The 72,089-nt window shown below is 35.4% G+C and overlaps 2 protein-coding genes across 5 annotated transcripts; one reads left to right on the plus strand and one right to left on the minus strand.

The window, feature by feature from the left end:
- Positions 1–9,898: 9,898 nt before the first annotated feature.
- Positions 9,899–31,593, minus strand: LOC125652855 (uncharacterized). Of its 2 annotated transcripts, none has more exons than XM_048882296.2 (3): positions 30,973–31,593; positions 16,246–16,400; positions 9,899–10,704 (listed from the first exon to the last, which is right to left on the minus strand). In XM_048882296.2, exons 1-3 carry the CDS (start codon positions 31,074–31,076, stop codon positions 10,142–10,144), a joined length of 822 nt encoding a protein of 273 aa, XP_048738253.1. In that variant the 5' UTR covers positions 31,077–31,593; the 3' UTR covers positions 9,899–10,141. The 2 variants fall into 2 exon arrangements, with proteins under 2 accessions (XP_048738253.1, XP_048738252.1); XM_048882295.2 differs by having other exon boundaries at positions 16,246–16,415.
- Positions 31,594–31,626: 33 nt separating this feature from the next.
- LOC125652854 (heat shock protein HSP 90-beta-like) lies at positions 31,627–49,019 on the plus strand. Of its 3 annotated transcripts, none has more exons than XM_056164954.1 (9): positions 31,627–31,686; positions 32,165–32,274; positions 38,316–38,829; positions 42,545–42,981; positions 44,214–44,570; positions 45,388–45,592; positions 47,464–47,675; positions 47,997–48,330; positions 48,559–49,019. In XM_056164954.1, exons 3-9 carry the CDS (start codon positions 38,316–38,318, stop codon positions 48,663–48,665), a joined length of 2,166 nt encoding a protein of 721 aa, XP_056020929.1. In that variant the 5' UTR covers positions 31,627–31,686; positions 32,165–32,274; the 3' UTR covers positions 48,666–49,019. The 3 variants fall into 3 exon arrangements, with proteins under 3 accessions (XP_056020929.1, XP_056020930.1, XP_048738251.1); XM_056164955.1 differs by having other exon boundaries at positions 31,633–31,841; XM_048882294.2 differs by lacking the exon at positions 31,627–31,686 and adding an exon at positions 31,912–32,064.
- The last annotated feature ends 23,070 nt before the right edge of the window (positions 49,020–72,089 follow it).

Consider the following 72,089-nt stretch of genomic DNA (forward strand, 5'->3'; position numbering starts at 1 on the left):
TTCCTATGAAAAATTTTGATCCCTTATGGTGGCCCCAACCTAGCCCTAAAGGATCACAACATAACTGAAAATGAATTCACATAACACAGAGATGCCTCAACACCAATATCACTAACATGATCTTGCTGTTCTGGATAAGATAAAGGTCTTAGATTATGGTATGATATGAAAGACCTTGCCATATTAACAATTAATAAATTTATACACAAAATATGAAAGCTTTGTCTTAAATAGTTGAGACGATACTGAATAGGTCAAACTTTTAGGTCAAGGTCACAAAGTGGAACACTGAAGCAAATAAAAAATTAGGCCATAAAAATCTATATACAAAATATAGAAGCTCTTCCATAAATAGTTCAGGAAATATTGATTAAGTCAGATTTTTTTTAAAAAGTAGGTCAAGGTCACAAGATGAAATATTATAGTATCACAAGGCTGTCTTGTCATAAACAATCTATATACAGAATATGAAAGCTCTACATTGAATTCTGAAAATATTCAATAGGTTACATTTCCTTTAAAGTAGGTAAAATTTCACAGTCACTACATCAAAGGTTAGAGCATGAAATAAATGGTATTGTTATATCTCAGTGTGAGAATTCATTAGAAATTTATATTCAAAATATGAAAGATCCATCTTAAATAGTTCAGGAAATATTGAATAGATTACATTTTTAAAAAGTAGGTCCAACTCTTGGGTCAAAGTCAAACTTCACAAAATAAGGACTTGTCATACAGAATCTATATACAAAAAAAACAAGATGTGTTTGTGAAACACAAATGCCCCCGATAATGGCCAATTCCGAAGATGGCCAACGTCACAAGGGCAAATATCTTGGTACCAGTAGAAAGATCTTGTCAAAAGAAATGCTCATGTACAATATTAAAGGTCTAATATTTACCATTTAGAAGTTATGACAAAAAATTAAAAGTAGGTCAAATGCCAAGGTCAAAAGGTTCAATATCAACGGAAAGGTCTTGTAACAAGGAATACTCATGTGAAATATCAAAGCTCTATCACTTATTGTTCAAAAGTTATTAGCGTTAAAAGTTTTCAAAAAGTAGGTCAAACTCCAAGGTCAACGTCACAGGGTCAACAATGTTGGTACCCACAAAAAGGTCTGGTCACAAGGAATACTCATGTGAAATATCAAAGCTCTAACACTTATTGTTCAAAAGTTATTAGCAAGGTTAAAGTTTTCAAAAAGTAGGTCAAACTCCAAGGTCAAGGGGTCAAAAATGTTGGTACCCACGGAAATGTCTTGTCACAAGGAATACTCATGTGAAATATCAAAGCTCTATCACTTACTGTTCAAACGTTATTAGCAAGGTTAAAGTTTCAGACAGAATGACAGAATTACAGAATGACAGACAGGACAAAAACAATATGCCCCCCGATCTTCGATCTCCGGGGCATAAAAAATGAAAGTTCCACCTAAACTAGCTCTGGATAACGGTATATCTAATAGCTAGGTTATGTTTTATTAAAAGTAGGCCTGACTACAAGTTCAGGGTCACCAAACTAAAAAAAATTCATTTCAAACCGCCGTGGTCTAGAGGTTAAGAGCGTTCGCCCCACATGCGGAAGGCCGGGTTTCGAATCCCAGCCGCGACAGGTAGTGACAGTTCCATCGCCAAATGCTCGGCATCAGGTGTGAATGTCACGTGTGGCACGCTTAAGAACCCTCACTGCTCAATGGCCGTAAGTGCCGAACATAAGGCCTAAATTTGGAAGTCCTTCACTGTTCTTGGTGACGTCTCCATATGAGTGAAAAATTCTCTCGAGAGACGTTAAACAAGAATCAATCATACAATCAAATTGCTTACAAATCACAACCAAATCACTTGTAAGTACAGTGAAACTTCTCCAAACCGGCCCCTCAGAAAACCGGTTCTCCCTGAATATCGGCCGATTTTCAAAGTCCCGGCAGAAATCTTAACATTTCCTTACAAAGAAAGTCTTACAAAACCGGCCACCCCTGAAAACCGGACATCGGCCACTTTTTAAAGTACATTTGTTAACAAACATGTGTAATTTACCCTTAACATACCGGCCACTTTTTGAAGACAAGAAAAGTTTGGCCAGAGGATGATCAAGATCGTCCAGGTGTGCAAATTGCCTGACCGACCGGCCAGGTGGGAAATTATCGACCGGAGGTGTGAAAAACACTATTGGCCTCTTTATTTTCTATTGTTTACCTGTGCCGTCAAGGGTTTTAATTGACACTTATCTACTCCAAGAGACCCTTCCAAATTCTGTACAAAATGTAAAAAACAGTTCGGAACATATCGAATGAATACAGTATCAGACGCCATATTGTTAAACTACATTACCGTATAAGCGGTAGTTAATAAAGAACAAACCCATGACTGTTAATGATAATTATTAAAAGATAGATTAATTTTCTTGGTTTCCATAGACTTAATATTCCAAAGAAATATTCAAATTACAATTTCATTTTTACCACTGTACTTTTTAAAAACGTCAAAACAAATTGTTAATGACATAAGCGATGAATGTAAACATTTTTTTAATGATATAAGTGATGGACGTAAACAGAGTGTTTATAGGTACGAGGAATTCCAATAATAGGCCTCTGTGTTTTCTTTATGTATCCTGTTATAGATTTTCAGTTTAAAATTAGATGATTTCAACGAGAATATTTCTTGTAATTCATAATTACCTTTAGGTACAAGCCGACTAATTTAATCTCCACCGATAATTGATCATAGATCACCAGATGAAAGTGAACAGTACCTACTTTGAGAATATTGAGAGAAAACGTCTATAAATACTAAATTCTCGGTATACCGGCCATCCCTCTAAACCGGCCGGGGTTTTTTTCAGTCCGAGAGCCGGCTGGATTAGAGAAGTTTCACTGTAATTTGTTTTAGTGATTTGTAAGCAATTTGTTAATCAAATTACTAACAAATCAGTTTCTAGCAGAGGATGATTTGTTTACAATTTGTTAGATGGAACAATTTGTCAATGATTTGTTTGCAATTTCATAGTAATTTGTTGAACTTTGCAAACTTCCAGAGTGATTTGAAAGTAATTGCTTAGAAAATGTTCACAATGATTTGTTTCTGATGGGTCTCCCTCTAAAAATGACCAATGAAAACCGTAATTTCTGATCAATAACAGGAAGTAAATGACAGTGAATTTGAATGATATAGCACCAGAAGAATGGTCGATGCATGAATTTCAGAGAAGAAGAATATTATATTTCATATGTAGGATTTCTGGACATATCTAAAGTGATGCTATATGAATCTTTCAGTGTATGGCTGTAAGCGAGTTTTTAATCAAAGTAATGTTGTTTTTCATTTTTCTGGCCAAGTGGTTCTTGAGAAGATTTTCCCTATAATATTCCCATATAAAAATTATATTCCCTATTGTTGCCCCAACCTATCCATTCTCTACCCAGAGTTCCGTGCGCTATTCCCACTACACAAAGCTTGCATAACGTGCCCTCTGGTGAGAAAATGCAACCTATCCCCTGGGGCCATGATTTTTTCAAACTTGAATCTGCACTGTCAGGAAACTTTCATGTAGATGTAATATTTTTTGGCCCAGTGGTTCTCGAGTCTCAAGAAGATTTTCCCTATATACTTCTATGTAAATCTTTGATCCCCTATTGTGGCCTCATCTTACCCCCGGGGCCATGATGTTAACAAACTTAAATCTGCACTATGTCAGGAAGCATTTATGCAAATTTCTTTGGCCTGATGAATCTTGGGAAGATGAGTTCTAAAGATTTTCTCTATATAATAGTATGTAAAACTTTGATACTCTATAGTTGCTCCATACTACCCCTGGGGGCCATAATTTTAACAAACTTGAATCTATGTACATGATGTCAGAAAGCTTTCATGTAAATGTAAACTTTTCTGGCTCAGTGGTTCTTGAGAAGATATTCCCTATATTTTCCAATGTAAATCTTTGATCCCTTATTGTGGCCCCATCCTACTCCCAGGGGCCATTGTTTTAGTTAACAACCTTGAATCTGATTACTATGCCAGGAAGCTTTTATGTCAATATAAACTTTTCTGGTCTAGTGGTTATTTCAAAGATTTTACCTTTTTATTCACATTTAAAACTTTTATTTCCTACTGTGGCCCCAACGTACCTCCAGGGGTCGTGGTTTTAACAAACTTGAATTCGCACTATGTCAGGAAGCTTTCATTTAAATTTCAGCTCTTCTAGCCCAGTGGTTCTTGAGAAGATTTTTAAATGACCCCACCCTATTTTTGTGATTATCTCCCCTTTGAAGGGAGCATGACCCTTCATTTGAACAAACTTGAAAGCCCTTCACCCAAGGATGCGTTTTGCCAACTTTGGTTGAAATTGGCTCAGTGGTTCATCTTCACAAGTCAAGGGTTATTGATTCGTTACCTTGACATCAGCGACTATCAAAAAGTTGGACTCGTTCTGATTGTTTCCACAAAAGAATGGGAACCAATGAGAATGCGGTTCTATTTAAAATAATGCGAAGTGAGAGATTCAAATAAAAACATGTGTATTGATACCTACAGTTATGGCTATTTCAATCGGTTAAGCAATATTTTCTTAAGCAAAAAGATTTCCAGACTTGATCTACTATCAATAAACGTAATTAGTGGTGTAAATATTACAATTGCGCGTGTTTATCAATATAGCAGTATGAGATCACGTCATTTGTATCCATGTACACCATGATAAGATGCAGTGATTTCATTGGATGTTTTATTTAGAGTGGATTGTGTGTGGTCTAATGAGCCAAACTTTTATATAGCGACTGATGTTAATTAAGGGTTAGAGCGAGGTAACGAATCAATAACCCTTGACTTTTGAAGATGCAGTGGTTCTGAAACAATAATCTTCAGGGACTTGGGGGTAGGGTGGGGTGATGCTCATGAAACTTTCATTATGTAAAGAAATCTGCAATTCACATCAAATCTGAAAATGTTTAATTTGTCCATCAGGTGCCATCACGCACTTTGAAGGAAATGTACTGTCAAAATTGACCACAAAAGTGAGAAAACAGTGTTATTTGCCAAATAGATCATCTAACTAGAGCAAAGCTCGTTGCAAAGCAACGAGAGGTCTTCCGTCGGAGCCGTGTGACATAAAAACCTTGAACTTTGAATAAAGGTGTACTATAAATTTTTATTGTAAGGTGTTTAATAAATGTATACTACTCAAGTACATGCGTGTATGATCTCATTCCACGAATCAGTCTTTTGTGGCCCGCGTGTATGTGGGATTAAATTCTTTCAGCATTTAACTTTTCAGTACCAATAATGAAGAAAAAAATACTATTTAAACTTATGAAATTTATGGCTCAGGACATACAATAAAGGTTTATTGCTGTTACCAATATTTCATCATACAACAAAATTATGATAGCATAATATTCAGACTGAAGAGAATAATTCATCGAGTTTGAATTATTTATACATACGAATCAAATAAATTGCTCTCAAATCTTGAATACATGTATTTTATTAAACTTTAATATCTATCTGTGTAAATACATGTAGGTATATTATGCACACAGTGCGCACAGAAGTCGCGTATGAATTTCACGCCAGGGGCACGTGCCGAAGTTACATAATTTGGACCAGGAGTTCTGAATCAATGTTTAACCAAAGTCATTGTTTTTAAACAATAAAACAACAAATCATTTGAAATGAGACTGGTCAGCCGTGGGTTTCTGAATATTCTATACGCATGTTTAGATTTGGTTTAATCATGATTATAAACTATTGATTTCAAAACATGTTCAGAAATAATTCGTTATGTTTGTAAAATGTATCCATTTTCTTTTTCACAACGAAGAATTTGAGTAAAGCGTGTGTGTTCAATTAGTGTGAAATCACAGATCGCTAGTCCAGCAGCGATGAATCTCCGATATTAAACACACATTCAATTAGACGTGATTGAGAAATGAACTGTATATTAAATTGCAGATTTTAAAATTGATGCCTGACTCAATGCTCTAGAGTTTTGAATTTAAAACAAATCAAACGTAAGACCAGGGACGTATAAACAAGTATATACCTCCCCGGAAAGACTGAATTATTCGAAAAATACAATATGATCAAAAACATAACATTCTGTGTTATATTTAGGACGACAATGTTTACTTTGTGTACATGCCCTGGTTCACACGCGATGGTTCCCCGAGGCGGTTACGTAATTGTAAACAAAAACAAACCCCGCGGTGTATGTAAGATGCGTGTAGTTAATGACTGAGTTATTCTATGCTTGAAGGTTTGTTTCTTCAATGAAATATATCGTTGTTTTAATAACAAACGTAGAAGAGATAACCTATTCCTCTTTTTTTCTTTGGAACGATTGTTTATATTAAAGCTACTAAATAAAAAAAAAAAGAAAAGAAAGTTGTCGATAGATGATTTTTAAAGGAACCATAAATCACGTTAAAACCTTATTTTAAAAGAATATTAGCATTTCATGAAGTCAGATTTATCAATTAAAGCAAGTTTATTTAAGTTATACGCATATCCCCCCCCCCCTTCACCTACCTAATGATACGGTTACCTGTTTGCGGGTCAAGCTTTTTACTCATATATAACACAATACTCGAGCAAAATATTATGTTTATGAGATCAATAAGATGTTAAAGAACAACTTTTCCAGTGAAAGCCATATCGAAATATTTACCGTTTTTGAGTTATAAAGCGAAAATTTTGAAGATCCCCAGATCCCTAATTCAAGGGGCCAGCCCCTTTTTAGGGATATCAAAAGAAAGCTCTTAACATTTTACACAACTTTTGTTCTACACGTCTTAACAAAATATTTTTAGTTTAAAAGATACAAAGGAAAATATGTAATTTTTTTGCTCCTTTAGGCGTCCTAATTTTTTAACCCTGTCAACCACCATTTCGACCGCTGTAATCTAAAAACCAAAAACGATGTGCACAACTACAATGCTCCTACTTTTCATTTTCAATGCATTTTCTGCTCAAGCTTATACAGTCTCGGAGCCTTTGTCTGGAAACCAAAGCCCCTAAAATTTCATTCAAAGGGGAATAACTCGTGAACAGAAGGGAATTTCTTAAATGTAGTACATGATTTGAAAATTGTTCTGTAAAGTTTATAAACCCTGAAAATTTGAGCAAAATCCATGCAGAAATGAGTGAGATATGAAGCTTCAAAGTTAGCGTCTAGGAAAAAGAAGGAAAAAAAAGAATAATAAGAATAATCTTGACCAGCACAATCAGTAGGTCTTCCGTTGCTACGGAAGACCTTAATTAAAAAAACAACAACAAAACTATAACCCCAATGTCAGTAAAATTCAGAAACTTTATGAGACAAAAAGGTGATATCAAATTGATAAAAAAAAAAATTGCCAGAATTCTGGTATAGCGCACTTGGTATGCAATTTCGCCTACATAAATACCTTTTTCTTGAATATCATTTTTTACAAATATTCTGCTATACAATGTCAGTTTATACTTGTGTTTACCCAAATTACTTAATAAAGATATCTATATGTTCATAGTATCTTTATTTGATAAGCATAAAGTTAAACATCACCGTGATTATATAGAGTATATAGTAGATGTAACGTAATGGACTTAAAAAATTGCAAACTGTTGCAAAAGGCCACCCGAAACCAGAAATAAAACACTGAAATTGTTTTACTTGATTATGACTGTATATAAGTCCGTTTGAGGAAATTTGGTTTAAGGTGGCCCTCTTGTTGAAAATGGATAAAATATGAAAAAATCGTTCTCAAAATTTACCTTGAGATTTAGCAGCTTGTCATACGTTAAACCTTTAAACACCCATGCTTGGATGGCCTAGTGGTTTAGGTGCTCGGTGATCTTACACTTAAAGTATACATTCCGAGTTCAAGCCCAATATTTTTCAAGGTTTTTTTTTTTTTTTTTTTTTTGCTTTTCTTCATTTTTTTTGGGTTGTTTTCTTGAGGGGGGGGGGGGGGTAAATGTGATACATATATTATAACAAATATTAATAATTTTCATCATAACTTCTAATATTTGCAAGCTACGACAAAAAAAAGAAAATTTATTCCGAGGTCATTATAGTTCCGTTTGTTTACACTAACATGTTCCTGTGTGCACAGGATTTTCAAACCGTAATGTGGCTGACGGAAAGCCAAACAAATACTACAAGAAAAAGGACACAAATGAACAGCATGTAATAAGTAAAAATAGGTCAAGGGATCGAGGAAAAGAAGTTATACAGTTTGACTTTTAAAAAGAAAATATAAAAAAGTCATGTAGCAACTGTCGTATGATATTTAGGCAAAGCTAAACACTTGAATTATCAACCAAAGGCAAATGAACTGATGACATCTATTAAAGGCGCTGCAGTCACGTCAGAACAGCGAGTTAAGTAATGCCATATGTAATAGGGTTGTTGTGTAATATGAATGCACAGGTCTATGAAAATATTGTACTGTTCATCATTCCAAATAGGAAAATAGTTTATTGATTAAAGAACGACTCATATCAATGTCAGTAATGCTAAACTGCGGCAGTTATTTATCTTGGTTAACGAAACATCAAAAACGTTGGCCTTATATTTAAATATAACACGTTTGTCTATCATTGGAAACCGGTGTTTTCCATTTAGATTTCTGAGTCGGCCGTATCGTCAGCAAATGCGCTATACCTCTTTCCCTGTATATTTGTATGAAAAACTTTGATCCCCTATTGTGGCCCCATCCTACCCCGACAGTCATGATTTTAACAAACTTGAATCTGCACTATGTAAATTTCATCTCATCTGGCCCAGTGGTTCTTGAGAAGAAGTTTTTAAATGACCCCACCCTATTTTTGCATTTTTGTGATTATCTCCCCTTTTGGAGGGGCATGGCCCTTCGTTTGAACAAACTTTGAAATCCCTTTACCAAGGGATGCTTTTGGCCAAGTTTGGTTCAAATTGGCCCTGTGTTCTGGAGAAGAAGTTGAAAATGTAAAAAGTTTACAGACGAAGGACAACAGGCGATCAGAAAAGCTCGCTTTCAGCTCAGGTGAGCTAAAATTGCTGAATCCACCACTGATTAACTTAAAAAATACAACTGAATAATTTCTACACATCTTTCACGTAAACTGTACTTATTTCTCCGTAAAATAATCATAATCCAATCAAGTCTTTTATATTACATTGCTGAGGATTCATTTTTATTGAATTTCACATCGCAACAATAATTATATATTCATATTACAAATCGCATTTTCCTCTATGAACCAACCAATTTCATCACACGACACAATCCATTCCTATTGACTATGAACGGACTATAAACAAGTATAAAGCACGAGACTGAGAGAGCGTAATGATTTGAAAAAATACAACATGTGTTACAAAGATCTCGCAAAGTCACACCTCTGATTAAGATTGTGAACTTACGTGGATTATCATCCCAACCTTGTGGTCTCCTAGCTCCAAAATACAGGGCACCGTGCAATGTTGATAAAAGGCAGGGTAAAGTGTGACGTTATGCATGTCTATGTTTTGACATACATCACAATACGACTGTGACATAGGTGGAATTTGGGAGTTCCTGACTTTAGTCTTATACAAGCAATGTAAACAAATCGTGATTTAGTAAATGAATATAAATATAAGAAATGAACAGCACTTTCGAGCTGTTCATGGTCAATTTGAACGGATTTGGATTTGAGGCAAATTCTCTGTGAATCGCTAGTGCGATTCACAAAATTTGCCTCAAATCCAAATCCATTCATTTTGACCATGAACAGCTCAAAAGTGCTGTTCATTTCTTAAATGAACTGTTATTTACAACAACAAATTTCATGATATCAAAATGATTATCTCATTTAAATTTAAGCATCTATTATCCAATCAACAAATCTGCAGTACAGTTTGTAAAGGACTAATATAGTCAAAGATCTATCAGAAATGACTGGTAAAATTTTATTCAGTCCAATGAAGTCCTCCATATATAGCGCGATATAATAATATAAATGCAATGACTTCTACTGTCTGACAATCAGACATATGACATGAAAAACTAAATGCACACATTTCTGTTACAAAATCCTTCATCACTATACACAAGCATCAAACATTGCAAAAAAAATTTAGACTTCACTAAAACCAACAGGAATGTGTCACTTTGAATCATAACAATGAAGATAATCACTTTTGACCAATATCCAGCATGGCATCAACAACATCCCCATGCTTTTTCAGGGCCACGATGGCGTCGTTTCTACTGATATTCAGTTGCCTCATCATTAAATCAATGTCCCTGTTATCAACCCCACTGGCATCTTCAGCCTTTTCACCAAACACCTGGAAAACTGCCTTCCTCTGTATACACTCTCTCATACTGTCTGCATTTACAATCTTTCCTTTGTGGATAACCTTTAACCTATCCAAAGGAATCTGTAACCGGTGTGAAAGGAAGCGATAAATCATGCATCCATCCCAATTCTCCTGAATGCTGATGGTCTGTTTCTGTCTGTTGGCCTTTACCACTATATCTGTGTGTTCTTTGCTTTTGTCAAATACTGGCACATTGTGGCATACTTGGTCATTTTCAATGTAAAATGTTCTCTTGATTGTGTGGTTTTCATCGTCTTTGTCGATTGTGTGGTTTTCACGGTCTTTGTCGGAGATGGTTGGTTTCCCTCTAGCATCATACCGCTTAAAGTCTATCACAGGTGAATATTTAGAGGCACTGTCTTCAACTGTTTTTGCTGGAATTTAATTCATCTCAACATTACTAGTATTTAATATATGCAAGGCACAGTGGATGAGTTCAGAGTAAACCTAATGGTACCATCACCGATTTGCCTATGGTACGGTAAATATTTGTTATTATTGGATCCTTGTGTACTCTGAACGAGTTTGGGTGAGAAATCCAACAATGGTACCATTGGTATACTAGTAGCTGATCAGTAACAAGGAAATGTCAAAGATATATGCTCAATATATGCATAATTTGCACCAAGAATTAAAATCTGCTTAAAAATATGTTTTAAAGCACTGTTAATTACTTTCTCCTGCAGATTATTTTCTCCATCTTTACTAGCCAAGAGTTTTCGGTCCATAAATGCGGAGCGGAGTGGATCGAAAACCCTTGGCCAGAGAAAATGAATTTTCTCTTTCAAAACATCATGAGTACAGGTGACTCTCGAAGGCTCAAACTTTGATCTCTTGATCTGTCGAAGTGAAATCATGGTCCCAAATTTTTTCTCTAAATAAATAAGCAAATTCACTATCGATCTCTCAAAGTGAAGTTGGGTCCCGTAAAACTTATTGCATTGTTTTTCACTCTTGATCTCTCAAAGTTCTCGATCTCTCAAAGTGAAGTTAGGTCCCGTAAAACTTACTTTATTGTTTTTCTCTCTCGATCTCTCGAAGCGAAGTTGGGTCCCGTAAATCTTATTGCATTGTTTTTCACTCTTGATCTCTCGAAGTGAAGTTGGGTCCCGTAAAACTTATTTAATTGTTTTTCACTTTCGATCTCTCGAAGTGGTGGTAGTGTATACTCACCTTCACTCATGCATATAATTATTTCTGCTTGGACTTTACCTGGATTTTGTTGAATGCCGGAGGCTCGCATGGTCGTGGGGATTAGGTGTCTGCATAGGGGATACATCAAACTACCAAATAACCTTACAAAACAGATTCTCTGTTTTATCGATCGAAGAGGAAGACCAAGATATTAATACTATATGGGAGAAAACTAAGAAAGCCATTATACAAACATGTGAAGAAACCATAGGTTATGTCCAAAACAAACGTAAACATTGGATGTCAGATGACACTTGGGCTAGAGTTGAGGAAAGAAGACAAGCTAAAGAGAAAGTGGTAAGAGCTACAACCAGACACCAAACACGTCAAGCACAGGAAAACTACACCCAAAAAGATCAGGAGGTGAAGAAAAATTGTAAAAAAGACAAAAGAAAGTATGCAGAACATCTAGCACAAGAGGCAGAAACAGCATGTAGTAAAGGAGACATCAAAACTCTCTTTAACATCACCAGACAGCTGAGTGGTAAACCACCGACTACCAATACACCAGTAAAAGATAAAAACGGAAATGTAATAACCAAGATTGAAGACCAACTTAAGAGATGGAAAGAACATTTTCAGGAAGTACTAAATAGACCACCACCGACAAATCCACCTGATATAGAAGCGGGGCAACCACTAGATATAAATATTGAAGAAGTTACAAGAGATGAAATAGATAGAGCAATAAAACATCTTAAAAATGGGAAATCAGGAGGAGTTGATAACATTCCACCAGAGGCAATTAAAGCCATGGACTATATGTCAGTCGAGGCCCTTCACCGCCTGATAAACAGAATCTGGAAGGAAGAACAAATTCCAGATGATTGGCGAAAAGGACTCCTTATTAAACTTCCAAAGAAAGGTGACCTTTCCTCATGTAACAACTGGAGAGGGATCACCCTGTTATCCATTCCAAGCAAAATCCTATGTTATGTCATACTCTATCGAATTAAAGCAAAATTAGGCAAAATGCTTAGAGATGAACAAGCAGGATTTAGACAAGAGCATTCCTGTGTAGACCAGATAGCCACCTTAAGAATCATAGTAGAACAGACAATTGAATGGCAAACATCTCTTTATATGATCTTTGTAGACTTCGAAAAGGCTTTTGACAGTATCGACCACCAGGTACTGTGGGATATTCTCAAACACTATGGCATACCTCATAAAATCATCTCTATCATTCAACAGCTTTATGATGGATATAACTGCCAAATAGTTCATGATGGAAACCTGACCGATCCGTTTGATGTTACTACCGGTGTAAGACAAGGCTGTCTCCTGTCCCCTCTCCTATTCTTAATGGTTATAGACTGGGTAACTAAAACAGCATATAAAAACCCAAAAGGTATACAGTGGACATTACAAAACCGCCTGGAAGATCTTGACTTTGCCGACGATATATGTATGCTATCACATAGATTTCAGGACGCAAAAGAACAGACCATCAGTCTTGAATCAACAGCAAGACAAACAGGCCTTCTAATCAATCCAGTAAAGACAAAGATAATGACAATAAACACTGCTCAGACAGAGAAACTACAAATAAGACACAAAGAAGTAGAAAATATAGAAGAATTCACATACCTGGGCAGTATCATCAGCACTACAGGTGGAACCGACGAAGACATAAAAGCTCGGAAAAGGAAAGCTCAACAAGCCTTTGCTATGCTAAAACCAGTTTGGAGAAACACCACCTTGAGAACTAGTACCAAACTAAGGCTTTTCAACTCTAATGTCAAATCTGTCCTTCTCTATGGGTCCGAAACTTGGAGAGAAACATCAGCATCCATCAAGACACTCCAAGTCTTCTTAAACCGCTGCCTAAGAAACATCCTTGGTGTGAGATGGCCAGATACGATTAACAACAAAGAACTGTGGAAAAGAACCAAACAAGAACCAATTGATATAACAATTAGAACAAGAAGATGGAAGTGGATTGGACACACATTAAGAAAACCTAACACCAGCATAACTAAACAAGCTCTAGAATGGAATCCACAAGGCAAACGTAAGAGGGGCAGACCGAAAAACACTTGGCGTAGAGGGATCAATGCAGAGTTACAGGCCATCAATAAAACATGGGGAGAAACCAAAAAAATAGCCCAAGACAGAAAAAAGTGGAAAGCTACTGTGGTTGCCCTATGTCCCCCATGGGACGAAGTGGATTAAGTAAGTAAGTATAGGGGATACATCGCCCCTGCTACTTTGTGGCGGTGGACACTTGATTGTATAACTGGTTAATTGGTCAGTTTTCACCCTACACTGGGGTCTTGTGATGATTAAAATTTGTATATCATCTGACGACTATGAATAAAATCTATAATTTGTTTTGACTTGACAACGACAGTAAGAGACAATAAGTTTGAGACATTAATTCAGAAGAGTTTGTTCTAATTTGTGTAAAGTTGCTCTAAAACATCGTTTTACACATTTATTAGAATTTTTGCTTTAAAGCGAAATAAAATTGTGCTCTGTCTTTAGTTAGCGACAGTAAAGCTTTATTGCAAATTAGTTTTGTATGCGTATCTTAGCATGAGAAAAGAACAAATAAATAAATAAACTTTGAAATCTTTTTATAAACACAATATAAGGTTCTTTAATTTGAAATCAATAGAATTACCATGAAGGAAAATGTGTCAAAATGATCCCATGATCTTGCTGGTAAACATTTCTAGTTATTATAAAATTTGAACCATATGGTCAGACCTTAAATTTCCAAATTTCGATCTCTTGAAGTTTTATCAAGGTCCCTTGAACTTCGAGTTATCAAGAGTCACCTGTATATAGATCATCGGACGAAGTGGTCAGAGTGAGATATTACTATACCATATCACATACGTTATTAAAACCCATTTCCATTGGGTACCTATAAAATGCGAAACAAAATTACAGACTTGAATCTGTACTATGTCAGGAAGACGTCATGTAAATGTAAACTTTTCTGGCCCAATGATTCTTGAGAAGAAATTTTTTAAAGATTTTCTCTATACATTTGTATGTAAAACTTTGATCCCCTATTGCGGCCCCATCCTAACCCCGGGGATCATAATTTAAACAAATTTGAATCTGCACTATGTCAGAAATCTTTCACTGAAGTTTCATGTAAATTTGTACTTTCCTGACCCAGTGGTTCTTGAGAAGAAGATTTTCCCCTTTATATTTGTATGTAAAACTTTGATTCCCTACTGTGGCCCCATCCTACACCCAGGAGTCATAATTTTAACAAACTTCAATCTGCACTATGTCAGGAAGCTTTTATGTAAATTTGTGTTTTCCCAGCCTTGTGGTTCTTGAGAAGAAGATTTTGAAAGATTTTACCTAAATATTCACATATAAAACTTTGATCCCCATATTGTGGCCTCAACTTACTCCTGGGGGCCATGATTTTAACAAACTTAAATTTGCACTATGTTAGGAAGCTTTCATGCAAATGTAAACTCTACTAGCCCAGTTATTCTTCACGGGAAGATTTTAATGATTTTCCCTATGTACATGTATTTATATGCAAAACTTTGATTCCCTATTGTGGCCCCATCCTACGCCCGGGGGCCATGATTTTGACAAACTTGAATCTGCACTATGTCAGAAAGCTTTCATGCAAATTTGTACTTTCCTAGCCCAGTGGTTCTTGAGAGGAAGATTTTTAAAGATTTTCCCTATTCATTCCCATGTAACAATTCGATACCCTATTGTGGCCCTAACCTACCCCCAGGGGCCATGATTTGAACTAACTTGAATCTGGAAGATTTTTAAAGATTTTCTCTATTTATTCCCATGTAAAAGTTTGATCCCTTATTGTGGCCCCAACCTACCCCCAGGGGGCCATGATTTGAACAAACTTAAATCTGCACTACGTCAGGAAGTTTTCATGTAAATCTCAGCTCTTGTGGCCCAGTGGTTCTTTGGAAGAAGATTTTCCCTATTTATTCCCATGTGAAACTTTGATCCCCTATTGTGGCCCCAATCTATCCCCGGGGGCCATGCTTTGAAGTTGAACAAACTTGAATCTGCATGTAAATCTCAGCTCTTCTGGCCCAGTGGTTCTTGGGAAGAAGATTTTTAAAGATTTTCCCTATTTATTACCATGTAAACCTTTGATCCCCTATTGTGGCCCCAACCTACCCCCGGGGCAATGATGTGAACAAACTTGAATCTGCACTATGTCAGGAAGCTTTCATGTAAATTTCAGCTCCTCTGGCTCAGTGGTTCTTGAGAAGAAGATTATTTAATGACTCCACCCTATTTTTGCATTTTTGTAATTATCTCCCCTTTGAAGGAGGTATAGCCCTTTATTTGAACAAACTTGAAAGCCCTTCACCCAACGATGCTTTTGGCCAAGTTTGGTTGGAATTGGTCCATTGATTCTGGAGAAGAAGTAGAAAAAGCGAAAAGTTTACAGACAGGCAAGACAGACGATGGACAACAGGCGATCAGAAAAGCTCACTTGAGCTTTCAGCTCAGATAGATGAGCTAAAAATGAAAAACTTTCAATTTATTTTCCTAGTCATTAAAATAGTCATACAAAATTTAACAAGATTCATACACAAATTGTTCACATTCAAGAGGAAATGGCTATCATTTCAATGTGGTAAAGATGATGATGGTAAAAACATTGGAAATGTAAATATTAATGTGACAAAACCGCAAAACTTTATAAAGACTTTGCGTTTACAGGAGAAAGAGTGGATTAGAAGGAAGTACTAAAATCACTGTACCTGTTGCATTTTGTTCATATATAGAACCATCGTTTGTTGTGAATTTCACACTCACTGGATTTTCTGTGCCCATCTTTTCTCTTGTTGAATTTTTTGTTGTGAGGGAACACACAGTTTTGTGAATTGGCCAGTCTGTGGTCTGGCATTCTCGTGAGCTGCAAAATTGAAAACTGCCATCATAGTTACACAGTACATTTGTATACATGTATTTCAGCTGAAGATCAACTTTGATTATTTTGAACTTCAGATATATATATATATATATATATATATATAGAGAGAGAGAGAGAGAGAGAGAGAGAGAGAGAGAGAGAGAGATATTTGAAAACAATCAACAAGTTCCCTGAATTTCAATTATCTAGAGTAGATGGAAATCATAATCCTGATCCATATTTGGTAAATGGATCCATAATATAAGTCTCATGGAACATTGTAAATACTATTATTTTAGTAGAAATGTTCCTAAAAATTACTAGTACATGCTCAATAGATTGATATGATATGTTGTGTCTAATGCCCAAGTGATATGTGTTAATGCCAGATATGTGTCATATCCAACACCCAATTTTAAGATAAGAGCTCTTTTGTACTTGGTGTGGCGAAGACTGCTTTGTTCCTTGAATTCACACACGGATCACAAATTCACAGTTCACACATTTAATAAACATTAAAACACAATACTGCGATACACGTCTACAGATACATTATAAAACAAATATAACACATTCAATGATTATGAAATATGTAAATGAGTAGGTAATTAAATAATATAGATCAATATATATCTAAATCATACAAATCTAAAATCGCCACATTGGATACAGAATAATAATCTTCAACTATTAATGATCTATGAATAAATGCTAGATCTATTGATATAAACAGACAAGATCCAAACACAAACCTGTTTCTATTCTTAATTTACTATTCAACTTGTATTCTACTTTACTATAAACTCCCTGCTAGATAATCTATTTCACTTCTCTACCTATTCTACTCGTTCAAGTCGGTCCAGCTGTCTTCTGCTATATTTACTTCCTATCTTAATAATGTTAAAATGTAAACAATCGGATAAAAACGGACACGGACTAAAACCTAATGACAAGTCATACTAAGACAAAAACGGAATAATCAAAATTCTCTATATAACAAATAAAATGAAACTGATAATAAACCAGAATAACTAGAAATGCAGGAAATAATTTAAAATGTTAATATAATTGCGGATTCGCAACACTCCCACGACCGAAGAATAGTTACGCATCTAACCAGTCCTTGATTTTTTCCTTCGCTTTCTCGGCAGCTCTTCGCTTTGGACGGTTTTCAGAAGTAGTTCCATCTGAATCAGTCACACACGGTTTCCTCTCTTTGGAATGTTCTTGGTTTAAGCTATTTGGTCTTTCGGTACTTTGATTTTCACTTCTTTCCACGCTTTTCTTTGAATCACTCTCTTCCGAACATTCAATAGGGTATAACAAGTTCAATGGTCTGTTTAAGGTCCTTTTGCTGGGGAGCAACACCTTTCCCGACCGCACTTCTCCATCCCGACTCACAATTAGTTCACAAAGGCGTCCAATTTTCCAGTTCCCTCGAGGAAGATCATCCTTAATCAGCACAACATCTCCAATTCTTGGTTCCATCCTATGTTGAATTCGTCCTTCTTTAAGTTTGTAAGAGGTCCTTTCTCTAAGACTTAGAAGGTAGTCATCTCGCCAAGCTTTCCAAAAAGCATCTAAGTGTTTCCTTCCTTTCTTCCATGTAAGGAGTAGCTTATCAGAACTGCTGATGAAGGGTAAATAGTCTGTGTCTTCTACGCCTACTTTTTCATCATCTGGAATTCCAGTCTTTGGGTTCAATGTCAGAAAATGTGCTGGAGTGAGAACGATGTTCGAGTTGATGTCATCTCCAACATACACCAAAGGTCTGGAATTCACAACAGCTTCCGACTCGGCCAGTATAGTTCGTAGCTGTTCACTGGTTAGGCACAGCTTTCCAATGGTCTTTTGGAGACCCCGCTTAACGACTCCTATTAAGCGTTCATAAAATCCCCCCATCCAAGGTGCAAGTTCAACAATAAATTGCCATCGGATATCTTCATTAGAAATGTAGGTCTGTACGTTTGGATCCCGAACAGTTGACTTCCATACCTTTTCTAGCACATCACTTGCAAGCTTGAATTGAGATCCATTGTCGGATATTATTTGCTTGGGCTTTCCCCATCGTGCAATGAATCTTCTAAGTCCCAAAAGAAATTCCTCTGTTGACATGTCCTGCATAAGTTCCATATGTATGGCTCTAACTGCTAAGCATGTATACAGGCAAACCCAAACTTTCTTGTTCCCATTTTCTGTTTTGACATATATTGGACCAAAGTAATCTACTCCAGTAAAGGTGAATGGAGCCGATTCGTTAACACGTTTCTTCGGGAATGGCGGCATCAGTGGCATTTTGTATGGTCCTCCTTCATGCCTCTTGCACACAGTACATTTCCTCAAGATTCTCTTAACTTCTGAGCGGCCTTGTGGGATCCAGTATGTCTGTCGGATCATGGATAAGGTCTGAGATACTCCAACATGAAAGGATCTTCTGTGAAGACTATCTATCAGTAAGTCAGTCACATGGTTTCTCTTTGGTAGTAGTATTGGTTGCCTCGCTCCCTCCGTCATATGAGCAGCGCCGAGTCGACCAACACATCTAATAAGACCTTCATCTATTATAAGTCCAAGCTGATTCACTAAATTGTGTCTTTTCTTTTCTGCCAGTGCAATTTTCACTTCCTTAAAGTGCTGGCTTTGTACATGTTTTATCCACAAAACTTTGGATTCATTCAACTCTTCAGATGACAATGGTCCTGGATGTATTTCGTTCCCTTCAAGTTTCTTGATAAATCTTAGTACCCAGGCGGAAACTCGCACAAGACGTGTAAAGGAAGAAATCTTCTTAACATCCAGGCAGAATGGGTTGTCAGAGCTATCTGTCATTCTGCTAGGACCCTCCCCCACCAGCAATTTAGCTTCAAACAGTACCTTTGGAACTCTGTACTCCGACTCCATAGCTTCTTTACTTTCATGGTTGTCAAGTAATTTCCATGTGGGCCATTCACTTCTGTTCTTTGTTAACCATGAGGGACCATTCCACCAGTTTTTATTCTTTCTAAGGGAGAAAACAGTTGTTCCACGACTTGCGACATCTGCAGGGTTGTCCTTGGTTGATACATACTGAAATTCTATGTCACTGCTATTATGAATTTCTCTTAGTCTGTTTTCTACAAACACTGTCAATGGCTTCTTTGTCTTAATCCAATGTAATACGCATTGTGAATCAGTCCACAGTATCTTTTCTGAAATAGCTAAAGTCAGTTGTCTCTCTACAAACAATATACTACGAACCCCTATGAGAACTGCCAATAACTCCAGTCTTGGAAGCGAGATCTTCTTGTCAGGTGCCAGACGAATCTTGGAAAATACAAGATTGCATGTTCTTGTTTTCCTGTTGAATATCTGCAGGTAAACAGAAGTGGCATACGCTTTTGTAGAGGCATCACAAAAGCAAAGCAATCTACATGTAACTTCTCCTGGCAGTCCAATGTATCTTGGCATGTGGCACTGTGGAATATCTTGTAGGTCTGTAGATATAAGTTGCCATTGCTGAACATCTTCTTCTGTAAGCTGTTCATCCCAATCTAAATTCTTCCTCCACAACATCTGGAGAAATAACTTTGTCTTTAAAGTCACTGGAGTGAAAAATCCAAGTGGGTCATATATAGATGCCACTCGCTGCAGTACTTCTCTTTTTGTAACTGGCATGACTTCTGTTTCACATTTCAAACATGGTACTGCAAGTGTATCATCAGTGAGGATCCATGTCAATCCTAAGATCTTCATCTTCTCTCTCACAGACTGATCTGATTTTGGAATGGAGTTGTAAAATTCCTTGTTGTTTGAAGCCCAATCTCTGAGGTTCATTGACATAGCACTAAATATCTCTTTACTATCCTTGTATAGAACTTCTGCATCTGTAACAGTATCTACTCCAGTGATTACATTGTCGACGTAGATATTGTTTCTAATATTTTCAGCTGTTTCACTGTTGTACATAGAGAGGTGATGGTCAATAGTTGCTGCCAGAAGAAATGGACTGGATATTACACCAAACGGCACTCTGCAAAATCGGTATACTTGAGTGTTGTTTTCTATGCTCCGGGTGTTCACATCCTTCAACCAAAAGAATCTGGTGGCATCTCGGTCTTTGACTTGCAATCCAACTTGCAGGAAAGCTTTCTCTATGTCAGCTACAATTCCTATCCTATTCATTCTGAAGCGCAACAGTAGTCCACATAAATCCTGTAGCATAACAGGTCCTCTGTGTAGACATTCATTGAGACTGAGGTTACTCTGTTTCGACTTTGCTGAAGCATCATATACGATCCTAACTTTTGTGGTTGGCTTCGTTGGGTCGATAACTGCATGATGTGGGATATAATGCTTTATCCCTGTTTCTTCACTACTGTGAGGAATTTTCTCTATAATTCCCTTTGTACACTGATCCTGGATAATTTCATCATATTTTTGTAAGAAGTCTGGCTTGCTTTGCATCTTGTGTACAAGTGACTTGAACCTTCCATACGCAAGTTCTCTGTTTTCAGGAAGTTCTGGACATGAACTCTTCCATGGCCAAGTGACATGATACCTATTGTTTCCCATCTCTAAGGTGCTATTAAAATTTCTCAGTGCTTCCTCATCATCTGATGTATAGGGGGAGTCTTTAATTCCTATAGTCTCTAAATTCCAAAAGTCTTCAAGTAGAGGTTTCACTGGCAAACATCTCTCTGAAGAACGCAGACAGCACTCTGTAATTGACAGTAATCCATTTGCTATCATCATCTGATGTTCTTTTCTCTCTTCATTACTGCTGTGAGTCCTTCCTGTTATGATCCACCCAAGTTTGGATCCTAATAAATACAGTCCTTCCTGTACCCCTATTTTCTCAGATGAGATGATATCAAGGTAATAATCATTTCCAATGAGTATGTCTACTCTAGAATCTTCAAAGGCTGTTGGAATAGTATCAGACATCTGGAGATGTCTACACAAGCTAAACAACTTTTCCCTGGCAATTTGTGGTATGGGTCTTCTCAGTATAGTTCCTGTGATTTTCGGCACAACATTGGCATTGATTGTCATAAATTCTTCTTCTTTAAGTTTCATCTTCAAGATGACTTGTGGAGTTTTCACTCGCTTTAGTTTGTCAGCACCGAATGTAATCAATGAAATTTCTTCAGTTTGACCCATTCTAAGGTTTAATCTCTTTGCTAGATCCTCTGTAATGTATGTTCTCTGGGATCCAGAATCCATTAAAATCCGGACAGCTTCCTTCTTGTTTGTAACAGGATTAGACACTTCTGTGTGGGCAGTCTGCATCAACACAATATCCCCTGATGTAAACATACTGCTTTCCTGTAATGATTCTGCTGTGGAATGTTTCTCTTTGTGTGACTCGTCTGCTAAACAAGATGTTTCTTTCTGTGTTGATTTTTCCAGCCTTGTGGATTCATCTCTCTGATGTGGAAATTTCTTTGGACACAGGCTTCTATGGTGATTCCTACTCTCTCTGCAATGAAAACATGGTTTCACAACTCTACAGTCTTTAATTCTGTGTCCAGGTCTTAAGCATATATAGCATTTCCCTTTAATTCTTTGTTTTCTGTCTTCTATGGTTCTGTACTTTCTGCACTCATCAGTCCAATGATATCCATTACAAAAACTGCACACTGGAGACTTTGCACTTGATGCATTTCTTCTTTCCTTTGACCCTTTAGTGGATATCATTAAAGCCTCTGCTGTTGCATGGTTTTCCACATGATTATGAGCATCTGAAGCTTGAAATTCTGTAGATTCCTTTGCTGTGACATAAGCTTTAAACAAGTCTCTTAGTTTCTTAACAGTCCATTTGTCTCTACTTCCTTTCTGTATTTCAAGCTGCAGCAGTGTTTCCTTAGGTAACTTCGAAGTTATCATTGACACAAACACATCCTGGTTTACATCTTGACGCAATGCTTCTAAGCTTCTCATGTGTTTCTCAAGGTCATCATATAGTCTCCTCAAACTCAATGTATCATTTGTCACAGGCTGTATGTTGATCAGTTCCATATAATGTTTATTGATCACTGACTGTGCATCCCCAAATCTCTCCTGTATGATATCAATGGCTACATCATAGTTTTCATGCGAGAGCGAAATTCCTGAAATAGCTGCCTTGGCTTCTCCTGTGAGTTTGCTCTGAAGATAGTTGAATTTCTCAATCCTAGAGAGCTTACTATTCCTGTTGATTGTAGCATCAAAGGCATCCCAGAATTCTTTAAATTTGATCTTGTCTCCATTATAGGAGGGTAGTTCCAGTTTTGGAAGCCTTACAGCTAAAGGGCCTTGTGGTGCTGTATGAAATTGGGACTGATGAAGTTGTAGTTCTTGAAATTGTAGTATCTGTTCTTGCATTTTTTCTTGTAAAAATACAATATGATCAATTCTTGAATCAGTAGTTTGCCGTGTAGCTTTCACAGTAGTTATTCTCTCCTGTAAACTCCTCTCCAGCATCATAAGTTGATCTATGCGTTCAGCTGCTTCAGCTAATAATGCAAATAACCTTTCACTATCACCTGTAAATTTATCTACTTCACCTTGGTCAACTTCTTTGCTTTCTACAGACAGGGACCACTTCTCTATATTTTCTTCCAATTTACCACTGAAGTCCTCAAGTCGCCTTGTCGATGATTCCACCTGACGAAGTAGTTCGGATATATCTTCTTCCATGGCATCCTGGGAAACGAGAGCTCCACTTTTGCTTATCTCCTTTTCAATTAAATTTTGGTACCTGGTACAATTTCCTTTTAAGTATGGAAGAGACATTTTCTCGGTTTAGTTTCCGTGTGTAGAATCTATGTAAGTTCTTAGACGAAGGATTCCCGGGTTCCGGCACCAAACAATGTGGCGAAGACTGCTTTGTTCCTTGAATTCACACACGGATCACAAATTCACAGTTCACACATTTAATAAACATTAAAACACAATACTGCGATACACGTCTACAGATACATTATAAAACAAATATAACACATTCAATGATTATGAAATATGTAAATGAGTAGGTAATTAAATAATATAGATCAATATATATCTAAATCATACAAATCTAAAATCGCCACATTGGATACAGAATAATAATCTTCAACTATTAATGATCTATGAATAAATGCTAGATCTATTGATATAAACAGACAAGATCCAAACACAAACCTGTTTCTATTCTTAATTTACTATTCAACTTGTATTCTACTTTACTATAAACTCCCTGCTAGATAATCTATTTCACTTCTCTACCTATTCTACTCGTTCAAGTCGGTCCAGCTGTCTTCTGCTATATTTACTTCCTATCTTAATAATGTTAAAATGTAAACAATCGGATAAAAACGGACACGGACTAAAACCTAATGACAAGTCATACTAAGACAAAAACGGAATAATCAAAATTCTCTATATAACAAATAAAATGAAACTGATAATAAACCAGAATAACTAGAAATGCAGGAAATAATTTAAAATGTTAATATAATTGCGGATTCGCAACACTTGGGACAGTGGACATACATGCAGTCATTGAGGAAAATGATATAATGTATTAAAAGTGATTTCTCTTTAAACTTGTAAATGTATAATATACTACTATCAAAAGAAATGTTTAACTAAAGTGGAAACATAAAAACAATGCTATATATTTGTAGTTAATATCATGGATATGATATGTACAACCAACAAAATAACATGCTTAATAAGAGCACCATGTATTCAATTACTCCCTTAATACCTATCACTTACTTCATTTGTGTACCAGTTGAATTCGGGTGAAAAAAACAGTGTATGAGAAACTTATTGAACACATTCACTAATGCATTGATGAATATTTGTCCCATTCCCGCATGTAAACAAATTGTTTTGCATCTAAGTACTATGTATGAGAGTTCTCCAAAGGGAAATAACTTGGACGTATCTCCAAACTGGCATATAGATATGTGTTGTGTCCAATGCTAAAAAAGATGTTTTGTGTCTATTACCCAATAGATATGTGTCATATGTCTGATATTCAAGATATGAATCAGAGGTTTTGTTGCAGTTGTCATTTTAGAAATTTCATTTTTGAAAATTATGCATGAGATCATGAACTGCAGCACTTCAGGTGAGCATATTTAATGAAGTGTTAGCCGACAAGAAGGATTGCAGTTCATGCCCTCATGTATCATTTTCAAAAATGAAATTCATTTCTTATCATTACATTCTATTTTCAACAGATACAGTGCTCCCTCGATATATTGCCAACTTTTGTTCAAGACGAGTTTGGACAATTCACTGAGCAATCAAAAGAAATTCAATACCATAAAGTTTTTTAGACTCCTCTCTGTATAAACATTTAAATTCTCGAGTTCAATACTGCAATTATTCGTAATTAACCTAGCCACTTGCATACCTTGTCCAAACTGTCGAGGGAGCACTGTATTTCTGTTCAAATTCCCAACCATTGAACTAAATATACTATATTCCTATAGAGTCATATGCACATTGTTCATATTACTGCATTGCATTGATGAGGAAATGGCTATTATTACAATTGTTAAAGACATCTTCAGCAAACATTGAAAATGTAAATATTACATGACTTGCATAGCCAGTAATAAAACCGGTGACAAAAGGCCCATAGAGTACATTGCTCACCTGACCTACCACATTTTACCCATGTAAAACAATATCCCTGGATTTCCATTTATGCTTCCTCCATTCATGAGTGCACCTTGAACCCAAAGGGTAAGGTGTGAAAAAACGATAAAATTTATATTAAATGAGGATGCTTGCATAATTTGAAGACAAAAATTTACGATCATGTTTAAAGTATATTCACTTACAGAGAGGCTTTTTTTCTATATATCCCTGTATAAAACTTAAAATCACTACCATATCTCCACCCTTGAGCAGTTGATTGACAAGAAAAATGCTGACTTAATTAGGTGTGAAAAATTTGTATCTACACCATATGAGGATGCTTTCATATCAATTTAAAAACTAAACCCTTGTGGTTTATGAGAAGCTTAATTTTCAAAGAATGTTCTTAGATACATGCATTCCCATGTAAAACTTTAACCCCTTTTGTCCTACTGAATCAAGGGATCAAGATATACTCAAATTTCAATTGATCTACATTAGGATTGATGCTTGCATATTAATATGATTAACTACACCCTTTAAACCTCTCTTGTGGTCCCTCCTGACCCTAATCTCGGTTGAGATTCGGCTCGGCTGAATATTTGGACTGACCCCTTCACCAAATCTCGTAGCAGTCCTTCATAATTCATGTCTGGAAATTTACTTTCCGCTTCGACCGGTTCTAGGAATTAATGTGCACTTAGGTGACACTGCATATTGTAACTTTGACGTACTATACTCCTGCAACTCATGAGAAAATTTTTAAAAAAAAATTTTCCTATACAATACTATGCACCCCTACAGAATCAAGATCATGTACTCAAATTTCAATCAATCTACATTAGGATTGATGCTTGTATATCAATATGATTACTATATGCTCCACTATAGCTCCAGGAGTCAAACCAATATGTTTGTGTACAATTTTATTCAAACACTGGTATTGAAATGTCAAAACAAGCACAATTTCACAGAAATTAAAAGATTTGTGCATCACAATATTCGTCCCAAAATGTCACTGGACTTTGATCAAATACAAAAAATTAAAATCTAGATTTCCCTCAATATCCAAATTGATGCAAATCAAGGTTTGCCTCCATTCCCAATGCAATGCTTTCTAAACCTTTAAGCTGTTCATATATCATATAAACACTAGCATAAAACATCAGATAAAGAGGAGTATGATGTAAATGTTTGAGACTGTAGACATCTTATGATCTCGCTGTGCCTGTGTAACGCTGTAACGGTATCTATAGGTAGTATGTAACAGGCCTAGGGTCAATTACATAGCAATGTAATGCATTACATTACCATTACTTACAAAATTCAACATTACCATTACCCCTATTTTGATATGTAATGCATTAAATTACACATCACTTGAGAGTGCATTACATTACATACTGATATTAAAGAAATGCCAGAAAAATTATTTCTTTATAATGATTTATGAATTTTAATTATACAGTAACATATTAAGCACACAAATGTTTGAAAACACATCTAAGTTATTCATTGCATTTGATTTTCATCAATGTTTCAAGTTTTCTTTCAGAGAATATCTGAAAGAAAGAGCAATTTCTGAAAACATTTCACAACCGTCTACTTTGACACCTTACAAATAGCCCTATGGAAACATTCAATAAATATTTGAAGTGGTGACTTACTTACTTGGGTATTAGAACTTAAATTTAATGTTGTTCATTAAATACTGTTAACTCTTAAAGTTGTATGGTCTGAATTTCGACAATTTTCCCACCTTGTAAAAAGGTTGCACGTATGTATTTATGACGGTGTATGATATGTCATACATTATTTAACTGGTTTTAAACAGAAATATTTGATTTTAAATCGGTGTTTACAAACAATCATCACTTGGCCATTTCAAGTAAAGTCAAGTGTTCAGTTCAGACTTTTAGATCATTGGTGATGTTATTTGTGTAAAGCTGTGTATTTTGTTACAACAGTGCAGTGCCATAAGTTTACGACAAATAAAAATATCAATTACCTCTTAGCAATTCTTTGTTTCAGCCTCAAAGTTACTAGACAGTTATGTTTGATTTATATATGTGTACATCATGTTGGGATTCCCCTGACCCGTGTGGGGCTATTTATAGATGCCTAACAGACAATGCATGATTTGTGTACCCACTACTATTTACTTTTTAAATAATCTTCTCACTGTTTTCTTTTACATGGAAATGTTTTCAAGCATGTAATTAACAACGTTGGATATCCACAGGTGATCTCATCTTTTACACATCACCCGTGTGATGAGTAAAAAACGAGATCACCCATGGGTATCCGATGATGGTAATCAAGGGAAAGTAAATAACTTTGAAAACTAATTAATCTGCTTTAAAGTAATTATGTACAAAAATGACATAGGAACATACAGCTATAAAGAAATATAACATGAAGTTGATCTTTTCAAATATTTAAAGTAATGTAAATGTAATTATATTTATGTGCATTACACAGCTATTACAGTACATTTAAATTTCTTTAAGTATATGTATTACAATACATTACAATTTTAATACTTGTGGCCCATTTCACTCCCATTACATTGCCATTACCCCAGGCCTGCTTCATAAACATAGTAAGAATTCCTTTAATGATTTATAATTCACTGGAAAGCGGCAAGCAGTAAATGTAGTACTACCGAAACCCAAAGGTCCCGGATAACAATTTTTGCATGATTTCTCTCTTAATAGTTGGTAGAATGACATCAAACTTATTGCGATAGCTGTTTGTGATCTATCAAACAAGAATCATATAACTTTTTCTGAGAATTCCATAAAGAACCAAAGTTTTCGGATACAAAAAGCGGTACGCTTTATAAATGCCGAAACCTGAACACGGTCGCTGATCTTGTGATCTACCGAAAGTCCGCGTTTTAGCATTTTAGACAATATTGAATCAGACTGAGTTCTAGATATCTAAGGTAACTTAAATAAATCGCAATTGCACATATGGTGCATTTATATGCGCATTTTATTGCGTCATCCTACATATTTTGTAATTATACATGTGTAGTACATGCACTCTTTTGCAATATTTAAATCCCCTTTGATATATACACTATTGTGTGCTTCTTTTTAAACTTCGTTGTTGAAGCATATTCATTACTGAATTAATTGAATAATTTTATAATTCAATTATTATTTTGATGCAGTGTAGGCTACTAATGCATACAAAGTGTGATTTAAAGTAATCATGATATTTATATTTATCGAACAGAAACGACAAATTTTAACATTATCATTCCATCATCAAGACGATTAAAGACTGTACTATCACAATTCCCTTTTCTCTCTTAATCAAAATGACAAAATATTGTAAAAGCACACTTTTTGGGTTACATTATTTACTTTAGGGAGTATAGTTTCTTTATTTTCGGAGTTTAGATTTTTATTCAAAATAACATAACTGGGTGAATGAGGAACCTTTGCGTGGCCAGAGCTGGCAACGGAATCAATGGTTAATGTTATAATCATTACTAATTACCAACAGACATCCTCAACTATCGTTTTACATGTACGCATGTTTAGGTACGAATTTACCAAACTAAGGGGACCTACTTGTTCCGATTAAAAGATAGTTGGTAAAATGGGTAGTAAAAACCGGGCTGGGCCGGGTCAGATCACCTTTGTAATCTGAATTTTTTAGTTTTCTTCGTTATTTTATTTTTGTTTGGTGTGAAACTTCTTAATCATAATCTGGATGATACATTGGATCTTCGCTACAAAAATTACGGCATAATTTTGCTTCACTGTGAAAATATCAACATTTGTTTATTCCAGGTTGGTTAAATGGGTAGCGAGGAAAAATACACATTTTTCTGCGATTACGATTGAACTATGTGACATAACAATGAAACTACACATGATTTAGATAAATATTACGATAATTTATCACCAAAATGCTGTAGCACTTGTTATGCGAGTCTTGTATATTTAATATTCACGATTTATTAAAACCCGTGCCAAAAGGAAACCGGATATGGTAACCCGGGCCAGATATTAAAATTCCGAATAAAATGAGGATGTTAGCTATCACGTGTACGATCTCATGAAACGTGACATTGCACGGTTCTTACCACTTGGAGGTGTCTTCATAAGAACCATCTTTTTAATTTAAATTTTAACCCAACTATCATTAAGTTACTTACGACGGCGTATTCGTGCCAATTTAACCTAGCAGAAAAAATAAAAATAATCGTTTCTACGATTTATAAAATGGTAGAAACGATGTAAAAAGTCGTTTCTACGATTTAAAAAGTCGTTTCTACGATTTTTAGGTCTCGGGTGACATTGCAATTGTTTGTCGTCTGTCATCATGCGTTAACAATTGAACATTTTTAACTTCTTGATAAGTATGATCATTCCAATTCCTTTCAAATTTGGTATGAAGCATCTTTGGGACAAATGGGACATAAATGGTAAATTTCAGGACTCCTACATCCCTTGAGCCTTAAAGGCAGGGCAAAAACTGCCACAAAATTGAATAATTTTCAACAATCTTCTTCTCTACCACCAAATATATGTAAAAAAAAAACTAAATGCATAGTGATGTAGAGCAGGGAGGCCTACCAAAATTGCAATTTTCATGATCCTCAAATTTAACAAGCATATGCAGACTTACTCGAGTGCCATTTTGAAAATAAAATTTATGTACATATACTGTGTTGTTAATTGTTTCATTTAAAAATTAGATATATAATACCATCATTTTGTATTATGATTATGCACACTTCATATCTTGGCGTTTTAAAATGTTTTTAAATTATATATCTTTTATTAATGGAAGAAATGAATACTAGCACTATAAATACAATATTTTAAGTCATTATTATACAGATCATAATTATTATGGTTAAAATGTTTTTAATTTTTAATAAATTACGATTTTTTATTTTTTTATTTTAATCAGGCAGGGTATCCATAGTAATTAATTGCTCTCCATATAATCCTCTTTAAACTCTATCTTCAATTTAAATATTCATAAACTAGGCATAATTTATCAGTCGGTGATATTTTTTTAGGACCATTATTATTGGATAATTAATAAATCTGAATAAATAACGCCGGCCCAGGTTGACCGCATCCGGTTTCCTTTTGGCCCGGGTTTGGAAAAATCGCCGATAATTAAGATAAAAGGCATTTAAATGGTCAAATAATGCATTAAGTATCAAATTCAACTCTATGTGAATTGAAAAAATGCTAGGTTTTCAGCAGCAGATGCATATTATACAGAAAATATGCAATAATGTGTGTTTTGGTCTCACTACCCATTTTACCAACCAATCATTGAATTTCTTACCTATAGGTAATATTATGTGCTAAAATTTGTGGCGAAGACTAAATGTATCATTGAGAATATATTCTGTAAGTTTCAATAGAAACAATGACATATCAACGAAGAAAACTAAAAAATTCGGATTTCGAAGGTGATCTGACCAGGCCCGGCCCGGTTTTTACTACCCATTTCACCAACTATCCGATTAAAACAATATCACGATTACAAAATATACAGCAGTTTTTATTATTCTGTGTTATGGAAATAATGATAGAAACATAAAATGTAGTCTTAAATCAATATTTTTTGCATGAATAGGATCACTTTAAAACCCAGTATTTACAAAGGGGCTGTGGAAATCGGTCAGTGTCTTTGACCGTGTTTGGGTTCCGACATTTATAAATCGTACTAGATTTACTGCTTTTTGGCATGTGAAAACTCTGGTTTGGTACTTTTGTAGAACAATTCTCAGGAAAAGTTTATGATTTTTATGTACCTAGGTTACTAACAGTAACATCTGCAAATTATACTTTATTACATGCAGCATTAAGAGAGAAACCTCGAAAAAATCGCTACATGGGATTTTCGGCCGTACTAAATTTACCGCTTGCCCTGGAAAGCATATTATTATAGTAAAAAACTTTGTAGTGTATTTTATCTTCAATCAATATTATAGTACCAGTAATAGACTAGTCGACATCTTGTACACCTTTTCATTGTTTTCTTCCTCTTATTACAAGTTCTACATTCAAATGCAACTCTTTCGTCGACACAATTTCTCATAATTGCTTTGCATTAAATATTCTGCAATGATCTTATGATCAGCCTCATTTCAGTCGTCCTGACATTATTGTGAAGATGAATTTTACACGGAAACTATTCATCGGTAGGAACTTTTGGACCTGCATCCTGCATAGTCTCATACTGCATAGCTGCGCCTGTTGAGTCAGTAATGAGTGTTGGTTGTTGTCAACACGCTAGATCGTCAAACCGGAAACAAAATATTAGCATACTTGATTCGGCCGGATTTTTTCAGAATGGACTAAACTGGTACTCTTATGTCCTCGCTTCTAACCAGTGGAGAACCAGTTTAATATAGTAGACATTTCCAATTCGAATAACGAGTAAAAAAAAATCCATAGACCCAGACCGGATAATGAATCACAAATATGTCATATAGCTATATGTGGTATTTGATTGTCTGTGGGTGTTTTTTTTTTTTCAGATAAAAAGGGGGGGGGGGGGGCTAAACTGGTATCCCGCCGCGCTGATTGGTACTATACACGAAGAGAGCATTCTCTCACCAGAGGGCGCGCTACCCAAGCTTCACTTTCACTTTACACTGTAGCGTAACGCCCTCTGGTGAGAGATTGACGAAGCGAGGTCAACTAAGGTACTAGCGATCGTAAACCATTTGGGCTAGCGGAAGGTTAATTACCGCTTACGGAAATGGCCGAGTTGATACGATTAGGAGCATTAACGGTAGCCTAGGTCACGCAAGCCGTTTGACTTCCCACTTGTCGCGTAGAACACTGCATTGACAAACGTGTAGGTGACCTAGACTACATTAACGGATGCTTGCGTTGCGCCCTCTGGTAGAGATTTTTGGGTCTGGATCTTTCTGGAAAGTTCACTCGGCTGGCTTCCTGCTTTGAATGATGTCATATCCTCTCGAAATTTCTAGACCAGACCAACTCACTTATATAAATTGACTATGACTACGCAATGAATAAATAGATCTAATTGGGAAGTGCTAGAACTTAGAATAATAGTAAAGAATAGGAGCAGCATTGACTTGAAATTTTACTAATCTACGGTAGGAAAAAATATTAACGTTCAACGAACCAAAATACACCCCATTCTTATTTTAGGTTTTTCATTGATATATCACACCGCTTCACTCACTACCTCCATAGTCAACGTGAGTTGCAGCCGGCGAAAGAAGGAACGATCTTCCTCCTAACAAAGAAATCAATTCAAGGTAATTTCTTGCAAGATTTATTTTAATTATTATTTTTAAAAGGAATATGTTATGAGCCCAGTTGCGGTAAACGTGAATATCTTGGTAAAACGTCTTTGCAAACTCTGTTGCTTACACACATGGCCAAAACGCACGTGGTTTGGTTTTAGTTAAAATGATGTAATATAGAAAGTATATTGAAAAATGTGCAAGTCTGAAAAATGTTAATGGACATAGAAAATGTGAGGTATGGAACATTGTTTCAACTGTATTTTCTCTGATAGTGATAGTTCTTCGAAGTTCCAAGTCCAATGTGTTGATTTTCCCTCAACAATTGAACTGTTTGCCCATCCCCCTGAAATTTTTAGGTCACCTGAATCATTCAGGTGACCTATTGCTATCTGTTTTTGTCCTTCGTCGTGCGTTAACATTTGAACATTTTCAGCTTCTTCTCTGAAACCCCTGAACCAATTTCAACCAATTTTGGCATATAGCATCTGTGGGTGGAGGGGAACAAAAATTGTGAAATTCGTGGTCCCTGCCCCCCTGGGGCCTGAGGGATGGGGAAAAACCCATCAAAATGAGTGCAATTTTAAAAAATCTTCTTCTTTACTCCTGGACATCAAGAAGCCAAACTGGGGGCATAATTATAATTAGCTGCAATAATGTAGCCCTCTCTGATTTTTTTTTTTTTTTTTTTTTTTGGGAGAGGGCTACAACTCCTTAGGATCTCCGTAATGGTGCAAATGCGGGAGTGATTCACTCCCGCAACATTTGCGCTCATTCTAAACATTTCCTGACTTTCTTTAGGTAAATAAAATGATATTCTATGTTTCTTAGTCAATATATAAATTTACAACCTGCAACTTTAGATTTGTGAGGCTCTATTCTACCGTTTTCAACAATTTCGATAAATTCCAATATCTCGATTCATATTTGTGCGCCATGTTTGATGTACTGAAGTTTCAACTTCCGGTTGTCAAGTCATTTGCATATGCCATATAAGGTAGTATTTACATCAATGGACAAGTATGGAGGCGAAAGCTATTTCGTCGGTATTGAAAAGGTTTGAATTTAATATCAAGTTAAAAACCGATTAGCAGAGTGTAAATTCTTTCTGCAACAATATGATTTTCCTTTCTTTGTCGAAGTGGCTCGAGTAACTACATTTTTGCGCTGATTGTCACTTTAGGCTTTTCATTAGATCCACCTACGAGATCTCGCGATAACAAGCATGGCGGAGCAGATGAAGAATTTTGCGCTGTACATTATATTTAATGAAAAACACCTTTATTAGACATGCCTGAGCACAAAGTTGGTACTCCTTTTGGTGTAAACAACATTTGGGACTAATACACAGAGTTTATTATCGGTTATTCATAAAATTATTTTGCACCATTACGGAGATCCTATGGAATTGTAGCCCTATCCCGAAAACGTCAGAATAAAAAAAAAATTGGATAGGGCTACATTATTGCAGCTAAATTATAATGAGCGTTGAGCCCTCTACCAAAATTGTGAAATTCATGGCCCCTGGGGCAGGGGTTCTTGTGTTAGGGTGGGGCTCTATTGGTCATATAGTGAAAATGTAGAAATTCTTTGAAAATCTTACATTGGTTTTATCTAAGGAGTAAATAACCCTTTTCTTTATGATGTCTCAGACCTAGTTTTTTAAAAAGGATTATTGATTGAACATAAAAATGACACCTGTACTTCATGACCACATAGCTATTCAATGTTTCTTCCATCCAAAAGTAAAATTCTTATATTTAAACACAAACCTAATTCAAACATTGGAAGGTTGTTACATGATACTCGGGTGACCTATAAAGCCCCTGGGCCTCTTGTTAAAGTTTAGATTTATCGTGGTCTCGTGTTTCGAAACTAAAAAAAAGGGGGGAGGGGTCTTTTTCTTTTGTTTTTTTCCTTTGTTCACTCGCACATAGAAATAAATGACAAGATCTTTCGATTTAATGAGGCAAAAAAAATTGTCCGGTTACCATAGTTACTTTTATGAGGCGGAAAAAAAGTGTTTCCGGTTACCATTGACCCTACATTTTATGGGCTGACCCTATTTTTATTCTAAATCCAGATTACCAACTGTAATTGGTTTAACTAGTAGTCTTCATAAAGCGCAGTAATAACTTAATTAAAACATTTCTTATTGAGGCATTGAAAAGACAGTATGGCAGATCAAATTTGTACGAGGATATTCACGAAATAGTCATAGCAGCTTTGTTTGCAGCATGTGGCTATAAAGTTATATTTTCAGTTAGGTTAAATAAGAGTTATCACTAGTGATGACTGATGGGACGATGATCCATTATTATCGAAAACTGATTAGTTTACCCTTTCCGATTATTGATAATAAAATTTTGTAATCGAAAGTCGCTTTCAAATCTGGAAATAAAAATGGCAGATAACAAGGACCAAGTTGGTTTTGTATTTTAGTTCATTTCAAAATGGTGAGCGCAAGTAAAGATCATGCCAGTTCCATATAGTGCCAATTTTGCTGGTTAATAAAACAAAGCATGTGGTTTTTTTTGTTCAGCACAGAAATAAACAGGTTGATGGTACCCAGTAGAAGAGTTAGTATTATTAAGGGATTTGCATAATGATGGCTGGGGAAAACTATGGCAGATTTGTTTGTAACTCTATACCCTTGGGCAACAAAGTCGCAAAATATAAACCTTTCCGGATGAAGGGCCACCTAGCAACAGTAATGCAAATGGTGCATTAAAGTTAAATTCGAAGGTTAGGTCAATTCAACTGAATTAGTAGATAATCATCAAGTGGGAGGATTTAATTTTTTATTTTCTTAGAAAAATATTAATGACAAAATGAATTTTTGTCAACAGAAGTGCATCATTTAATGCCAGATGGGTATCAGTTTATGCTCATTTCAAAGACGAATTCTAGGTTAGCTTTAATTTCAAACACAAAAAGATACTAAACTTCTTTTAAGATATGAAGAGCATTAATCCCTTCCTTTCATTTACACCCACAAGAACATGAGAAATCATTTTTCATGTTGCTACACTAGAAGTGTAAATACCGGAGTCTTGGCATGAAAATTTTCTGAAAATCGCAAAGTAAAACATTTAGGGCAGGTCAATTTTATTAAGGGGCGGTCAGGGATGATAATCAAGTTGAATTGGCCTTTAGGGAAGTTCAAGAACATGGTGATTTAATTTTTATTTTTTTTCCAAAATACCACCCCCTCCCTTTGAATGGAGGAAAAATAGCGACATTTTCCTCAAATTTGGGGGGAAATCGTAGTAAATTGAAATGGTGTAGATGTATAAAATAATCATATAACAACAAATGTTTTTGGTGAAGTTTACTTAAAAATCTTTAAAAAAATCAATATTTAACATTAAATATAAATGGGAAGTCACACCTTGTGTAAATATTATTCACTTATTCTAAAAATTATTTAATGTGTTAATTTCATTTTTAAAGAAAATAATCGATGTTAAATTGATAATAAAGTTTTCGGAATGTAAAATTCACTGGCCTCTGTCTTCGGACCACTGAGTTTTCGTGAAGACTGTTTTTCGGATTTTAGTTAAATCCTATAGTGTTGGCCATTTTGTTATTAGCCTGACCCTACATATAATAGTGGTCAACATTTTACTGACAGGAGTATCTAAACTGAGGTGAGGGTTTCCGAAAAAATTTTTTTAGCTCCCTACAAGCGCATTAGAGAAATTTTATTTTATTCATTTAATAATAAAAATGGGTAATGTGCATTGTTGAAAGAGATGCAGGTGGGCCTGAGAACCAAGTAATCAAAAAAAAAAATTATGCCTAACTTTATTTTATTACGGAAATAATACCCTCCAATTTTCTATTGAACTGAAATTCTGAGGGTAACAAATATCAAAGTTCAATTTAAAAACAAAATCTCAATGATGTACATAATGTTAATGAGAGAAAATTTGTCAATGTATCTGGGGGCCATGATAATTAAATGACAATTTCAGTTTGAGCTTGCTGCAATGGTAATTGGAATTCTTGTTTCTTCTGTCCCTAGTGAGTTTTTAGTGTGGCTGGAATAGCGATGTACTGATTGTCGCCGACAATCGATTGTCATTTTAAAAATCGAAAATCACCGATGTCGGTATTTTTGGCCGGGTTGCACAAAGTGCAAATCCGGTCTATAGTATGGTGAAGTGCGGGCGGGCGGTTGGGGAAATTTTGTGAAATCAACTCCTCATACAGTTATGTACAACCTTAAAACTTTGCAGAAAGTAAGTATATATATTGAAGTTATGCACTAGGTTTTTTTGAAGTCTGACCTTTGTCGAATATGGGCGCTACAGCAAAAAGTTGTTACTAAAAATAGAGTTCAACTTGAAAAAGGTAAATGAGATTATCTTTTGTGGTTAAATTTAGTTGCACTACCTCTGAGGAAAAATTCAATTATATATGAATGTCAAATTTCCTGGGCATGAGTTGTAAATTTGCAATATAAATAGAGAAATTCTGTTTCTTTATCATATAATCATATACAATTCAAGCACCAGAAGTTATTGTTCATTTTAGTTATTATTACTTAATATTACATATATCAGCAGTGCTCCAAGTTGCGAGTAAAACGGTCGCATTTGCGACCAGAAAATCAATTTTGCGACTAGAGATTATAATTAAGTCGCATTTTCGCGAGTGAAGAAAATTTGGGCAACCAGTAAAATTTTAGAAGCGGGATCGGAAGTCTGAATAAATATTTTTAGTCTCGGTCAAAACAATCAAGATGTCGGGAAAACGAGGTTTAGAGCACTTTGGATTTATCAATAGTAAAAAACAGAAGCCTCAGCCTTGTACATGTAACAAAGAAATTCAAGAATCACACGGGGAAAGTTCTGCATCAAAAGATGGCGTAGCAATGTCTAAAGAGAAATGCAAAAGTAAAGGAAGAACCCCAGTCCTGAAATGGCAGAGGAAATTTTCGTGATGGCAAAATGTTTTGCAGAATTTGTGAGGCCAATAAGCCAGCAACGTCCACAATTTCTAGACATCCATTGTCCTATTTCGCCACGACCGAGTACATCTTTCAAACGTGGAAATGTGACTATTCACGGTAACAGTAAGAGACATGTCGTTGTCCGTGACTGCATTATTAGCAGTAAGTCAAGCGGGGCAACAGATAACTACCACCAAATAAATCCCTGCCCAAATTATTTACTCTAAATATTGCAACCTGGCCTGAGTCTGAGACCCATTTTTTCTATTTATAATACGAATATTCCTGCCGAGACTTATATAAAATAAAAAATGGCTGACGAAGCTGAATCATCCGATGAGATTAAATGATTGTTTAACGTTTCTCTTGAATTTTTCACTCGCATGGAGACGTCACAATTGTCTGTAAAAGCCTACAAAATTTAGGCCTATGCGCTGCGCTTACCGTCTTTGAATAGGGAGGGATCTTTATTGTGCCACACCTGTTGTGACATGGGGTTTCAGATTTTGCCTCTTACAAGGAAGGGGTAATGAGGCTCTATTCTAACCCGAATCCCACGAGAACAACAAAAGTCGAGAGATCTACATGTATCTCTATCCTGGGAAAATAAAATCGAAAGTATGGGATTATTAACTTCAAATTTCTAATTATGATTTTTAGACGTCTCCATATGAGTGGAAAAATTCTCGGGAGAGGCATTGATACAATCAATCTAATGATTTTATTCTAATTAACTTAATATCTAGGGTAAAACAAAGTAAATTTAATATATTTATGCCATAAATTTGAAATCATTAAAATTGGATTATTTGTCGATTAATCAATCGAAAAGGTACATCCAATTAATCCGATCATCGATATTATATTATTTTCCCGATTGCCCATCACTAGGCTGGAACATTTATCTGTTCATTAGGATTTCATTTATTCAGAATGCAGCCATAAGTGGAAGTTCAAACTATCAATTATTTAATCAATTGTATGCTGCTGATTCAATTAAATAACCGATTGTAAGTTTGGTCTGATTTTGCAACATTTGAAGCTGTACTAAGTATTGGAAGATTGTGCTTCAACATTGGTTGTGCTTTCTTTACAGATGCCAGAGCCAGATCAGATGGAAGATGGTGAAGTTGAGACCTTTGCCTTCCAAGCTGAAATTGCTCAGTTGATGAGCTTGATCATCAATACATTCTACTCAAACAAAGAAATTTTTTTGAGAGAGTTGATTTCCAATGCCTCCGATGCCCTTGACAAAATCCGCTATGAAAGTCTTACGGATCCCTCAAGATTGGACTCTGGAAAGGACTTGGAAATCCGCATTGTTCCAGACAAAGAAAGCAAGACCCTAACCCTCTATGACACAGGAATCGGAATGACAAAGGCTGATCTTGTGAATAATCTGGGAACCATTGCCAAATCTGGAACCAAAGCATTCATGGAAGCTCTGCAGGCTGGAGCCGACATTTCCATGATTGGTCAGTTTGGTGTGGGTTTCTACTCTGCATACCTGGTAGCAGACCGAGTTGTGGTGGAGACGAAGAACAATGATGATGAACAATACATCTGGGAATCGTCTGCAGGTGGTTCCTTCACTGTCAGAACTGCAACAGGTAAGGCCATCATTTAAAAAAAAAATTGTTTGATGTACTCCAACCCACATTTTTCATGTTGGGTAGGTAGGTCGGTATTTTTTTAATTTTTTTTTAATGTCTTGAAAATCAGATTTACAAATTTACTGATGTTTTCATTAAACACATAACGCTGCCAGACAGAATAGAGTTTAGAACATTCATTTTGTACACATTGTATATTATATATATACACGTAAATCTTCCAGTGCTTCTGAAATTTTCTCAGGACGTTTTGTATTCGTCACGGATGAGGACCTCTACCAGTAAACGTTGTTAAGAAATGAATTGACACCCCTTTTTATTACCACCGATTAATTCTTCTATTTGTGGTTTGACATTCATAATAGTAATCACTTAAACACTTTAATGTGATCCATGAATATCCAAGTGAATTACATGATGACGGCAATTTACAATTAGTTTTAATATTGCCCAATATAATTTTAATGCCGACTTCTCTGCATCGTTCAGTTGTGACGATCATGTTCCATTCGTGTGTCTCGGTTTAAGAGCAAAGTAAAAGTGCCTTTCACCTATTAAATCGTCATAACATTTAAATAATCCCATAACAAAATTTTATGCGTGCTTTTACAGAAATATATATAGACTATCAACTTGAACGCAGACTCGCGGTCCGCCATAATTTTGGTGCGCTATCTCGCGTGATTTTTGATTTGAGTAACATGGCTTTCAAACTTTTGTACACAAATACGATCAGCCTCGACGGGGGAGTTCATAGCTGCTTGTTCCATCTTGTTGGTAGATAATGTGGTAATTTGGGGCAGAGATGCGGTATATTTCATCATTCATATAGATGAGTGTTTGAAAAGTTCCCGGATTAACATATGGTCATTATCAAAGTGAAAGTAGAAACGAAAGACGCCCAAAGAACATTTTGATACAGTGTACATAACAAAAATTCTGTAAAACAACTAGTCCAAAAAAATGACATCAAGTTTAAAACTAATTCGAAGAATGTCTACTTTCCAGGGAGCAAAAAAAAATTTAAAAATTAAAATTTTGAAGTGTTGAAAAAACGATTGGGTCGGGGCAAATTTCACGGGTCGGTCGGAGTACATCAAACAAATAAATTTTTATATTAAGCCTAAAGTAGCATATTTTGTGTCTGTATACTGACTGCACATGTGGTGTGTGCATAGATTTTTCAAATTGATGAATTTGAACTGTTTGCTAGGGATGGGGTTAATTACATTGATTTTAACAAATGTAATTTCTCTCAATTACTTGGAAGAATGTGATTAAATACATTTCAATTACTGAAGTTTATTTCAAAAGGTCTTAAACTTGACCGCAAAGCCTGCTTTGAGTTATCTTCAAACTTTTCGAGGAAATCTGCTAAAAATTGGCTTTAGAATTTCCAAATGCATTTTCTGGGGTGTGAAATTCATCCAGTACATTATAAGTTGTGTATATTTGGAGGAAGTGATCTTTAACTCCTGTATTCCTACCTGTGCTTTGTTCTGGGGTATGAGAGGGGTTTACAACTAAACAAAATTAGGTCTTGACCTATAGCCCTGGGCACTGTGACCGTCGGGGTTGTCACTAGAAATTATTGAAGACAAATAACGACCTCATGGCTTGTAAGCAGCTTGACAATATCAGAGCTTTTAAGTAAAATTATGATTTTTACTCTCTCGTCAGAGACGCGTCCGCAGAAATCGCCATGTCGGTCAAACTGGTGTCGCAAATAAATTTTCTGTGTCTAGGATTTTTGCGTTGGTGACAACCCTGACCACGTTGCATCAAGTAGATCAGACATAGCAAGACATTTAGTGGTGGTGCGAATTCTTGTACATCAAGTAGATCAGACATAACAAGACATTTAGTGGTGGTGCGAATTCTTGTACATCAAGTAGATCATACACAACGAGACATTTAAAGTAGTGGTGCAAGTTCTTGCACATCAAGTAGATCAGACATACGAGACATTTAGTGGTGGTGCAAGTTCTTGCACATCAAATCCATTCTTGGGTTGCACATTTGCATTCGGATCGACAGGAATTTGTACTTGTACAGTGATCTCAAACGCACTCTTGATTATTGCATAAACAGTCTTGTTACAGCATTATTATCAGACACTTTCATTCCATCATTTTCAAACTTTCAGGTTTGAATAAAGAGTGTAATTTAAAATACTTCACTATTTTGGATTGTATCTAAATACAACTATTTTGCAATTGCATCTTTCAATTACCCCTTCCCTGATGTTTGTAATGTTTTATAAATAATATGGGGAGGCTACTCTAGGAATAATGTTGGCACTGCTCTTCATTTGATTTTTTTTTTTTTTTTTGGTTCAAAGTAGGAAGAACAGGAATTAGAATGACATTCGAATGATTGAAGAAGTGTTTATGTCACTCTTTCAAGGTTCATACAAGTTAAATCTTCTTGGTTCTATTTAGAGTTGGGTACCGCAGAAAATAAAGGTACCGCGGTGTACCGTGGTATTTGCAAAATACCGCAGTACATACCACGGTATACCGCAGATTTAATCTTTTAATTGTATGATTCAGTTTTAGTGGATTTTAGTTGTGATTTATTGTATATAATGAGCTGTTATTAGTTTATTGATTGTAAATTGCATTTAATTTATTCAAATATAAATGATAAGGAAAATATCTTATTTAAATCTTAAACCAGTTAACAGAACAAAAGTTTAATCCAAACATAAAAGTATAACGTACATACAATATAGCAGTGTTTCTGTATCATGACTAGAATCGACTGTGACTAGACTACTGACTGGAACGACTATTAAAATAATTAATAGGGGGAAACCTGTGGATTTTATTTGACACGATCTCAAAGTCTAGAAGTTCTTAGGGTCGCGAATGACGAGAACTTCTACATGTAGAATACGCCTGTCCACTTCTCTAAAGAGAATAACGAGAACATGTGCGCACGAACGTGTTCTTGTTCTTGGACCACAATTCCTACATTCTTGCACCTCAAACCCATTAACTCGGCGTTCAGAATCGGCAGGAATTTGTACTCGCGCGACGAACGGTGGTTTCGAACGCACAAGTCTGCATCTGCCATTTTATTTTATTTTTTACTTGGGGTTTGCCTAAGAGGCGGAAATGGTATTCGACCAGCATAAACCAAACAACATAAAAACAATTTTTATAATCTACCTTATATATTAAAATAATAACTAAATGAAATGTTTTCTATTATTTTTTTCTTTAATTTTGATTTGTTTTCATATCATTAATAATCAAATCATCGCAATTTATACTTCGTATGTTTTACCGATTGTGTACAGTTATTAGACTTACCTTTCATTGCATCACAACGAGGGAACGATGTAAATAAAGTGAGTCACTGCGTACACAAATTTCTTTAATTATTTTTTCTTGTTTCAATTTTCTATTTTTGTTAAGAGTTATCAGACTTGAATATACCGGTATTTCGCCTCGTGTACCGCGGTACATACCGGTACCAGAAAAATACCGGTATACCGGTAATACCGCGCACCTCTAGTTCTATTGTTCAAGTGGTAATTACAGATTTATCTTGCTTACTTGCAAAATTGTAATGGAGACAAGTTTTAAAATGTTGCATGGTACAACATTGCATTAGCCGAGCTGAGAACTTTACTTGTACCAATATCGTGTGCAAATTTGTCTAGGCATTTTCAATACACATGATACATGTATCTCAATATTTTTAGATAATACTATGGGTCGTGGAACTAAGATCACTTTGTTCCTGAAAGAAGACCAGGTTGAATATATTGAGGAGAAAAGAGTCAAAGAAGTGGTTAAGAAACACAGTCAGTTTATTGGGTATCCAATCAAGCTGTTGGTGGAGAAAGAACGTGACAAGGAAGTGTCTGATGATGAAGAGGAGGAGGAGAAAAAAGAAGATAAGGCAGAAGAGGAGGAAGACAAGCCCAAGGTGGAAGATCTAGATGAGGATGAAGAGGATGACAACAAAGACAAAGATAAGAAGAAAAAGAAAAAGATCAAAGAGAAATACACTGAAGATGAGGAATTGAACAAAACGAAGCCCATCTGGACCAGGAACCCAGATGACATTACCCAGGAAGAATATGGCGAGTTTTACAAATCCCTAACCAATGACTGGGAGGACCATTTGGCTGTAAAGGTAAGAGAATTTGGGGGTTTTGTTCTTTTTTTTTTTTTCCAACTTCATTTAGCTAAGTGGCAAGAAGGGGAGGGTTTTTGTTCTTTTTTTTTTTTTCCAACTTCATTTAGCTAAGTGGCAAGAAGGGGAGGGCATCAATATTTAGGATTTCAGTGGGTTTTTTTTTTTTTTTTTTTAGCTCAGGTGAGCTTTTCTGATCGCCGTCAGTCTGTCTGTCTGGAAACTTTATATTTTCCACTTCTCCAGAACCACTGGGCCAATATCCATCAAACTTGGCACAAAGCATCCTTGGGTGACGGGCTTTCAAGATTGATCCAATGAAGAGCCATCCCCTCTTCAAAGGGGAAATATCACTAAAATGCAATAATATGGTGGGGTCATTTAAAAATCTCAAACCACTGGGCCAGAAGAGATGAAAGTTTCCTGACATTGTGCAGATTCAAGTTTGTTAGATTATGACCTCGGGGGGTAGGATGCCTAGGGCCACAATAGGGGATCAAAGTTTTACATGCAAATATAGGCGGAAAATCTTTAAGAAACACTGGACTTAGAAAAGTATAAATTTACATGAAAGCTTCTTGACATAGTGCAGATTCAAGTTTGTAAAGATCATGGCCCCTGGGGTAGGTTGGGGTCACAATAGGGACTAAAGTTCAATCTGTGAAATTGGTGGTAGTCTGAACGCCCACGGCCAGTGATTTTCTTGTCAGACTTTTTAAATCCACTTGGCAACAAATCCGACTGGCTTGTATTTAAAAAAAAAAAAAAAAAAAAAAAACAACCTTCGTGGAGTTTTAATTTGACAATCTGAAGTAAATAAATATTACACACATGCTCAAGTCATAGAATTAGAATAACTCGCCCCAAACAAAGTCATTCGTCCCATTAATAATGCATCTTCACTCGGTCTGTTCCGGATTTGTCTTGAAAATTATTCAGATTTCATAGGGGGGGGGGGGGGGGGGGGGGGGGCAAGGCAAGTGAAATTGAGTTCGAGCATGTGGATTTCCTGAAAATGGTTGCCCGAATGGCTTGTGGTTTGCAAATCTTAATATCATTGACTGAAAGTTTTACTTGGAAAATCTTAAGATGTGGCCGATGGGCATCTTGTAAAAGTTATTTTGTCATTGTGCTTTTTTGAAAATAAATTACTATTCTTAGAGCTTCAGGTTGTGGACTTCATCAGCTCTCAAGTTAAATTGGGTGAATTGAAAAATGCTTATATTTTGCAGCACTTCTCAGTAGAGGGACAGTTGGAGTTCCGGGCATTGTTGTTTATCCCAAGGAGAGCTCCATTTGACTTGTTTGAGAACAAAAAGAAAAAGAACAACATAAAGTTGTATGTGCGTCGAGTGTTTATCATGGACAACTGTGAAGAGCTGATCCCCGAGTATCTGAACTTTGTGAGAGGTGTGGTAGATTCTGAGGATCTGCCACTGAACATTTCAAGAGAAATGCTGCAACAGAGCAAAATTCTCAAAGTGATTAGAAAAAATCTTGTGAAAAAATGCATGGAACTGATTGAAGACCTCACAGAAGACAAAGACAACTATAAGAAACTATATGAACAGTTTGCCAAAAACCTGAAGGTAGGTAACTGATCTAGAGTTGTGGTGAATTCTTGTGTATTCTAAAGATGACACTCTATCTGAATTTAGTTGTTGTTACAACAGGGTTTGACTTGATTTTGCTTCAATTTACTACTACTAGGGCAATTTGCACAATTTTTACCAGCACTAACCATGAATCCACTAGCTATGACCTATAGCCCTCATGCATCTTTTAAATGTTTTAAACAAACTGGAGAACAATTTATAAATGCCAAATGGTAACTTTCTCTCCCCCCCCCCCCCCCCCCAATCTTACATATACTTACATAAAAGAACTAAGATGAACATGAAATACTTGATGTCATAGGGTTCGCATTTCGAAATGAATATGTTGTGTGAAAATACCATTTTTGCATGCAACGGTGATATATGTGTGAAGTGAAAATTTCGTAAATAAAAACCAATTTTAAAAAAAATTCTCTATCGCATATTTCAGTAATAACATCAGTATTTAATTCTTTCAAACACTTTTTAACCTCATAACACGCACATAAATATGTGACATTGGTGATTAAACAATTATTGCCTTGCAAGACAACAATTCTTCCGGGTATATTTCTCACTAACGTAGTTATTTAAGTTTTTCTTGTTTTTGTACAAATTTTTTTTTTATTCTACAAGTCATTATTATGTATTATTATACCATTGGGAAATTTTAAGAGAAAAATGGGTGCCATCACTATTGCAGCTTCTGTCCCTTTTAAAAAATCATTTCTCGAATTTTGATACTATCTTACATTGCTCAATTTTGCATTTAATGAATGCACTTATCAATTGATAACTTTTTATTACTCAGCTTGGTATCCATGAGGACTCCACAAATAGGAAGAAGATTGCAGATTTCTTAAGGTATTACTCTTCACAGTCTGGAGATGAAATGACATCCCTGAAAGAGTATGTCTCCAGAATGAAGGAAAATCAGAAATCCATCTACTACATCACTGGAGAAAGCAGGGAGGTTGTTCAGAACTCGGCATTTGTGGAACGGGTCAAAAAGAGAGGTGAGTTTCAATGAAGGTCCAATATAAATGGACCTTTTGTGAGGGGGGAACTACCTTAAGGTTGATCGATCCTCATGTGACTTATCAATAATAATGGTTAAAAGTGCAAAAACTGTATTAATTTCCATTCAATATAGTTAAATTTAAACAATAACCATAGAAAATGTGTATGTTGCCACATTTTTAAAGATGTCAGACCAAAAAAACCGGAAGTATATGTTAACATCAGAAAATCACACATTTTCGTTGTACAGAAGAATTAAAATCTATAAAATCTTGTTGAAATGACAAATTTTAAATGTCAACAGTTTAAGAAAACTGTTAATTCATAAATATGTATAAATTAATTGGGGATATTAGGGAAATCATGCATAATAGACATGCAGTAGGAGAAATACCAGCATAGGAGTTATTGCCCTTGACAACATTTTTTGAACTATAAAGAATTGATTATCTATAGAAAATATACATTTTTTTAATATCAATAGTTTACCAAATTTTTTATTTTATATAGTAAATAAAATTCCTCTAAAGATATATTTCTTTCATGTGCAAAGTTTAATTTTATAAATTTTTTTGCAAAAACCTATGACATCACACGAGGATCGATTAACCTTAAATTAGTAATTGTTTGAAAAACACTGAATACGACGAGATTTGTACTGTAATGACTCTTTAATATATATATAATCGATGGTATGACACCAAGAAGATATGTACCCAGTGCCTATGAGACTCGTTACAATAATGGGTTTGAAGGTACCTATATATCAATGAAGAACAATGTATTACAGTTAGTTAATTCAATGATTTATTTATGGTATCAGAAACACAAGTGTAGTCACAATTTGATTGCTAGACTAAAATGTCTTGGTAATAAAACACTGATGGGAATCCAGTGTCAATCGGTGTTGGTGCTACAGGTGTGGTCATTCTCGAACGCTATGGCTAGTCTAGTATATACTACTAGATTTTAATGGCAAAGTCTGGATCTCCGACTATGATCAGGATTACAACCTGAACTAATTAATTGTACATAAAAAATCAAACCCCCACAATCAATAGCTTATCATGCATATAGAACATTGTTAGACTAAGGAAGTTATCTAAGTAACTGCAAGGTGCTTGTGCACCAACTCAAAAAATACTCTGCGTAATATACCACCCTAAATCTATAACCTCATTGTAAACTATATATAGGGATTAATATTGAATTTCTAAGTTATCGTTAAATATGCTATTTAATTTTCTAAAATTCCCTTGTATAATTTCTAATTTAAAATTTGCTTCGTAATTTAATACTTAAAATATTTGCTAAAATGAAGGAAATACCTCCACTTCGATGCAGCGGTCAGTGCCAAACTTCTTCAAAATGGAATTAGCAGGATTCTGTCTACACGGACTATGATTCAGGGGCTTTTATATTTTGACGCAATGGTGCAGCTTATTAAGTCATGTACCATACTTATAACATGCTTTCCTTAATAAAGTGAGATCTTCTGACTTAATAGTATCATTCATATATAACTTGTTCATTAATCTAATCTAAGCATTTTATTTATAAAGTTTTATTTCTAAAACTATTGATGTACCATTCCCGCATCCGGAAAATGTACATCCATCATACAGATTCTGTAATTATCATGCGAAAGCATTTCCCATCTCTACATCTAATGACATACAGAAGCAAATTTCTAACACTTTTACGTGATTTCGGACTTGAACTTTATCATAATCATAATGAAACTGTATTTCACAAGCACAACACTACAAGATAGTTAATATACATGAATATAAAATTTCTTGTATACATGAGAAGACTGAGCATGCTCTGTCTCTATATTGTAATGAGATTGTTATGTTGATTACAGGAATGGAAGTGATTTACATGGTTGACCCAATAGATGAGTACGCAGTACAACAGCTGAAGGAGTATGATGGAAAGTCATTAGTGAATGTCACAAAAGAGGGTCTGGAACTTCCTGAGGATGAGGAGGAGAAAAAGCGATTTGAGGAACAAAAGGCTGAATATGAGGGACTGTGTAAAGTTATGAAAGAAATCCTCGACAAAAAAGTGGAGAAGGTAACAATATTTAAATTTGGGTTTGTCCCTCTATGAATTGTAATTCTGCCCCAATCCCAATCAGAAATATACCTATATTTTATTTTCCTTGCACAGTGGAAGTGGGTTTTTTTCTGTTTTTTGTGTGTGTTTTTTTTTTGCCAATAAATGGTGATTTGAAAATTAAGTTTGTTTCTTGGGTGTTAATTAATGTAAGATCTAAGCAAGTCTGAATACTAAGATTGGCCAAGCCCCAGTTCCAAAGTACTGAAGAAATGATTGGCCAACTAAAGAAAGAAAAACAACTGCCATGTTTCATTACAATTTTTGTTAAAATTACAGGTAGCAGTATCCAACCGTCTTGTGACATCGCCCTGCTGTATCGTAACTAGTCAGTATGGTTGGTCAGCCAACATGGAGAGAATCATGAAGGCCCAGGCACTGCGCGACTCCAGCACAATGGGATACATGGCAGCCAAAAAGCACCTCGAGATTAACCCTGATCATTCCATCATTAAATCTCTGAAAGATAAAGCTGAAGCGGATAAGAATGACAAATCTGTAAAGGACTTGGTTATGCTGTTGTTTGAAACCTCTCTTCTGGCATCTGGATTCAGCCTTGAAGAGCCTGGAACTCACGCTAGCCGCATCCATAGAATGATCAAACTTGGCTTAGGTAAGCGTTTTATTTTGTCAAGTATGTGTCGTAGAACATAATCATATATTTGAAAATGTAGAGGATTGGGCATGAAAATGCATACCTCTGGCAACAATGAACTTGAACAAAATACTAATACTTTCACAAGTTATTGACAGCTGTGCAAGATGAAATTAGTTTAATTGATTATTACTAAGGTTTTTAAAATGAAAATTCTTAAAGCCATGTAATGAATTGTGTTGATAGGAATCGATGAAGATGAGACACCAGAACAACAAGAGACTACCACAGAGGATATGCCACCACTGGAAGGTGATGAAGATGATGCTTCAAGAATGGAGGAAGTGGACTGAAATGTGAAAGAATGTGTGAAGAGAGACCGTGTGTTTATAACATTTAATACAGTGGGATCTGAATACTTCTGTCCAATATGTGATCTATTGGAAAATGAAGTATCCACTTAAACAATGACAATAGTTTACCTCCCATAGATGAATCACTTCTGACAAAGTGCATTTAAAGTTTGTATTATCAGTTGCTCTCAGTGTTTAGATTCCCATTATCATGTGATGTGAAACATCTATATTAGCAAGAAAATCACAACAATTCTTTAATATCAGTTCATCATTATCAGTTCCATTTTTTGTATGTTCAACATTTGTCATTTAGATGCACTTTGTACATCTATTAAATAAATGTGAATAAAATTTTGTGTTTTATGAGCATTTGATGATGGGTTGAAGGTGCCTAACTTTTTTCACCCTGCTTTTCTAAAGGCTGTTCCAGAAATGATCAAAGGGGGGGGGGGGGGGGGCAGCAAATGATATTTTTTTGTGTGGGTGGTCGTATTTTTTCAGATTTTATTTGGTCCGTGGTTGGACTGTTAAAAAAATATTTATTGTGGGTAGTTTCTATTGTTTTATTTTGTGCCACGTGGGTGTTGAGTTTTCAGAATATTTTTCTTGTCGTGTTGGTTACAAAACATCGGAGGGAAAATTGAGAACGTGCTTTCGAAATGCTGCTTTCGAAATTGGAAATAACATAGAACTATTCGAGTTGTCGCTCTTTGCAGCGCATAACTTTCCATTACGGCACTCTTCAAATTTGAGGCGCGTTTAGTAGGGTCCCTTTGGACGTGTATAGATTATTACAGTTTACAGTACATCGATTTTGGGAATATTTTGAAACCAATAGGTGTTCCGTTTTCTAATAAAAATAGGCAAACCTTAGTTGATTTATACGAGGGTACCGATGCGTTATGTTAATCAGTCAGTGTGATGGTGATATAGAGGCCTCCGGGCGCGGGCTCCATTAGAAGACGAACGATTCGTGGAAAAACATATCCATACCCATTTCATGATAATAGCATCGTTTGGACTCACAATCTTTCCAACATTCCCGCCATAGATGCCTTTGATTGTTGATGTGACATCGTTTCTTCAGAACTACTGTGATACGTCGCACAGGCATTACCGCGTCATTGACTAGAATGGTTGTCCCGAAAACCTCGCGAGATTTGTACCGTTTTCATTTTTAAATATATTTTTGTGGTGGGTCTGGTTAGTTTTTTTTTGTAAAATGAGTAAATCAATTTGATGGGTCATGGGGTAATTTTTTTATGGGTGCTTGGTATATACAAAAGGTGCCCCCCCCCCCCCTATGTTTTTATTTCTGGAATGGCCCTAAGAGGGAAGGGAGACATTCGGTACAACTAGGGAAGACGTCCACAGGTATTTAAGGTAGTACTCTACATCGTCATAATGGCTGACTTCCTTTAAAAACATGGATGAAAAAATCGTTATCGGCCATATTTGACTTTTCCTTTTCCAGTGAGATACCTAGCCGAGTAGCTCTGTAGGTTAGAATACCGACTGCTGAACTGTGGGTCGCAGGTTCGAGTCCAGCAGGGGGTTTTAAATTTTTTTCAGATTACCTTCTACTAAAACTATTTTTTGACAAAATAAAGTAAATTTGAAAATTTTCAACCTCAAAATATTCTTATACATATCCTCCACTTTTCATCTACATCAAATTTCTCTGGTGTAGCATACCTCCTTAAGACAACCGACTTTCAATTCCAAATTTTCTTGTGCTTTTTAGCCAAAGGTTCAAGTGAGCTTTCTGATCGAAATTTGTTCATCATGGCAAACTTTTCTCATTTTCATCTTCTTCAGAATCACTGGGCCATTTTGAACCAAACTTAGTACAAAGCATCGTTGGGTGGAGGGAATTCTATTTTGATCAATGGTGAAAACGCATTGTTGTCTTATAAAACATCTGCTTCACCAGAACCACTGGGCCAAAAGAATCTATGGGTGAAGGGGATTCAAGTTCAAATCATAGACGTAAAGCAGAGGAACTGCTGACTATGGCGGGAAAATGTGTTTCTAGTTTAGCCGTGCCCTCACCGTGTATAGATAGCAAGAGGGAAATCTAATTAAAATTCGCTGTTGTGAATCCGCTACCAATTCAAAATGGCTAATTTTAATTAGATTGGCGAGAGGGGTAACTTCTGGTAACACATATTTGTTGATCTATAATTTTTAAAAAAAATAGTGTTTTATCATTTTTGGGTCACCTGAGTAAACTATGGTGACTTGCAATTTGTTGCTGTGAGTTTAACAATTGAACATTTTTAACTTGTTGATAACTACCAGACCAATTCTTTTCAAATTTAGTATGGAGCATCTTTGGGACAAGGGGGACTTGAGTTGTAAATTTCAGGATTCCAGCACCCCATGTGGGTGGGGCAAAAATTGACAAATTTTCAAAAATCTTGAGAACCGCGCATGTGTAAGAAAACTAAATGCTTGGTGACGGAGAGCAGGAAGGCCTCTACCAAAGTTGTGAATTTCGTGATCCCCAGGGGTAGGGGTTCTGATCCCAGGGCGGGGCCAAATGGTATATAGTGTTCAAGTGTAAAACACTTGAATAACATCTTTTATAGTGTGCTATTGATACTATATCGAAACTAAATGGATATGTAGAAAGAGCAGGTTGTCCTCTACCAAAATGGTAAATTTTATGATCCCACGGGTAGGGGTTTTGGTATCGGGGTGGGGCCAAAATGGTCAATTATTAAATGTGTGAACAATGGACACTTAACTTCTTGGTAACTATCATTCCAATTTTTTCAAATTTTGTATGAAACATCTTCGAAACAAGGGAGACATAGATTGTCAATTTCAGGACTCTGGGGCGGGGCAAAATTGACCTATTTTCAAAAATCTTCTCTAGAACTACACATGTTTAAGAAACTGTGATTGCATAGTTATGTAGAGCAGGAAGGCCTCTACCAAAATTGTAAATTTCATGATCCCCGGGGTAGGGGACTCTGATTATAGTGTTTTGACTGTAGGATTGGTCCAAATTAGCAGTATGTTTTGATGTTGATACACCTATATAAAGCCTTTCATCAGTGTATGCACTTTTGAGGGCATTCAGGTTTTAAGAACAAGTATCGTTTTATACTGTTACTGAACATTAGAATTTAGCTTGGATATTGAGAACAGGAAACTTAAGATTCCGTAGCCCTTGGGAGTAGCGATACTTTTTCACTAGTAGTCGGGTGACCGATAAGGCCTTTGGGCCTCCTGTTAAAGAATTCTGATAAAGAATGAGTGTGTCAATTTCAACCTTCAGGGGAGATTCAAGTTGGGCCTCGCTCTTCAAAGAGAATTTTGAAAAAAAAAAATGGATATTGCATTTTAAAATTCTAGTACAGCTGTCGAGATTTCAACCAAATTTACATGAAAGCTTCCTGACGTAGTGCAGATTCAAGTTTGTTATAATCATGGCCCCCGGGGGTTGGATGGAGCCACAATAGGGGGTAAAAGTTTTACATTCAAATCTATATGAAAAATCTTCTCAAGAACCACTGAGCCAGAAAAGCTGATATTTACATTAAAGCTTCCCGACATAGTGCAGATTAAAATTTGTTGAAATCATGCCCACCCCCCAACAAGGGGGGATCAAAGTTTTGCATACAAATATATAGGAATATCTTTAAAAATCTTCTCAAAAACTACTGGGCCAGGAAAGTGGAAATTTACATGAAAGCTTCCTGACATACATCGTCGCAAACCACAGGTTATTTTTTCATTCTATTTCACAGTAATAGAATGAAACAATCCGTGGTTTGCGACGATGCCTGACTTAGTGCGGATTCAAATTTGTTCAAATCATGGCCCCCGGGGACAGGATGGGATCAAAGTTTTAAATAGAAATATATAGGGAAAATCTTCTCAAACACTACTGGGCCAAAAAGTGGAAATTTACACAAATGCTTCTTGACATAGTGCATATTGAAGTTTGTTAAAATCATGACCCCCTAGGATAGGATGGGGCCACAATAGGGGATCCAGGTTTTACATACAAATATATAGGGAAAATCTTCTTCTCAAAAACAACTGGCCCAGTAAAGTGGAAATTTACATGAAAGCTTCCTAACATAGTGTAGATTCAAGTTTGTCAAAACCATGGCCCCCGAAGATAGGATGGGGCCACAATAGGGGATCAAAGTTTTACATACAAATATATAGGGAAAATCTTCTCAAAAACTATTGAGCCAGGAAAGTTGAAATTTACACGAAAGCTTCCTGACGTGGTGCAGATTCATGTTTCTTAAAATCATGGCCCTCGGGGGTTGGATGGGGCCACAATAGGGGATCAAAGTTTTACATACAAATATATAGGTAAGATCTTTAAAAATCATTCTCAACAACCACTGAGCCAGAAAAGCTGAGATTTACATGAAAGCTTCCTGACATAGAGCAGATTAAAGTTTGTTAAAATCATGGCCCCTGGGGGTTGGATGGGGCCGCAAGAGGGATCAAAGTTTTGCATGCGAATATATATAGGAAAAATCTTTAAATATGAGCCAAGGTGACTCAGGTGAGCGATGTGGCCCATGGGTCTCTTGTGAGCTTATATTGATGCTTTGTGTGAAAATCACTTAGTACATCTGAAGTCCAAGCTTCATGGTTGGGTAACCATGCAATCTAACAAAAATCTGATCTCTAACCATTACTTTCTCCAGTGTAACGGTTAGAGAAAATCTGATTTTCAGGATGCCATTTATAAATTTAACCAATAATTATCATCATGATTGTCCACGATTGAGGAAAGGTGTCACCCTTTCTGAACAACTGAATGAGTATCTGGAACATCACCTTCGCTAGCCAAGGGTTTACGATACGCTCCGCTTCTCTACAAGCGGAACGGATCGTAAACCCTTGGCTAGCGAAGATGCTGGATCATAGAATATTAAAGAAAAAACCCGCAAAAGTTTGGGTGACTTGGGTATCATAGAAACAGGAGATCAGACATGCTGATAGAACCATTTAGGATATTCTCTCTCTCTCTCTCTGAGGTATCTAACTAACACTTCATGAAAATAGTATAAGATATGTACTCACCATCTTGTGTTTGTGATTCTTGTCACAAAAAAGAACCACTGGGCCAATTGGAATTTATATGAAAGTTTCTTGACATAGATCTAGAGTAGATTAACGCTTGTTAAGGTAGCTCATTACACTAACACTTCTTATGAAGTATGATTTCACCATTGAAAGAATGATACAAGCTCTCAATTATTTTATATGATTTTTTTGTAATTATACCCCCCGCAACAAGTTGTGGGGGGTATACTGGAATCGGGTTGTCCGTCTGTCTGTCCGTCCGTCTGTCCGTCTGTAGACGCAATGGTTTCCGGACTCTAAAGCATTATCCTTTCCACCTACCGTCACCATATCATACATATGGACTACCCATGGGATGAAGATGTTCCCTATCGATTTTGGGGTCAAAGGTCAAGCACACTGGACATCGAAGTAGCAATATGGTTTCCGGGCTCTAAAGCGTTATCCTTTCCACCTACAGTCACCATATCATACATATGGACTACCCATGGGATGAAGATGTTTCCTATTGATTTTGGGATCAAAAGATCAAAGGTCAAGCGCACTGGACATCGAAGTAGCAATATGGTTTCCGGGCTCTAAAGCATTATCCTTTCCACCTACAGTCACCATATCATACATATGGACTACCCATGGGATGAAGATGTTCCCTATCGATTTTGGGGTCCAAAGGTCAAAGGTCACACGCACTGGACATCGAAGTAGCAATATGGTTCGGTTTGTCATGCCATTTGTTTTTTACACTCAGAAAAGAGGTAGTTTATACCCATTACCAACACCCTTTGGGAGATTGGGGTAAGCGGGGGGTATTCTTAGTGAGCATTGCTCACAGTACCTCTTGTTTTTCCTGGAATGATAAAAAAGGTGTTTTGTTTGCATATAAGAGATTCTTGAGTCCAAAATTTGCTGTGATTTGGTGCATGATATGAATATCTAATAAATCATGCCTAAAAGATTCAGATATAAACATTCTAATTGTTTAGAAAAAAAATATTTATGAAAATTGAAAACCTTATTTGCTAATATTTTTTAAATCTACGGATAAAATCTTCAAAAAACATGTCAGTCAGAAAAGATATATATCGAAGAATATATTATAAAAAGAAATTGAAACGAAATGACCAAATTTTAGATATAATCACTATATTCAAATTGGAGAAAAAAGCACCGATCCCGATCAAAATTGATAAGAAATTACTAAAATAATTTGTTCATCAAAAAATTAGTTTCCTTTATAAAGTAGTTTAATTTGTAAACCATTATACATCAAGGGAATGTAGTTTTCTTATTACAATGTTCTTTATGACTACTTTTTAGCTCACCTGAGCTGAAAGCTCAAGTGGGCTTTTCTGATCGCCTGTTGTTCGTCGTCTGTCCGTCTGTAAACTTTTTACGTTTTCGACTTCTTCTCCAGAATCACTGCGCCAATTATAACCAAACATGACCAAAAGCATCCTTGGGTGAAGGGTTTTCAAGTTTGTTCAAACGAAGGGCCATGTCCCCTTCAAAGGGAGATAATCACAAAAAGGCTAAAATAGGGTGGGGTCATTTAACAAGAGGCCCATGGGCCTAGAATCGCTCTTCTGATACATTGTAGAACAGGCAAAAATTCTCACTAACCAAGACTCATCAATTAACAAAGTTTGATGATGTTAAGTCAAATAGTACCTAAAAATTTAAATGTAACTGTCCAAAAGTAGGTCACGGTGACCTACTTTTGGTCGACACACTGAAAACTCAAGATGCATCAACTGACAAGTCAAGTAGTATTCAAATATAGCCGTCAAATTCCAAAAGAAGGCCACAGTGACCTACTTTTTGGTCGACACAATCCAACGACTAAAGATGCATCAACTGACAAAGTTTGATAATTGAAGTCAAATAGTATCTGAAATATTCAGATATAAACATCAAATTCCAAAAGTAGGTAACAGTGACCTACTTTTTGGTCGACACACTCTGAAGATTCAAGACCCATCAACTGACAAAGTTTGATGATTGTAAGTCAAATAGTATCGGAAATATTCAAATATAGCTGTCAAAATTCAAAAATAGGTCACAGTGACCTACTTTTTAGTCAACACACTCTGAAGACTCAACATGCATCAACTGACAAAGTTTGATAATTGTAAGTCAAATAGTATCTCAAATATTAAAATATAGCCGTCAAATTCCAAAAGTAGGTCAAGCCGACCTACTTTTTGATCAACAAACTATGAAGACTCAAGATGCATCAACTGACAAAGTTTGATGATCCTAGCTTTCATAGTGTCCAAAATATGCATCTAAAATTGAAAATGTGAAATTTGAATGTCTGCAAAATTAAAAAAGTAGGTCACTCTGACCTACTTTTTAAAATAAATGTTTCAAGGCCTCTAGACACATCAACTTACAAGGTTTGATGATTCTAAACCTCTCAGTATCTGAAATAACAACCTAAAATGTATTCATAAATGATTAGCCATAAAATTCAGAAAGTAGGTCATGGTGACATACTTTTCAAATGACGCAGTTCAAGGTCCCATGATCCATCAACTGACAACTTTTGATGATCATAGGCTCAAAAGTGTCCAAGATATGCATCAAAATCCATTTAATAATAATTTCCTGCGAAATAATAATTACCTGCGAAATTCAAAAAGTAGGTCACCGTGACATACTTTTGAGACAACATGATATTAGGTCCTAAGATGCATCAACTGACAAAATTTGATGACCCTAGTCCTTATACTATGCAAAATATCAAAGTTTTAACAAAACAAAATTTAAGGTCAACTTTGAAGTGACCTTGAGACCACACCCTTTGCCCTAGGATGATGCCTTGAACGATTTTTTATCTACAACCTATCCTCATCCTTATGCATAAGTTTGGTGATAATTTGCCCAGTGATTCTTGAGAAGATTTTTTAGCAACCACTACTTTTGTTTGCATTTTCCTAATTATCTCCCCTTGTCAAAGGGTCACAACCCTAGTTTTAGTACAAATGAAAGCCCTTGGGCCAAGGATACCTTGTGACAAATTTGACAAAAATTTACCAAGAGGTTCTTGAGATATAGCCCTTTTTCCAAAAAGTTGACGCACACCGCACGCCAGACATATATGGCCATATGATCCTTTGGCTCAGAAGAGCTAAAAATCTTCTCAAGAACCACTGAGCCAGAAAATCTGAAATTTACATGAAAGCTTCCTGACATAGTGCGGATTCAAGTTTGTTCATATCATGATCCCCGGGGGTTGGATGGGGCCACAATAGGGGATCAAAGTTTAACATACAAATATGTAGGAAAAATCTTTAACAATCATCTTCTCAATAACCACTGGGCCAGAAGAGCTGAAATTTACATGAAAGCTTCCTGACATAGTGCAGATTGAAGTTTGTAAAATTCATGGTCCCTGGGGGTAAGATGGGGCTACAGTAGGAGATCAAAATTTTACATACAAATATATAGGGGAAATCATAAAAAATCTTCTGAAAAATTACTGGCCAGAAAAGTTTACATTAACATGAAAGTTTCCTGACATAGTGCCGATTCAATTTTGTAAAAATCATTGCCCCTGGGAGTAGGATGGGGCCACAATCGGGGGTTAAAGTTTTATATGCGAATATATATGGAAAATCTTTAAATATGAGCCAAGGTGACTCAGGTGAGCCGATCGGGCTTGGTTCAAATTAGAAAAATCGTAATATTTCTGAATATTGACCATTTCAATTTCTGTTTAAAAATATATTTCTCATATATATCTTTTTTCAAAGTGGCATGTTTTTAGATTTAAAAAATATTAGTAAATAACGTTTTTGATTTTCATAAATATTTTTTTATTTCCAAAATTAGAACGTCTGAGTTGTTTAGGGATGGTTTCCTAGATATTCATATTATGCATCAAATCACAACAATATTTGGAATCTAGAACATTTTATGTATCACTTTTTCGATGGTGAAATCGCACTTCATAAGAGGTGTTTTAACGAGCCATTAAATAAAAATTTAATGTAATGAGCTACCTTAAGTCTCCCTAACGAAGTTTGGAGACATTGTTTTTGCTCGGTTCTTATTATTCTTCCGCTTCTTTCTCGCGCCTAAAACTGTCCGACACCATTCTCCGTAACCAGTGGGTGAAAGTATCTAGATGTGCAGAAATGTTTTTGTTTTCAGATTGAAGGGGGGTAGGGTATATTTGGGAGGGGGGGGGGGGGGTCAGATAGGAGTGGGGTTTAACATAGAACTCTATGGGGGGTAATTAATTCCAAATTTCAACAGATATAACTTGACAAATATAATAAAAAGAGTCCTGGGATCTTCGGAAATGGCAAGAGGATGACAAACTAGTATCATGGTCAAAAGACTCCAGTGACCTTGACCTTTGTACATAAATCTGGTATTACTAAAAAAAACCCAGGTCTGATATAGTCATGGGATCTTTAAAAATGATGAGAAGATGACGAGTAGGTATTAAGGTCAAGTGACTCCAGTGACCTTGACCTCTGACCTCGAACATACTGGTATAACTTTAAAACCGGGACCAATGGCGACATGGAATCTTCAGAAATGGTAAGAGGATGACAGGAACTACAAACTAGTATCAAGGTCAAGCGACTCCAGTGACCTTCACCTTTGACCTTATGACTTAAAACTGGTATTACTTAAGAACCAGGTCTGGTAGAGACATAGGGTCTTCAGAAATGATGAAAGGACCCAGTGACCTTGACCTCTGACATACAAACTCGTATAATGTTAGAACTGGAATTCATATAAACATGGGACCTTCAGAAATGACAAGAAGATAAGATCTACAAACTAATATCAAGGTCAAGTGACTCTAGTCACCTTGACCTCTGACCTTACAACATGAAATTAGTATTACTTAAGAATCAGGTCTGAAAGAGATATGGGACCTTCAGAAATTATGAAAGGATGATGAGATCTACAAATCAGTATCAAGGTTAGGTGACTCCAGTGACCTTGACCTCTGACCTTAGATCATAAACTTGGTATTACTTAAGAACTAGGTATGATAAAGAGATGGAATCTTCTGAAATAATAAAGGCTGATGGGATTTACAAATTGGTATCAAGGTCAAGTGACCCCAGTAACTTTGACCCCTGGCCCTAAACATAAGTCTGGTATAACTTTAGAACTAGGCATGATAGAGACATCGTATTTTCAGAAATGAAGGGTGTAGTGACCTACAAAGAAGTATCTCCATTGATCTTGATTATGAATACTTGTATAACTTTAGAAACCAGGACTGATAGAGACATGGGATCATCAAAAACGAAAAGAGGATATTGGGACCTACAAACTAGGATCAAGGTCAAGTGACACCAGTTTTACTGAAGGAAAAAAGGGGGTTTATTTTGAAAAATTTCAAAATCAAAGCCTTTGTGATTTAGATCTTTTAAATGAAGTTAAATTGGCATGGGTTTTGTCAAGGGAGGAAAATAGTACTCAGTAAAAGCCACTTTTATACAGCCAGTACTTCGTTTGGGAGACTTTATAATCGGTAGATTACAATCATATCTTGTTCAAATCATGGCTCTTTGGTGGGGCCTCAAAGTTTTACATGCTGAAATACAGAGAAAGTCTTCTCAAGAACCACTGGGTCAGAAAACAAGAGGCCCACAGGCCTTATCGGTCACCTGAGTACTAGTGAAAAAGTATCACTACTTCAACGGGCTATGAAATCTAGAAAAAAAATCCTGTTCTGAATATCTTAGCTAAATTCTAATGTTCAGCAACAGTATAAAAAAAGTGCATACACTGATGAAATGCTTTAAATAATAGGTGTATTAACATTAAAACATCAAAAGATATGAATAATTTGGACTCATCCTAAAGTCATAATGCTGGGTTGTGAAATTAACCATTTTTTGTACATCGTTTTCTGCTATTCCTAAGTACTGTATGCATTTAGATTTTATACAGTATCAGCAAACTTACACATAAATACTATATACTAAGTATGGTCCAACCCTGGGGTCAGAACCCCTACTCTGGGGGGTCATCAAATTTACAATTTTGGTAGAGGCCTTCCTGCTCTACATCACTATGCATTTAGTTTTTCTTACACATGTGTGGTTCTTGAGAAGATTTTTGAAAATTGGTAAATTTTAGCCCCGCCCCTAAGGCCCCAGGGGTGCAGGAATCCTGAAATTTACAATTCATGTCCTCCTTGTTCTAAATATGTTTCATACCAAAATTTGAAAAGAATTGGAATGATAGTTATCAAGAAGTTAATAATGTCTATGGTTCACACATTTAATAACTGACCATTTTGGCCCCACCCTGATATCCATTTAGTTTCAATAGCACTAAAGATGTTATATAAGTGTTTTACACATAAACACTATTTACTAAGTTTGACCCCACCCTGGGGTCAGAACCCCCACCCCAGGGATCATGAAATTTACAATTTTGGTAGAGGCCTTCCTGCTCTACATAACCATGTATTTAGTTTTTCTTACACGTGCGGTTCAATTTGTCAATTTTGGGAAGTTTTTGCCCCACCCCTAATGCCCCAGGGGTGCCAGAGTCCTGAAATTTACATTTTATGGCTCCCTTAGATGCTTCATACCAAATTTGAAAAGAATTGGATTGGTAGTTATCAAGAAGAAGTTAAAAATGTTCCATTGTCAACGTACGACGACGGACAACAACCAATTGCAATAAAAACTTTGTCAAGCAGCTTCCAAAAAAGCTTCTCTCCTCAATAATAGCCATACATCAAACAAGACCAACATTCTCCTCAATAATAGCCATACATCAAACAAGACCAACATTCTCCTCAATAATAGCCATACATCAAACAAGACCAACATTCTTCTCTCCTCAATAATAGCCATACATCAAACAAGACCAACATTCTCCTCAATAATAGCCATACATCAAACAAGACCAACATTCTGTCTTCTCTCCTCAATAATAGCCATACATCAAACAAAACCAACATTCTGTCTTCTCTCCTCAATAATAGCCATACATCAAACAAGACCAACATTCTCCTCAATAATAGCCATACATCAAACAAGACCAACATTCTGTCTTCTCTCCTCAATAATAGCCATACATCAAACAAAACCAACATTCTGTCTTCTCTCCTCAGTAATAGCCATACATCAAACAAGACCAACATTAAAAAGCTTCTCTCCTCAATAATAGCCATACATCAAACAAGACCAACATTCTGTCTTCTCTCCTCAATAATAGCCATACATCAAACAAGACCAACATTCTGTCTTCTCTCCTCAATAATAGCCATACATCAAACAAGACCAACATTCTGTCTTCTCTCCTCAATAATAGCCATACATCAAACAAGACCAACATTCTGTCTTCACTTTATTATTTTCAATAATAGCCATACATCAAACAAGACCAACATTCTGCCTTCACTTTATTATTTTCTAAGTGTGACATTAACAATGGTTCATAAATAATTTAAAACTCTTTAAAAATTCTAGCATATCACCCCTGATTGTGACATGTTATCACAGATTACATCAGAATGTATATAACAATAAAATACTCCCTTTATTTCAATTTATACTGAACAGGAACAACTTTGTCTATCAAGGGAAATTATAGACTAAGTATATTGTGCTAGTGTGTTTGAATAAGTTTCCTAAAAAGCCTAGTATAAACAGGTGCTCTTGCACACCAAAAACCACGCAGCAGTCGAGTGTTTTAAAGAAAAAGAATTGTAAAACATTATTTATCATTTTATGAATAATTACAAAATGCTATCTATATATACATAATGTATTTCATCACTACATGTAGTTGCAGAACTGTAGATCTGGAGAAAAATTGGGCTATCTCTATTTTTCCCCCACCACAGACGCCTGAAATTTTATCAACAAGTTGTAAATAAAGCCTCAGTTGATTTGTGAAACACTATGTCTCCTGTGATAGTCATAGGGAATCTAAATCTTACTTAGTTTAGGAAATATTGTCCAGGTTAGAATATCTTAAAAAGTAGGTCAAACTCCAAGGACAAAAACTACCCAAAGGAAGATCACAAGAAATGCACATATGAAATATGAGAGCCTTATCACTCATCATTCAAGTTATTTGAATTAGTTCATCTGGACAGAAAGGGAAAAAAATGTGCCCTCTAATTACTTTCATATGAGGAAATCCCACTCCCTCTATATATAAATACAATGTTATGTATCTATATAGAGAGATGTGTGAATTTTTAAAATCTATCTTGCAACTAAATATTGGTAAAATTTCAGGTGTCTGCATGTTCTCACAATGCTGCAGTTTATAATACTGATGATGCAATGGTTTGTTCAGGACTTTAATTTGTGAAATCAAAGTCGCTTACCTTTCTTAAACAGATATAAAAATGAAACTGATACAAATGCGATAAATTCTGCATGGTTTACAAATATAACAACAGAAATTTAATAAACCAACAACAACATTTTTCCATACAAATTAAAATTTCAAAAAATAACATAAATTAAATCAAGTTTAGTCATTTATGATGCAAAAAAGGTCATGAGCAGTCCCTCCCATTTTTTAAAACCAATTTGCCAATAGTACCTGAATTCCAAAGAAAGGGAAAAAAGTATTGTAACCTAGCTGAGTTTAGGAGAGCAATACAATTTACTACTGAAAACTTCCTCTATTATACATGTCTTTTATCACAACTAACACAACATCTATTCTATAAACAAATATGTAATAATTCAATACACCAGTCGATGAATGAAGAGAGGCTTTTAACAGTGCAGGTATATACATATATTGCACAGTTAAAACATGTTAAGAAAGGATCTTTTCAACAAAATTACTGATCAACAATACACAAGGACGGATAAGTTCTCTAGTCACCATATACATAATAATACTGAGAATGTAAAAAAACTTAACAATTAACTGGTTGGAAACAAACTTAATTAACCCGAATCTTGTTTAATTCACACATTCAATTGAAATTTGGAATTTTAATGGAGATGTTATATACATATTCGAAAAACTTGGGGGGTACTTTGTTTTTCAGATGTTGATGTATAAAATCTAAACAATAATCCAAAAACTATACCATTTCAAAAATGCCAATTAAAATTAGATTTTCACAAATCTCTTTAAAAATATGTCATGGCATTATTAAGTAGTGTTCAGCTGAAATATTTATGGTATATATTTGATTTAACCATGACCAGATCAGTATACTTAACAATTAATTTATAAATGCTGCTGCAAAAATTCCAACTCTTGCATACACCCGACATATCATCTAATCCCTCACTAATATAAAGGAATTAGTTCTGGTCATTTATATGTTTGATAAAATCTAGAAGAATATGTCTGGATGGTCCACCGAAGTTATGGATGTAGAATCGATAATTTTTTTGGTCATGAATACTGACTATGGCTAAATGAGCTAGATCACTTTTGGTAGGGTTTACTGCAGATTTCTTATATAAGTGAGTACTTTAATTTTTTTTAAATTGTTCATTGTAATTTTGAAAGAATGTAACTTCACCAGTGTGATACTCTGAAAAACTGAAATCTGTGTAAATCAGGGATCAATGAATAAATGCATAAATTTTGATTTTGTTAGAGGCTTTTTGCAAATTATCACATTTTAATTAATTACATATGATAAAATATAAATCAGTAACATATCTGTTTAAGTACTGTACTTGAATCTGTAATAGAATCTGTAATTACATCAATCATTTTAAAAAAAATTAATGGAACCTTTTCGTCTATATTATACACGCCATATTAAGTAAATTTATCAACCAAATTTTCTTAGAAACCCCGATTTACATGTATTTTCATGTACACTTTTAATCAATACTTAACCAGCTTTAAATGCATTAATTATGTGGCTTTCTATCACAATATTGAAGTCTAAATAGATAATGTTGATTGACATAGATATGTGCATAACATTTGAACAAAATGGAAAAATAAGATGTACATGAAAAATAAAAAACCAAAAAAAAAACAAAAAACCAGTTCCAAGTATATAACCGATTATACATACATTGGAGTAATCAAATATACTCTCAAAAACATAGTATTTTATCATGATATGGCCAGCCATCATGTTGCAAGATAAATAATGACTAATGAAGACTGCACTGTAAACTGACTGGATTTTTATCAAATATAATTCAGGTAAACATCAATCATACAAAATATTTGATACAGTCAAGTGAATATATGCACATGTATGCATACATATAAATGTATTATGAAATTATTACAAGTATACCTATCTAGACGAATACTTTTTTGTTCAGAATTTTGAATTGAAAGCAAGAGTAGCATTGTAGTCAGCACAGTCCAGTTATCAACAGACATTTCTGAGAAAGGTATGTCAGTGAGAAGATCAGGTATAAATCAAATCAATCGAAATACAGAAGAAAAGTCTGCAATCAACTGTTGAACTCTAGGTGACGAACTTGAACTAATATTGTTCATGAAGATATAGTACTATGTATATATGAAATCAATCAATTGCCTAAGAGCAAGAGAGATTGGAATTCAGCGAGACAAGTGAAATGATGCATTTGAAGATACACTATACTATCATTATTAGGCAAATTTTCACTGAACATAGATTTCAATAGTTACCATATCTAACTTTTGAAATTCTATGAAAATCTTGCAATGAAACAGATTCAATATACAGCAATTCATTTTCCTTTGCTCCGATTCTGTTTCGCATACATCTGAACAATTACATCTTATATGATGGATGTGTTTTATGGGTATTTCTTAAAACAATATCAACGTTAACCGAAAGAAATAGAAGAAAAACACAAAAATAATGTTAACCAAAAGAAATAGAAGATGTGCCATATATTAACACACCAAGTAATGTTCTCCCCGGAGCAGTGAAATTCTGAATGTATATAGTTAAAGTATACAGGCAGCTGTATTAATGACAGATTTTATTTTGTCACAATTAGCATTATTCAAATCAGATTATCAATCCAATTTAAATTTTAAGAAATTAATTTACTGAAACAAATTTGATCCTGTTCTTGAATTCATTTCCCCAACTTAGGAGCTATGACACCATTCGTAAGCACTTCTGTTCAATATATCAATTTTCTTTACGGAACATGTTGAAAAGTTTTAAATTCAACGTTATGAAATCTTACAGAAGTATGTATACATTCACTCATAGATATTTACATTTCCATTGTCTTCTGCCTTTGATATCCTTACAGATTGTAAAAGTAGCCATTTCCTCGCAGACATTCTGCCATTCTAAACAATATACATACAAATTAAACAGAACTACAGTACTTGATGAATATAGTACGTCTACTTTAACAGCTGAGAATTCGGACAGAAATGGAAGTAAAATGTAAATTTTAAGAATCCTGAAGAGTATCATCATCAGCTGGTGGGAAACATTGCTCATGTAAATAAAAAAATAACATTTCTTTCTTAAATAACACAATCTCATGCACTATCATGATTTTTCCCATGCACACCCATAACAAAAGATTAATTGTTGATGTATGCCATTTGTGAAGGAATTTGCAATCACATTCTTGATAGAATGTTGTATGATACCATTAATGGTGAAAAGTTTTATAGTAATTGTCTTATCAAAAACATAGCTGACAATTTGATCTACTCCCTGAACATGCTTTTCCAGTGTGTATACCTCTAAGATATTCAAGACTTCAGTGATTAATTTAGCACCCGTTTATAACTTTGTCTATATTAGTATTACACTTGTTACCTAATTCTAGAAAAAAAAATAGAGATTTAAAAAAAGGTACTGGTAATCGTAAACTAATTCAAGATACAAATTCTAAAACCCAGCCAACTAGTATGTGAACAGTTTTTTGATATAAATATAATTTCCTTTCCATAAATATATTGTTATAATCTATTTATACAGCTTCAAAACATCACTGTTCTTCAAAAATTGTGCTAAATGTAATTCTAATATAGATCTAAGTTATAAACAACTTTTTGTCAAGAGTCAAAGAAATCATCTTGGTTTCCATTAGTAACACGAGTTGAAGCACTTGGTGGTTTGTGAGAGAAACTGGTATCTTGGTTAGAAGTTCCAGTGCTGTTTTTGCCAGTTCGAGAACCAAAGCCTTTCTCTTGACTAATACTGCCCGAGTAGACTCTCTCCCCTGTTCCCAATGCAAATTCCTCATCAGAGTCATCTTTTCTATCGTCCAGCCAAGAATCAGCTGAAATATGACATTTAAAGAATATTAGACCCTCACATTATTCCAAGCTAGCTGGCAAGAAATGCATGTGGCTGGAAGCAATACTATATATGTATGTGTAGAAAATTGAAATTGTTTTGTCTGACATGCACACTAATCTCATTGCAAATGAATTGGAAATAATTGTACAATAAAAGACCCATGGGCCTTCACGGTCACCTGAGTACCACACACTAAACCTTGGTGTATAGGAAGTGTTGTATGTTGATATTATATTGAGTGCTACCTTTCAAACTCGGAGAACTGATCAGATTATGTGATGAATTATTATACACATCAATTGGTCTTAAGCAACCATTGTATCTTATTATTTAATTATTTCTTAATATCATACAATTATTTACAAATTTAATTATTTAAAGATATCATTGATGCATTTCATGATTTGATGTGTGCAACAATTCAATTAATTTAAAGATCTCTTCAAATAATCAATGATATCTTCAATTTTGAATTATTGCACACATTAATTAATCAAGATTATTTGATGCAAATCAAATAGTCCACAATTAATTAAGATTTGCTAACCCAGTTTGTACTATCTACAAAATAAACTTGGTTCGAACTATCCCACCATATAGACAATTCAGCCTAATGCGGAAAGAGTTAAATTTTCATTCTGCTGAAAATCTTAGATTTAGCACATTGTGTAAAACACCCACCCACCCAACCCATTTTTTGTTTCATCAAACTGCTTTGTGTATAACGTACTTCTGCTTTGTTTTTTATATTCCAGATTCATTTTCATCTCTACCTTCCTTAGAACGTGGTCACCTGTTCAGGTTAAGGCACCTATTCCTTATAGGGTCCCCTGTGTTGCCCCTACTTTGGTAGTCAAACTGGTACACTGGCCACCTCCCCATTTCCCCACAAAAAATTTGCATGTGACCTTTTTCACCATATATGCAATTTTGCATGCTGTTTCTGATTACATTTCAAACTTGTATTACTCATTAATCCAGCTGCTAAGCAGCCTATCAGGGATTACAGGGCAGCCAGCTAAGCTTTGACATACCTACCGGGTTTATTCAACATGCTAGGTCAAGGTCAACTACTCAATTCAGGCAGTGGGTCAAAAGTCTCATGGCTGGTTGTGCTTTATATTTATAAAAGTTTATTTTTAGTAGTAGCTCCTCTAGTTAATTTTAACATACCTAAGGTCAGGTCATGGTCAATCAATTCTATTATTAATTGAATTGTTAAAAGCATTAATTATTCTAGACATATAATTGAATTGTTGCTCTCTTCAAATGAATTGATGATATCTGCAACAATTGAATTGATGCATGCAATTATTGAATTATCGCTCTCTTCAAAATGAATTATTATCCTTCAGAATAATACAGTCAATTTCATTGGTCGAGGGCTAGTCATGTGGAGGGAGACAATTCGTGATGTCTCCCTCACGCGCAGGGTGACAACTGTGTTGTCTCCCTCTAGAAGATAACTTCTAATGGCACAAGCGAGAAAGCTCTAGGTTATTAAAAAATAATTGAAAATATGCGGGATCGTTAATCCTAAACTTCAGCGTCAACATTAACGCTCGCAAATAACCCGAGAAGATAAATATTTCCATTCTAATGCAATTTGGCATTTCACTTGATGTTTACGTTTTTGCTTTGAAATACGTTACGAAATGTTTACGTTTGATGTTATGTTTTTGCGTCATTCTACTGTGATGTCACAATTGAAAGCTTTCTCTCATTTAACTTTCTCAAACCTCAATGTTTTGCTTTCGTTAACATAATTATACATCTAATAAATGTATGACATTGAGTGTAAAACAAAATAATGTATGTAGTTGAGGGTAACATTGATTTCAACCCTCTGCAGAGAAAGTTATTTCGAATTTGTTGATGTTTTAAAAAAAAAAAAAAAAAGATGCATGGTAAAAGTCAATAAATGTGTGATAGTTTTTTTTAACAATTTTTCAGGATAATAAAACTATTATGGACTGTTTAGCAGGGAGACATCACCAATTATCAGGTCAGAGTAGAGTTATCACCCTCAGGCGCATAGGCGCCCTCGGGTGATAACCCTACTAAGACCTGATAATTGGTGATGTCTCCCTGCTAAACAGTCCATAATTGTATATTGTAGCATGCATCAGTTCAATGAATGAGTGCAATAACTGAATTATTCAATATTGGTTTCTTCAATCAAATCAATGATTATTCAATTGATGCTTGCGATAACTCTTTTAAAGAGAGCAACTTTTTAAAGTGAGCAACTATGTGATTAGATATATATCTTCAATTCAACATATCAAGAATTGAATTAATGATCGGTCTTTAATTGAATTGTTACTCTCTTTAAAAGAATTGATGTGCACACTAATCCCTTATACACTGTACATAAGCTGATGTGCACACTAATTCCTTATACATATGCCTTGTAAAAAATCAAAGATATCTTCAATATTGAATCAAAGAGATCGCCAAATCATTGATACTGAGCTCCAAATTAAATTTTGTGAGCACTAATTCAACCACCACAATGATGAGCGCATCAACTGAACTGATGAGAGCAATAATTGAATTGGTGTGTGCATCAAATCAATTATTGCTTTCATCAATTGAATAAATGCACACATCAAATCAATTATTGCTCTCATTAATGTGCACATCAAATCAATTATTGCTCTCATGAATGTGCACATCAAATCAATTATTGCTCTCATCAATTCAATTGATGCATGCCCTTACAGAAAAAAGGTACATTTGGGGTACTTTTTTGGGGTATACTTTTGGGTACATTTAGGATACATTTCAGGTACAATGTGTGTACACTTTGGGTACTTTATGGGTACACCTAAATGTACCCGGAATGTACCCAAACGGTACCTGGAATGTACCTAAAGGGTACCTAAAAGTCTACCCTTTTTGGAACTGGACTTTAAAAGTATTTCTAGCTGCATGCGGGTACTTTTTCGGATACATTATTCTTTCCCATGCAACTGTCTAAGTTACAATTTTTGGGGGTACCTTTTGGGTATCTTATTATTTCCAACTTTCCAAGTTTCAATTTTTAGGGTACCTTCTGGGTACAATATTTTTTGGGTACACACTTTGGGTACGACTCGGGTACACTAAAAAGTACCCGGAAAGTATCCAAAAGGTACCTGGAATGTACCTAAAGGGTACCCAAAAGTCTACCCTTTTTGGAACCGCACTTTAAAAATATTTTTAGCTGCAGGCGGGTACTTTTTCGGGTACATTGTTCTTTCCCATGCAACAATTTAAGTATGAATATTTAGGGCACCTTCTGGGTACAATATTGTGTCATTAATGTTCCCATTTTTGGGGTACCTTTTAGGTACAATTTTGTCAATATTGTAAGTTCCCATGTTTGGGTACCTATTAGGTACAATTTTACGATATAATAACAATTATATGATGCATGCAAGTTCTCCAAAATTTTCAGGGTACATTTTGGAGATACATTTCGGGTACATTCTTGGTACAATCCGGGCACTGAATTAGGTACTTTTCAGGTACGATCTGGGTACCATTTTAGATACAATTCTGGTACCATATTAGGTACTTTTCGGGTACATTCTTGGTACAAACCAGGTACCAATGTAGGTACTTTTAGGGTACATTTTAGGAACAATCCGGGTACCAATTTAGGTACTTTTCGGGTAGAATCCGGGTACCATTTTAGGTAATTTTCAGGTACATTCTTGGTACAATCCAGGTATCAATTTAGGTACTTTTCAGGTACAAACTGGGTACATTTTAAGTACTTTTCGGGTACATTTTAGGTACCGTTTTCAGTACTTTCTGGATACAATTTTCAATACTTTCTGGGTACCACTTTTTATGCATTAATTGAATTATTGTGTGGAATAATTGAATTGATGCGCTCATCAATTCAGTTGATGTGAGCAATAATTGATTTGATGCACGCATCAAATCAATTACTGTGCACAATAATTGAATTGATGTCTTCAATGATTTGAGTTTATGTTAATTTGGTGCTCCATATTGCTAGAAATCAGTAAAACTCGAGATTATGCATCATAATTGCTCTATTGAAAACGGCAACTCAGAATGTTCAGCGCCTGGCCAAAGTTAATACATGTACAGGTATTGAAATGTACATGTAAAAAATTATATTTCTTTAGTTTGAAAGAATTGGATGTATGCTTGTAGCAAGAAAATACTTAGCAATGCAAAAATAAATGTTTTAAAACAAAGATAAACAGCATGCTTAAAGTGCAGATTCTAAAGATAGGGAATTTTACAAATGCAAAGAAAAATGTGATAAACAATGTAAATGATAGTATGTAACAAATGAAAATATTCAGAGGCTAGCAAAAACCAAAATTGTGATGACACTCCAAACAACACACAGAGGGACAACATCTTGTGGTCATACAGACTAGTTGGAAAGATGACAATTATATAAAAGTTATTTTGTCCTACCTGTTTAATTCTTTGTTAGTTTTCTTGAAATAAAAATAATTATCTTGAATTCATAAAAGCAATGTTAGAATAATTTTTGCAGTTAGGGTTCAACACTAATGCTAGTACTATATGTCTGAGTTTAGGGAAAATAACTGATGGACTAGAATATTGATTGATCGATTGGATCATGTTTAATGTCTCTCTCGATAATTTTTTACTCAAATGGAGACATCACCAACACCGATGAAGGGCTTCAAATTTAGGCCTTTGCTCGGCGCTTATGGCCATTGAGCAGTGAGGGTTCTTTAGCATGCCACACCTGCTGTGACATGGGACTTCCCTTTCTATTAAGGTAATCTCCGAGGACCCATGACATTCACTCCTGATGCCGAGCATTTGGCGATGGAACTGTCACTACCTGTTTTAATGGCTAAGGTCTGTTGCGGCCTGGATTCAAACCCAGCGGTTGATGATGGACTAGAATGATTACAAACTCCGGGTACAGCCTGGTAGTAAAATTTTAGACATCCTTTACATACGCTTTTATTAATACACCCAGGTTACCCGAGAGACTGAACTATTAGCATTGAAATTCAGACAAGGAGAAAAGAAATGATGATTATATGCAACATCTTTTTTTCAATGAATGATTAATTAATATGTTTTGGGCATGATAATAAAAGTGTAAAAAATCATGTAGAAATGGACTCTGAGTGCAAATATTTATTTTAAATTTAAAATTTGCACTATGGCTGCTTAAGAGACTTTGTATCTATGGTTCAGGACAGTGGCCCACGACCTTATAAATTTCTGGAATAACTTAGTGATGCACACATTTTACTAGTTTACTAGTTATAAAAGCAAAATAACTAACAAGTAAAAAAGGGCTCCGCAATTCATCTGAAAATCAAAAGGGGTCTTCCTCTGCCTTATTGAATCCAAGTATTATCATGATTATTGTATAAAATTATTAAAATATTCCCAAGAAAACTTGAATTATTACTTGCCATAGAAGTGCCAATGGATTATATAAAAATCTACTCAGGTAATCTAAGCTATTGAGTGCTATTATCTTATCTTAAATTTTTTAAAGTCCCATAACTCTGTAATGAAAAAGCCGATAAATCTGACAAGAGGCCCATGGGCCACATCCCTCACCTGAGTCGTCTTGGCTCATATTTAAAGATTTTCCCTATATATTTGCATGTAAAACTTTGATCCCTATTGTGGCCCTAACCTACCCCCGGGGGCCATAATTTAAAAAAAAACTTGAATCTGCACTATGTCAGTAACCTTTCATGTAAATGTAAACTTCTTTGGCCCAATGGTTCTTAAGAAGATTTTTAAAGATTTTGTTTATATATTCCCATGTAAAACATTGATCCCCTATTGTGGGCCCCATCCTACCCCCGGGACCATAATGTTAACAAACTTGAATCTGCACTATGTCAGGAAGCTTTCATGTAATGTAAATGTAAACTTTTCTGGCCCAGTGGTTCTTGAGAAAAAGATTTTACCTATATATTCGCATGTAAAAATTTGATCCCCTATTGTGGCCCCATCCTACCCCCGGGGGGCATGAATTTTACAAACTTGAATCTGCACTATGTCAGGAAGCTTTCATGTAAATTTCAGTTCTTCTGGCTCAGTGGTTCTTGAGAGAAAGATTTTTAAATGACCCCACCCTATTCTTGCATTTTTGTGATTAACTCCCCTTT

This window comes from Ostrea edulis, chromosome 5, assembly GCF_947568905.1.
Source record: "Ostrea edulis chromosome 5, xbOstEdul1.1, whole genome shotgun sequence".
In the NCBI taxonomy this organism is placed as follows: Eukaryota; Metazoa; Mollusca; class Bivalvia; order Ostreida; family Ostreidae; genus Ostrea; species Ostrea edulis.

Bases quoted from the DNA above. Each gene is read 5' to 3' on its own strand.
- LOC125652855 (XM_048882295.2), bottom strand. From the start codon at position 31,076: ATGAGAAATTGTGTCGACGAAAGAGTTGCATTTGAATGTAGAACTTGT. The intron at 16,416-30,972 runs GTACTATAATAT...CTATGATGGCAG, and splicing joins TGTCGACTAGTCTATTACTG to TTTTCAATTTTGCAGCTCAC. The intron at 10,705-16,245 runs GTACAGTGATTT...ATTAAATTCCAG, and splicing joins ATATGAACAAAATGCAACAG to CAAAAACAGTTGAAGACAGT.
- LOC125652854 (XM_056164954.1), top strand. From the start codon at position 38,316: ATGCCAGAGCCAGATCAGATGGAAGATGGTGAAGTTGAGACCTTTGCC. The intron at 38,830-42,544 runs GTAAGGCCATCA...CAATATTTTTAG, and splicing joins CACTGTCAGAACTGCAACAG to ATAATACTATGGGTCGTGGA. The intron at 42,982-44,213 runs GTAAGAGAATTT...TATATTTTGCAG, and splicing joins AGGACCATTTGGCTGTAAAG to CACTTCTCAGTAGAGGGACA.